At 32.6% G+C, this 72,089-nt stretch overlaps 2 protein-coding genes, 2 long non-coding RNA genes, 1 other non-coding gene and 1 pseudogene across 9 annotated transcripts in view; 1 reads left to right on the top strand and 5 right to left on the bottom strand.

Moving 5' to 3' along the window:
- Window positions 1-644, bottom strand: part of LOC107915124 (uncharacterized) — a 3,743-nt gene extending 3,099 nt beyond the window's left edge. The window contains exon 1 of one of the 2 annotated variants that reach the window (XM_016844262.2): window positions 258-644. In XM_016844262.2, coding sequence (XP_016699751.1) covers window positions 258-451 — 194 coding nt within the window. In that variant the 5' untranslated portion in view covers window positions 452-644. The remainder of the gene's footprint in view (window positions 1-257) is intronic. The other variant, XM_016844263.2, reaches the window with a different exon arrangement.
- Window positions 645-19,099: 18,455 nt separating this feature from the next.
- On the bottom strand, window positions 19,100-22,730 carry LOC121222471 (E3 ubiquitin-protein ligase DIS1). Its single transcript, XM_041103319.1, has 5 exons — window positions 22,418-22,730; window positions 22,033-22,105; window positions 21,245-21,475; window positions 20,140-20,526; window positions 19,100-19,749 (listed from the first exon to the last, which is right to left on the bottom strand). Exons 3-5 carry the CDS (start codon window positions 21,449-21,451, stop codon window positions 19,429-19,431), a joined length of 915 nt encoding a protein of 304 aa, XP_040959253.1. The 5' UTR covers window positions 21,452-21,475; window positions 22,033-22,105; window positions 22,418-22,730; the 3' UTR covers window positions 19,100-19,428.
- A 15,870-nt stretch (window positions 22,731-38,600) lies between these two features.
- LOC107915655 (septin and tuftelin-interacting protein 1 homolog 1-like) lies at window positions 38,601-51,714 on the bottom strand (annotated as a pseudogene).
- Window positions 51,715-52,395: 681 nt separating this feature from the next.
- LOC121222470 (uncharacterized) lies at window positions 52,396-56,610 on the bottom strand. 4 transcript variants are annotated; one of them, XR_005919777.1, is made up of 5 exons: window positions 56,461-56,598; window positions 56,327-56,362; window positions 56,141-56,243; window positions 55,046-55,090; window positions 52,396-52,578 (listed from the first exon to the last, which is right to left on the bottom strand). It is a non-coding gene; the product is annotated as an uncharacterized lncRNA (long non-coding RNA). The 4 variants fall into 4 exon arrangements; XR_005919776.1 differs by lacking the exon at window positions 56,327-56,362 and having other exon boundaries at window positions 56,461-56,610; XR_005919778.1 differs by having other exon boundaries at window positions 52,396-52,590; window positions 56,327-56,475.
- A 9,074-nt stretch (window positions 56,611-65,684) lies between these two features.
- Window positions 65,685-66,571, top strand: LOC107916314 (uncharacterized). Its single transcript, XR_001689461.2, has 2 exons — window positions 65,685-65,901; window positions 66,336-66,571. It is a non-coding gene; the product is annotated as an uncharacterized lncRNA (long non-coding RNA).
- Window positions 66,572-67,721: 1,150 nt separating this feature from the next.
- On the bottom strand, window positions 67,722-67,794 carry TRNAR-ACG (transfer RNA arginine (anticodon ACG)). Its single transcript has one exon. It is a non-coding gene; the product is annotated as a tRNA-Arg (tRNA).
- Window positions 67,795-72,089: the final 4,295 nt, after the last annotated feature.

Below are 72,089 nucleotides of genomic sequence, written 5' to 3'. Positions count from 1 at the left end.
TATATTTTCCGGGAACTTTTGACCAAACAAAAACCAGATAACAACAATTGACATCCAAATTATAATAAATTTGGAGTCTAAATTCGAACTAAATGTATCCTGCTATTTCATTGGATAATTATAACATTTGTTCTTTTGGGGGGAAATTTGCCACAAAAAGAAATGAAACAAAAAAGAACGAAATCCCATAACTACACATGAAGATAAATTTTAAACAAAGAAATAAAAGGAGAACGAAAGATATTTTCTCCTTTTACCTGGAACGGGCAACATTGCCACATTGAATACATTTAGGCTTAGTAAGCCCACGTTGTGTCTTAGGCAGCGTATCCATACGCTGAAACGGCGGAGGAGGATGAGGCAGCGGCGTTGTCGCTGCAGCCGTCGTAGTTGTCGTGGTGGTGGTTGCGTCGGAGGTGCTTTTCGACGCCGATGGCGATGAGGCTGCCATTTTAAAGCATGTGTCTTTCGTTTTCACTCGTCTTCTTCTTTGATGAATTGGAAGTGTGTCACTTAACTGCACTGCACTTCAATTTTTATTTTATTTTTAATTTTCAGAGAAGAGGAAATTGGGGGGATTTTGGAGAGCGTTTGAAATTGGGATTTTTCAGTTTTCTGGGGAGAAACTTTATTTACAAGAGAGCGAAATTAAAATCAAATTAGGGCTTATAATATGGGCTGGGCCTTTGGGGATTTGGGTTAAGCTTTTTAAAATTGATTGATTCTTCTACCATTGAATTAACCAATAGTAGAAAATTTTACATAAACTTTATTATTTTATTTAGATAATTTTTAAATTTGCCGTAAACCTTTAATATTTTAATTTTTACTTTAATAAATTCTTAACTTCAACTTATATCCAAGTTAACCTCTTTTTTTTTTTTAAATTCATACCTAAATGGGCTTTTATTTTTTTACAAAGCTTTTTTATTTACATGTTAAGTTATATGGTTTGTTTTAGTAATTTAACCTTTTATAATTTTTTTAGGGTAAAGTATATCGATAGGTACTCAACTTTGATTAAAATAATAAAACTAACATTAAACTTTGAAAAGTTACAATTCAATCACCAAACTTTAGAAAAATAACAAACCTGTAACTAATTACCATTTTGGTTACGTCTGTAACGAAAAACTAACCTATCATCTCACGGTGTAAACGGCCCAATTTAAGAACCCTAGCTGAGCTGGGCTGAGCAGTAAAAGAAGAAGAGAAGAAATGAAGATGTCGACAGTGATTATGTCATTGTAGCTTCAGCGGTCCGTTGCGACAACCACTATTTACAATTGTCAATAAGCCTAGAAAATTCTCAGATTTGACAACAATATTCAAATCTCAAAAGAAAAACCTTAACTCACTGCTAGAAAATAGTGTTCTCTTTTCCCTTTTCTTTGTGCATTCATATGTGTGGGTATATTCTGTTAATTTTCCGTGTTTAATTTTCTAGAAGGAAGGGGAAGGAAATTTTGAAAAAAATAATGTCTAGTTTATTCTTGTGATTTGCTGGGAAATTGTGACCTTTTCTGGTTTCCATTGTTGATGTTGGTAGTAAGAATTTGTTTCTATTCTGCTTTGTTTAAATAACGGGTTTGTCATAAATTGATGAAGATCGAATCTGCCAAGCAAGTCCGTTTCTTGGTTTTATTTCCTTTTTCTCATTTTAATTTCTTGATCCTAAGTTTCCAACGTTCCTTTAAAAGATTTCTCTCTATGTTAGTGGGTGGTTGATTTATTATTCTTCGATAATATTAATGATTGTTTTGTTATTTTAATCAAAGTTGAGTGACCACGGGTGTAATTTATTTATTTTACCATTAATCAAACCAGAAAATTTTTTATTAATTGGTTAAAAGCGAATTAAATTTTATTTCAGAGGTTAATTCAGCTAAAACTGAATTGTCGAAACCATTTTCTGAAAATAAAAAAATTTAGGTTGTCAACTTTAAAAAAAATAAAAATTGGGAGTCGCCACCAATCTTTTATTAAGGTGTGATTGGATCACCTGAAATGATTTTGGTCTGCGAATTTTAAAAAAAGGGGTTCGGGAGTCAGTTACGTACGGGAAGGATTAGCACCCTTGTAACGCCCAAAATTGGTACCTAATTAACTAATTAATGTCTTAAGGTCGAAAATTTTAAAAATATAATCTTTAAAAACTTAAAACATTGCGTATTAAGACCTTTCTCAATTTAGAGAAGCAAAAATGTCACACCCAATGCGTTAGGGCACAACATTCTAATTTCCTCCAAAATGAATTGGGCTAAAATACTAGCGCGATAAAACTTCAAAAGAACATCCACTTATCCAAGATTCAAGAAATCACACCCAATACGTTAGGGCACGATTTCTTTAAAATCACAAATTCGGAATGTTTTCTTTATTATTTTTTAGAAAAATTTTCATTTCGAGAAATCAATGCGTCACATCCAATACATTAGGACACAACATTTTGAATTCCCAATAATGAGTTCTTATTTTTTGATTAAAGAGAAATGCACGATTGTTAGATTTAACGAAGAAAATCGGAACCCAATACGTTAGGGCTCAATTTCCTTGAAAATCCTAAATACGAGCATTATCTCAATTTTGAAAATCCTATTTTTAAATTAGAATGAAAAGTAATGTCACATTTTATTATACATGCAAATGCTATAACCATAAATACCACAATAATAAATACATTAATGGCATAAAAAATAATATAAACAAAATAAATAAACGAAATAAAAACAATAATCCATGGCATGCAAAATATTAAATGGAAACACAATTATATTATGAATGAGGAAAGCAAACAAAATAAAAATCAGGCATATAATATATACATGGAAATTATGAAGATTAATAATATACATACAATTCATAAATAAACTTTGGGCTATGAAATTTATACACATATGATGCATTTGTGAAAATAAAGGAAAAATATAAATTATAAAGTGTATGTTAAAATGAGTAGGTATTTAAGCATTTTCGAAGGAAAAAAAAAACATAGATATATATACATGTTTATATAAATATAAAAGAGTATTTGTAAAAAAAATATTGTCAAAAATCAACATGTGTATACAAATATAAAAAAATCAGTTTAAAATAATAATTATAAAAATATATATACATATATAAAAATAAAAATTACATATAAAAGTTACAAAATAAAATATAAATAAATAAAAAAATAGTAATTACATTATTGGGATTAATTAATTTTTAAAAAAAAAACTAAACTGAATTGCAATTAAAAATTTTAGGGTAAATCCGTAAATAAATAAAACCAAAAGGACTAAATTGAACACGCGAATCATATAGAGGGGCTGGAAGGGAAATTTTCCCTTCTCCTCTAAAACGACGTCGTTCAAGTAGGGATAAATTGAAATTTAAGATAAATTAATGGCCTAATTTTTTTAAAAATAATATAAACCTAATTGCAAAAATATTAAAAGACGGAGGGGCTAAAAGCGCAATTAGCCCCTCCATATAAAACACGCGGACCCTAAAACTGGGTCGGGTCGAATTTCGGTCGGACGCCTCAAAACGACGTCGTTTTACGCATCTGGAGGCTTTTCAAAACGGCACTGGTTAGGTGCTGTATATAAGCCTCTTTCCTTCAAAAAAACTTCATTTCAAAACCAGTTCAAAAAAAAACAAAAAACCTTTAAAACTCTCTCTCAACCCCTCTATCCTCTGGCCATTGGCCGGTCATCGGACGATCACCAACCATCGCACCGGCCGCTGATCTCTGGCGCCGGTACCGCCGTCTGCGGTAGCCGAAAAAGGGAAAATTCCCTATTCGACTCCTTCGGCACCGCTTTACCCGAATCTGGGCTTAAAAATTCCAAAGAAACAGCAAAAGACGCGAAGAGATCACGAAAACCTTTCGGTTTCCGGCCACCGATCCTCGGGGGTGGCTCCCTCAACCGCTCACGGCGGTTCTAACTAGAACAAAGGTAATTTATTTCTTTTTTTCTCTTATACTATTCGTTTAAATATAACAAATAAATAAAACTATAGTAAATATCAACCTTTTCGATTGATCTGCTCTCGGTATTGAACTTTGTTGAAAGTAATTGTTTTTTCTTTTTATTGATTTCGATTTCGGGGGATCCTTGTTACAATGTATTCAGGGCTATTTTATAGCCATAATAAAAATGAAAATGAGGAAATAAATCTGTCCATATTGATTTGATTTGATTTGATCTTGATTCATTGATTTTTCTTTCCTTCCTTGTGTTTGCAGGCGATTGTATGGAGATTTGGCCCTTGGCGATGGTTGCGGCGCTATTGAAACCCTAGGGTTTCTGTCTGTAATTTGGGCCACCATAGATTGGGCCTTTATTTGTTTTATTAATTGGGCCATACGGGCCTACTTATAAATGGACTGTTTCTTTTGGGACTATTTTTTGTATCCGGGGTAAAAATTGAGTGTTACAGCTGCCCCTCTTTGCTCGTTATCGTGTAACAGGAACAGAGCAAAGACTTTAAAAATACCAAATTTTGCCTCGTCATGCTGGACCTTGGTACTCTTCTTCTCCAAGTAACCTCAGTCTTTCATACTGTATCTTTAGAAGTACAGAAAACTAGTGCTTTAATTTACTCCACTGCAATTTCAAGGAGATAAGATTTGGTGAATTAAATCTACTTCCCACTATCTTGGATCTGCTCCACTACTACTCAGGGAGATAAGATCTATAAACTTCAACCTTCTCCGCTACTGCTTAGGGAGATAAGGCTTGGTGGCTTAAATCTGCTTCCTACTATCTTAGAAAGATAAGATTCGTCATTTTCGATCTGCTCCACTACTGCTTTAGGGAGATAAGATCTACACTCTTCAACCTTTTCCACTGATGCTCAGGGAGACAAGGCTTGGTGGCTCAAATCTGCTTCCCACTATCTTGGAAAGATAAGATTCACCGTCTTCGATCTGCTCTACTACTGCTTAGGGAGATAAGATCTACAATCTTCAACCTTCTCCACTACTGCTCAGGGAGACAAGGCTTGGTGGCTTAAATCTGCTTCCCACTATCTTGGAAAGATAAGATTCGCCGTCTTCGATCTGCTCCACTACTGCTTAGGGAGATAAGATCTTCACTCTTCAACCTTCTCCACTGCTGCTCAGGGAGACAAGGCTTGGTGGCTTAAATCTGCTTCCCACTATCTTGGAAAGATAAGATTCGCCGTCTTCGATCTGCTCTACTACTGCTTTAGGGAGATAAGATCTACACTCTTCAACCTTTTCCACTGCTGCTCAGGGAGACAAGGCTTGGTGGCTCAAATCTGCTTCCCACTATCTTGGAAAGATAAGATTCGCCGTCTTCGATCTGCTCCACTGCTGCTTAGGGAGATAAGATCTTCAACCTTCTCCACTACTGCTCAGGGAGACAATGCTTGGTGTTTCACCGGTTTGTCCTCTGGAGAACATGACCTGTATAATTCATTTTATGAACCTAAATATGCCTAGTGATTAGGATGTCATGATCAGAATGAGTCAAATGCTCCTAACTAGGTATGTATGAATGATGTTTGCATGAATGCAAAATTTTATTTTTTTGAGAATGATCCCACTTAAGTTGTTATTACTCAAAGTTTATTAAGGCTTTGTGACTGACGTGCAACAACACCTTCTTACTAGACTAGCTTTTCTGAAGAACATTTAGCCAGGTTGCCCCTACTGTAAACCTTAAATTTTAATCCATTAGGGCGCAGAAAATCATACCATTGTTCTTCCACTGTAACCCAAGGGTAAATGGCTTTTCTTCAATCCTCTCCTATCACAATTCAAGGATACAGATTATGAAATTTGTTTACACCACTCTTAGGGTGTCCTACCAAATGCTCATGCCCAAATGAGGAACTTTCTGTCCATAGGGAACTTCTTCCTACCCCATCAAAACCTCGTGCTATCTCATTCGCTATTTAGACAACCGAAGCAGTCTTAATTTAGACTTTTTCCTCCTTAGTCTCCTTATCTTTTGACCTCGGAGTGTTCTAAACAATAGTCCTGTTTTAAGTTACTAAATTATTTAAAAATTCCCAGAGTAATATACCAAACTTCTTTTGTAAAAGTTAATTAGTCCATCAATTATTATTCTAATGCAACATGCTTGCGCAAAGATTAAAAATACTGAGTAAGAGATGAATTAATTCAGGAATTTATTGATAGTAAGTGTCTTGAAAAGAAAAAATATTCAAGAACAGCAAAGAATGAAGTATTTACAAGAACCAACAAACTTGGTACAAATAATATGAAGACTAGGTGCTCTGGATATCGCCGCTTGAACTTTTCCGTGCAAGCCAAGAACCATTATGAATTTAACATGTGTTTAGGGGATCTACAGTATTCTGTCGACGCCTCAAGATGTTATATATCCTTGTTGACTTAAGTGAAGCAATATCACTATATGTCCCAAATCTGACAATGTTTGAGCCACCCTTTTCAGGTTTTCAACTCAAACCCCCTTTGGTCTCAAGGTGCCCTTTTTGGGTTTTCACCTTGGCCTCTCCTCTTTTTTTAGGCAATCAAAGCGCCCTTTATGAGTTTTCACTTTGATCCCTACCTTTCTTCAAGTGAAATATTTCTTAACCGAGTCTGAATTTACAAGATTCGGTAGATTTTTGCCATCCATTTCACTCAAAATCAAAGAGCCTCCGGAAAAAGCCTTTTTTTACAATATAAGGTCCTTCCCAATTTGGCATCCATGTCCCTCTAAAATCCTTTTGTAAAGGGAGGATCTTTTTCAGAACCAAATCCCCTTCATGAAATTCTCTGGGACGAACCTTTTTTATTATAAGCTCGCATCATTCGTTTCTGATACATTTGGCCATGACGAATGGCCTTTAATCTTTTCTCTTCAATCAGGTTTAGTTGATCATACCGAGATTGGATCCATTCGGCCTCATCTAATTTTAATTCGGCCAAAACTCGGAGAGAAGGAATTTCAACCTCAATGGGTAACACTGCCTCCATTCCATAAACCAACGAAAAAGGTGTTGCCCTAGTAGAAGTCCTGATAGATGTTTGGTAAGCAAGAAGAGCGAAAGGTAACTTCTCATACCAATCTTTGTAAGTTTCAGCCATTTTCGCCACTATTTTCTTGATATTTTTATTCGCCGCTTCTATTGCACCATTCATTTTCGGGCGATACGGTGATGAATTATGGTGTCTGATATTGAACTATTCACAGACTTCTGCTATTGTGCTGTTATTCAAATTCAACACATTGTCTGATATGATCCTTTCAGGCATTCCATATTGACATATGATTTCCTTCTTCAAAAACTTACTAACTGCTGACTTCGTGACACTAGCATATGAGGCTGCCTCTACCCACTTAGTGAAGTAGTCAATAACCACAAAAATGGAACGATGTCCATTAGAAGCCTTCGGTGATATTGGTCCAATGACGTCCATCCCCCACATGGAGAAAGGCCATGGAGAAGTCATAACATGAAGATGAGAAGAAGGCGCGTGCATCTTATCCCTATAAATTTGGCATTTATGGCATTTCTTGGCATGATTAATGCAATCTCCTTCCATAGTGGACCAGTAATACCCAAATCTCATAATCTGTTTGGCCATGGTGAACCCATTAGCGTGCGTTCCACAAACACCCTCATGGACTTCTTTTAAAATTTCCTTAGCCTCAATAGCGTCCACACACCTTAATAGTACTCGATTCTTTCCCCTTTTGTATAGGATCTCCCCATCTAAGACATAGTCAATAGCTAGTCTCCTCAATGTCCTCTTATCATTCTCTGTTGCCTGATCAGGATATTTGCGATTCTTTACATATAGCAAAATATCTTGGTACCAGGGACTATTATTATGCTCTACTTCTTCAATGCTGTAACAGTGGGCTGGGATCTCATAAATACTAATTTGAATGGGTTTCATGTCCTTCAACTGATTCACTTTAATCATGGAAGCTAAAGTAGCAAGAGCATCAGCCATCTAATTTTCTTCTCGTGGGAGATAACAAAAGGTAATGTTGTCAAACTCTTCAATCAATCCTAAAACCAATCTTCGGTAACGGATCAATTTAGGATCTCTTGTCTCCTATTCCCCTCTTAGCTGGTATATCACCAATGCTGAGTCTTCGTACACCTCTAATGTCTTGATTTTTCGCTCCATGGCTGCCCGTATACCCATGATGCAAGCTTCATACTCAGCCATGTTATTAGTGCAATCAAAGTCTAGTTTACTGGTGAAAGGATGATAATCTCCATTCGGAGACACCAAGACTGCCCCAATCCCATTGCCTAGTGCATTCGATGCTCCGTCAAAGTTCAATCTCCAAGAATAATTTTCTTGGGAATCCTCTTTAGCATTCGCCACATACATCAAATCTTCATTCGGGAAATTAAAATCCAGAGGCTCATAATCTTCCAAAGCCTTGCTAGCCAAGAAATCTGCTATCGCACTCCCCTTGACGACCTTCTGACTTACATATACGATGTCAAACTCAGAAAGTAAGATTTGCCATCTAGCCATTCTTCCATTCAATGCTGTTGACTCCATATACTTCAAAGGGTCTAATTTTGAAATTAGCCAAGTCGTATGATAGAGTAAGTATTGCCTCAACCTCTCGGTCGTCCAAATCAGGGCACAACACAATTTTTCGATAGGCGAATATCTCATCTCACAATCAGTGAATTTCTTGCTGAGATAATAAATCGCCTTTTCCCTCTTTCCTGTAGCATCATGTTGACCCAGTACGCATCCCATAGAGTTGTCAAACACCGTTAAATATAAAATCAAGGGTCTGTTAGGGCTAGGTGGTGACAGTACTGGAGTGTTAGATAAGTATTGCTTTATCTTTTCAAAGGCTTTCTGACATTCTTCATTCCAAACATCAGGATTATGTTTCTTCAAAAGGCGAAATATGGGATCACATTTCTTGGTCAACTGTGAAATGAACCGAGCAATGTAATTCAGTCTTCCTAAGAAACTGCGAACTTCTTTCTGGGTACGTGGTGGCGATAAATCTCGTATTGCCTTAACTTTGTCTGGATCAATCTCAATTCCCTTTTCACTGACTACGAAGCCTAACAACTTTCCTGACCTGGCTCCAAAAGTACATTTTGTCGGATTAAGCTTGAGCTGAAATTTTCTTAATCTTAAGAACAATCTTCTCAAGACCTGCACATGTTCCTCCTCTGTTCTGGATTTGGCAATCATATCATCAACATATACTTCAATTTCTTTATCCATCATATCATGGAAGAAGGCTACCATGGCTCTCTGATATGTTGCTCCCGCATTCTTTAACCCAAATGGCATTACCTTATAGCAAAATGTTCCCCATAAAGTAATGAACGTAGTATTTCCTATATCTTCTGGATGCATCTTTATCTGATTATATCCTGAGAACCCATCCATAAAAGAAAACAGTAAAAATCCCACCGTATTATCCACCAGAGTATCAATATGTGGCAATGGGAAGTTGTCCTTTGGGCTTGCTTTGTTCAAATCCCTGTAATCTACGCACATTCGTACTTTTCTATCTTTTTTAGGGACTGGAACGATGTTGGCTACCCATTCAGAATATTTGACCTCCTGCAAAAAGCCAGCATCAAACTGTTTCCTAACCTCCTCTTTTATTTTGAGCACAATATCAGGCTTCATTCTTCTGAGCTTCTGTTGAACGGGTTTGCAATCCTCTTTTATAGGTAAGCGATGCACTACAATGTCAGCACTCAATCCAGGCATATCCTGGTATGACCATGCGAAGATATCTTTGAATTCTTGGAGTAATTCAATGAGGTCTCGTCTTGTCTTTACGAGAATTTCAGCTCTAATTTTCACCTCATTCCCTTCTTCCAAGCTCACCACTTCTACTGACTCTTTGTGAGGTAGGATTTGCTTTTCCTCTTGTTCTACCATCCTCAACAAGTCCAAAGATAAACCACTATCTTCGTCGCCTTCAAAGTCCTGCGATCCCTTTAAACACACATTTTGTTCAAAAAGGCACTCTGAGCTCGTAGCGGCGTCATTCACGTCATTGATACACAGAGACCTATTATGGTTACAAAAGAATGTATGAATTTATGTACAATTACTTATGTAATGAAAGAATATATTTAGGCGTATGAAAAAAATGAAAGAATATTTACTCGAAACAATTGCAAAGATGTATTTTATTAAAATAATAATTTTTAAACATAAGCCTATTTCACAAAAGAATTCTTGTTATTTCTAGGCTAAAGCAACAAGTTTGTTCTGAATATTACTCTGAGACAGTTCTCAAGACTTTAGGTATTTCTTTCGCAGTCCAATTGTCTAGAACACTCCCACGCTCATAAGGACGAATGTCTAGCCAACTTCTCTCTTCATTTTCATGCTCATAAATGGCATTAATGTGCATATTTCCCAACGTCTCCTCGATGCTTTCCTCAACCGATTTCCTACTCTCCTGATGAATAACTCCTCCAGATATGAAAGTTTTGGATATGTAGGGAATTATCATTGGCTTCCACTTAGCGTCCTCCCCATTTAAACGCGCCCTTCTTCTTTCCCGCCTTTTCTCTATCTCTTTTCTTCTCTGTCATCTATCTGGCTTGTATCCTAAGCCAAAATTATCCTGCTTTTCTTTCAGCACCGAAACCTCAGCTTTCCCTTGAAGATATCTCCCCAGCCCTCTTCCGGGTAAAGTTCTTTTTCCTACCAACAATTGTAAACCCATCTCTGTGGTTTTGGTTAATTTTGGAGCCAAAATTTTGCTCCCTTCAGGAACAAATACCGTATTTACAAACTTCAAAGATCGAAATAAGCATTCAAATGACTCGTCATTGGTCTCTACGTACGGCATCTCATTGGATACAGCTGCTATTATATCCTCTTCGGCTTTTATTGTCACTAGCCGACCATCTAACACTAACTTCAGCATCTGATGTAACGATGACGGTACTGCCCTTGCTGAATGTATCCATGGTCTCCCTAATAAGCAGTTATAGGAAGGTTTGATGTCCATCACAATAAAATCTACCTCATAAACTGTTGGACCAATCAGTAAGGGTACTTCAATTCTTCCCATGACCTTCCTTTCTGTACCGTCAAATGCCCTCACTACATTTTGACACGTTTTCATGTGCGAACTGTCTATGGGTAGCCTGTTAAGTGTGAATAACGACAATACGTTCAAAGCTGACCCATTGTCAATTAGTACTCCTAGCAAAATACGCCCCTTGCATCATGCAGTGATATGCAAAGCTTTGGTAGATCCTATGCCCCAGAAGGTATTTCATCATCATTGAAAAATATGAAATTATCAGCACTGATATTATTGACCAACCGATCTAGCTTACTGACAGAAATATCCTTGGACACGTATGTCTCATTTAGCATCTTCATCAACGTATTTCGATGTATTTCTGAATTTAAGAGTAAGGACAGTACAGATATACGTGCCGGTTGTTTATGCAACTGCTCAACGACATTATACTCACTATGCTTTAAAAATTTGAGGAATTCCACAGCTTCTTCCTCCTTCACTGGCTCAACTATTTTCCCTTTTTGTTCCCCTTTCGTAGATTCTAGATTGGCTCTCACACACTGGCTCTTTGCAATTTCTTTTCCTGGGATAGTTGTATTGCATTCGTAGCTCCATGGGACATTCTTGCTGTCTTGGTAAGGAAAGGTTGCAGGTTTCTTTATTATGATCTTCGGCATTACCGGTGTTCTCATCTCTTCCTTCTTAGGTCGCGAGATAATGATCACAGGTTGCACCACTCTGGGAACCTTCGAAGACTCTGATGTGCAAATGCTCCCCTCCTCCTTAACTTCTTCATAAAATTCCATCTCTTTATTATCCATCAGGTCTTGAACCAAGGCTTTGAATTCTGCGCATTCTTGGATTTCATGTCCCTCCTCGTGATGGAACTTACAGTAATTTTCCATCATTTTGAAGCTTTTCTCTGAACTTGAGACGATCAATCCCTTTCTTACCATATTTTTCCAGACCCACCTCAAATGAATTTTCACCTCTGATATGTCCTCCTTGATCTTTCTACCCATGCTCCTACCTACCATGTTCACTCCATTATTATCATGATTAGGTAACGGATTCTCTGTACGAGGTGAATCATCCAATTTAACCATGCTCATGCTTATAAGCCTTTCTACCAGCTTCTTGAATGTCGTACAATGTTCTATAGAATGCCCCACAATTCCCGCGTGATAATCGCACTGTGCGTTCGCATCGTACCACTTGGGATATGGAGGTTGCAAAGGTTTTAAGTGGTGAGGGGCAACCACGTGTGCATTGAATAGATTCTGATATAGCTCCCTATACGACATTAGGATTGGCGTAAATTGAAGCTTCTCTATGTTTTGCCTTGTGTCAGATCTCTGCTTTGATGATCCCTGCTGGTTAACAGCCGTCTTCCCTGATTGATTGACTGTAATCGTTTTTGAATATGAACTTGTGTTGTTAACCTCGTTCTCCTTCTTCTTCGAAGTTGACCTTCTGCTACCTTCCCCAGCTTCTATTTTCCCACTTCTGATAGCATTTTCTATCATTTCCCCGTTCATAATTATGTCAGAAAAGCTTTTGGAAGCACTCCCTAACAGATGCGTAATAAATGGGGCCTTCAATGTATTAACGAAAAGCATCGTCATTTCTCTCTCTAGAAGAGATGACTGAACTTGGACAGCAACCTCCCTCCATCTCTGTGCGTATTGCCTAAAACTTTCACCAGGCTTCTTCTCCATGTTCTGCAAAGTAATTCTATCAGGTACCATGTCAGTCACATGGTTGTACTGTTTTAAAAATGCCTGTGCTAAATCTCTCTATGAATTAATCTAGGTACGGCTTAGTTGATTGTACCATTTGGATGCAGCCCCTGCGAGGCTATCCTGGAAGCAATGTATCAGCAACTGGTCATTATTAACATATCCAGTCATCCTCCTGCAGAACATAGTAATATGGGCTTCGGGGCTACTAGTCCCATTGTATTTCTCGAACTCTGGCATTTTGAACTTGTGAGGAAGTACCAGACTTGGAACCAAGCTCAATTCTCTAGCATCAATTCCATGGTAACTCTCAGTACCTTCTATCACTCTAAGTTTTTCCTCCAGCCATTTATACTTTTCCTCGAGCTGTTTTGGCAATTCAGAATTCATTTTCTCGATTGTCTCATCGAAGTCTGGGATAACAGGATTAGCAAGATTGTCTCTAGCTTGAAAGTTTATCGGTGTTTCAGTACCGTCATGAGGCTTGATAGTAACGGAGGATTTGCGCGAATATATCCCCGCTTGTTGAGAAGTAAGTCCTGAGGAATAAAAAGGTCCCTCGTTGTCTCCTTCTTCATTGTTGAGCACTAACCCCTTTCCTTTGTCAACTCCTCCAGCCAATAACTGAGTCAACTTAGCCATCATACTCCCTTGAGATTCCATTATTTTTTCCATCATCTTTTGTTGAATCTTCTCTAATTGCTCATTCATTTGCTCTTGCATTTCTTTCTGGAACTGTTCTAGCCTTTGGTCCATGTCTCTAGTTTTGGATCGAGTACCGTAGCAGTGTTTGGTAGCTTGATTGGTTTCCAGATTAGCTGAGGAATGACTTAAATTAATTAGAATCTTTTAATGTTTTTAAATGCATATGAAGTAATGCAATGCATGAATGAAAAAAAAGACGTCAATTTTGATTCAATTCCATATAAGAAAACCTTACTAGAAAGCAAATTTCTTTACATAAAGCGAATTACAAGTAAGACTTTGCCCTAGTACCCAGAACTCTAATCTTTTTAAGTAACAAAGCTAATTCTTACCCCCAATTCGATTCTAATTCATACTTCACACTCAGCGTGTTAGCCTGTACTGCTAAAGTCTGCATATGATCAGCTACTTCTCGAACCTGGACCACAGCTTATTCGATAAGATAATCTCTGCTTCTAATTTGACTCTGAAAGTGGTGAAGCTGTTCATTATTATGACTTTCGTTTTCTTTCAAGTGATTGATCTGAATCTCACAATTTTGCAGAACCGTTTCTAGCTCTTCGATTCTTTCCTTCATTTCGTCGATCTTGCTCAAGCTTGCTTTCAACTCTATCGTAGAATTTCGGTTTCGATACTGACAAAGAGACCTTTCCAACACAATCATATTTTCCTTTAACTCGCCCTTTTCCTTCTGGCTTTCTGACAAACTCTTTTCTAAGGCCTCATTTCGCCTTTGCATCTCTTGAAATCTCTGCTCCCATCTATCAGCCTTATCCTTTTCTTCTTGGATTTTTGCTCGCCAATGTTCTGATGTCTTTCCCAGCCGAGCAGTTCTTATTGACAAACGCAACTTTTTATAATCTGTCTTTACACTGCCCAGTTCCTTATCAGCCTTGTTTTTCTCTTTCTTCAATCTCTCATTCTCAAGCTTCTGAACATTTATGTCCAATCTCAAGTTCGTCTTTTTCGTCTCCATTTACTCTATCATTTTCTCCAAATCCGCATTCTTCTTTTCAAAATCTTGTTTTACCATTTCCAATTCCGAAGGGATGACTCGCAAATGCTCTTCTATTGACTGGCCGTCCCCATGATTTATCTTGGGTGTGTTATCATTAATCCTCCTAGCCTACCATCCATAATACTCAGGAGTCGTCATTGGCCCTACAGCTAACCTCTTCATTCGGCGAGTCTATTTCCATGCCTTGGAAATTTCTTGAATCTTCTTTCTATAACCATCATCTTTATATGAAAATTCACAATCAACTATCCCTTGAGTCGCAGGTATAAACTGTCTCGACCTATATTGCCTTAGCACCAATAATGGGGCATATCCGACAGCATCCCAAATGCCCAATAAAGGTACCCAATCGAAATCTCCACACCTATATAGGATCTCATCTGGTAGTAACCAAGGAGCTCTCCACTCAACATCTTCCTCTTGAAGATTTTGAAGAATAGCCATCCATTTTTCCTCTGAAATGTCATCTCTCCTCGGTGTAGTGACTATCTCCTTTAGTGGTGAATAATTTTCAGAGAAAACCCGATACGAAACTTTATCCACCTTCCAAAAGTGACTATGAAACCATGCGAGTAGAAGCTGCGCACATCCGATAAATCTACCCTCACCCGTCTTTCGGCATGCACTCAATGACCTGAAGGTTTCTGCCAAAATTGCCGGAATCGGTGTAACCCTTTTATCAAGTCGATCAAATAAATCGGTGATTGCTTCGTCCACATGCCCCAAGGCCTTAGGGAAGACAACCAAACCTTATATACTTAAGGCAAAAATATCTAACCTCTTTCTTATGTCTGGGTGTGTGAGAATTGCATCTTTCAAGCTCCTCCAAGGAATACACTTGCTGTCCCCCTTTTGCTTAACTCGTGCAGCGACCCACTGCTCACTCATCCTTGTTATACCTATCAGTTTCTTTGAAAAGGTTGGCACATTTACCGCTCTCGAGTAGACTCTATCCACTTGAAACTTTGAACATCGGAGTAAAGCCACATACTCCTCTATCGTAGGCACCAAATCACCATTCCCAAACGTGAAGCAACTGTAAGCAGGATTCCAAAACTGGGCGAGGGCTCGAAACAAATATTTGTCTACCTTCACATCAAGCAAATAAGGCAAGTCCCCATAATTGTCGTAAAATAACTGCCTAACTTCATTATTCCACTAATCCCAAATTTCTTTCAGCTCCTGCAAATTATTTTGAGTCACACTGATGCGAGTAAAATCCCATAATTTCGATACATACCCATTGTCTAGACTATCACCCTTTTCCTGTTGCATTGTTTCAGACCAAGTTCGAACAGCCGCATTGTCCTCCACTTTATCAAGAAACCCTTTTTCCATGTTAAGCTTTCTATCTAGCAACCAAATCTGAACTAACGTCTTTTATGATGAAATGAAATGCCATGTCATGCAATCAAAATAAAACACAAAAGGTCAGTAACATATATAAACATAGAAAATAATCAAGAAATAGTAGAACATCTATTCGGATATCTACCAGGGTTTAGTGCGGTTCTACCTAAGGTAAGCTCCTAAGGCTCATTATATGCAGTTTGGTTCTAAAGTAAAGGTACCCGAACCAGCAGATTCCTTGATCCTCACCCATTATAGGCTCATATAGATCAAGTTCGGTTCAGGGGGACACATTTTCCTTATGACTATACGGAGATGAAAATCTCACGAAGGCATAGGTACCGATGTATCCCGAAAGCGATCCACTATCCTATACGGAGGTGAAAACCTCACGAAGGCATAGCTTCTCACTCCCACTTAAGAGGGTAAAAATTGTTCAACTCATGAAATGTATAATGTAAACAATATTTAAACAAGAAAATAATGAATGCAAGAGGATGTCAAAAAATATTTTTCGACCATAAGACAAAAATTAATCAACTTTGTGGCTAGACTCTGTTATTTTAAAAAAATCCCCAGTGGAGTCGCCAAGCTATCGAAACTATTTTTTGAAAACAAAAAAATTTAGGTTGTCGACTTTAAAAAAATGAAAATTGGGAGTCGCCACCAATCTTTTATTAAGGTGTGATTGGATCACCAGAAATGATTTTGGTCTGCGAATTTTAAAAAAAAGGGTCCGGGAGTCAGTTACGTACGAGGAAGGATTAGCACCCTCGTAACGCCCAAAATTGGTACCTAATTAACTAATTAATGTCTTAAGGTTGAAAATTTTAAAAATATAATCTTTAAAAACTTAAAACATTGCGTATTAAGACCTTTCTCAATTTAGAGAAGCAAAAATGCCACACCCAATGCGTTAGGGCACAACATTCTAATTTCTTCCAAAATGAATTGGGCTAAAATACTAGAGCGATAAAACTTCAAAAGAACATCCACTTATCCAAGATTCAAAAAATCACACCCAATACGTTAGGGCACGATTTCTTTAAAATCACAAATTCGGAATGTTTCCTTTATTGTTTTTTAGAAAAATCTTCATTTCGAGAAATCAATGCGTCACATCCAATACGTTAGGACACAACATGTTGAATTCCCAATAATGAGTTCTTATTTTTTTGATTAAAGAGAAATGCACGATTGTTAGATTTAACGAAGAAAATCGGAACCCAATACGTTAGGGCTCAATTTCCTTGAAAATCCTAAATACGAGCATTATCTCAATTTTGAAAATCCTATTTTTAAATTAGAATGAAAAGTAATGTCACATTTTATTATACATGCAAATGCTATAACCATAAATACCACAATAATAAATACATTAATGGCATAAAAAATAATATAAACAAAATAAATAAACGAAATAAAAACAATAATCCATGGCATGCAAAATATTAAATGGAAACACAATTATATTATGAATGAGGAAAGCAAACAAAATAAAAATCAGGCATATAATATATACATGGAAATTATGAAGATTAATAATATACATACAATTCATAAATAAACTTTGGGCTATGAAATTTATACACATATGATGCATTTGTGAAAATAAAAGGAAAAATATAAATTATAAAGTGTATGTTAAAATGAGTAGGTATTTAAGCATTTTCGAAGGAAAAAAAAAACATAGATATATATACATGTTTATATAAATATAAAAGAGTATTTGTAAAAAAAATATTGTCAAAAATCAACATGTGTATACAAATATAAAAAAATCAGTTTAAAATAATAATTATAAAAATATATATACATATATAAAAATAAAAATTACATATAAAAGTTACAAAATAAAATATAAATAAATAAAAAAATAGTAATTACATTATTGGGATTAATTAATTTTAAAAAAAATACTAAATTGAACTGCAATTAAAAATTTTAGGGTAAATCCGCAAATAAATAAAACCAAAAGGACTAAATTGAACACGCGAATCATATAGAGGGGCTGGAAGGGAAATTTTCCCTTCTCCTCTAAAACGACGTCGTTCAAGTAGGGATAAATTGAAATTTAAGATAAATTAATGGCCTAATTCTTTTAAAAATAATATAAACCTAATTGCAAAAATGTTAAAAGACGGAGGGGCTAAAAGCGCAATTAGCCCCTCCATATAAAACACGCGGACCCTAAAACTGGGTCGGGTCGAATTCAGGTCGGACGCCTCAAAACAACGTCGTTTTGCACGTCTGGAGGCTTTTCAAAACGACACCGTTTAGGTGCCGTATATAAGCCTCTTTCCTTCAAAAAAACTTCATTTCAAAACCAGTTCAAAAAAAAAAAACAAAAAAACCTTTAAAACTCTCTCTCAACCCCTGTATCCTCCGGCCATTGGCCGGTCATCGGACGATCACCAACCACCGCGCCAGCCGCCGATCTCCGGCGCCGGCACCGCCGTCTGCGGTAGCCGAATAAGGGAAAATTCCCTATTCAACTCCTTCGGCACCCCTTTACCCGAATCTGCGCTTAAAAATTCCAAAGAAACAGCAAAAGACGCGAAGAGATCACGAAAACCTTTCGATTTCCAGCCACCGATCCTCGGGGGTGGCTCCCTCAACCGCTCACGGCGGTTCTAACTAGAACAAAGGTAATTTATTTCTTTTTTTCTCTTATACTATTCGCTTAAATATAACAAATAAATAAAACTATAGTAAATATCAACCTTTTCGATTGATCTGCTCTCGGTATTGAACTTTGTTGAAAGTAATTGTTTTTTCTTTTTATTGATTTCGATTTTGGGGGATCCTTGTTACAGTGTATTCGGGGCTATTTTATAGCTATAATAAAAATAAAATTGAGGAAATAAATATGTCCATATTGATTTGATTTGATTTGATCTTGATTCCTTGATTTTTCTTTCCTTCTTTGTGTTTGCAAGCGATTGCAAGGAGATTTGGCCCTTGGCGATGGTTGCTGCGCTATTGAAACCCTAGGGTTTCTGTCTGTAATTTGGGCCACCATAGATTGGGCCTTTATTTGTTTTATTAATTGGGCCATACAGGCCTACTTGTAAATGGACTGTTTCTTTTAGGACTATTTTTTGTATCCGGGGTAAAAATTGAGTATTACAGATAATTAGTTATTTTTAGCTAATTTAAGGGTTTTGTGAAGACTTTCAGCCAACAGGATTTTTTTTATAGAAAAAAAGCATAACTGAATAATTTGTGGCTTAGCTCAAAAAACTACCCAAATCTTTCCAGAATCATAAGAAAGCTGCGATTATATACAAAACGATAGATATTTGTGAGCGTTGATCACCGATAGTTGAATTAAATAGTCAGAAATTCCATAATAACAAGGGGTATAAAGAAAGAAGGCACTTTGTAAGATGTAAATCTGCAATTTCTAATCTCTAAATTGATTGTAGAAACTAGATTTTCAGGCATTAAACTTAACATCTTTCAATTCATGTATTTGATGCATGGATAAGCAAAGAGAGCTTGCGCCCCCCCCCCCAACCCCCACAATCAAACCAAGAAATACATGACCAGAAGACCCGTAAAACGTACCCAAAGTAACCGATCTACTGGCTATCACCACAAAATAGAATCAAGGAAACAACCCCAATCACTGCTCTTTCCATATCCTTCCTGTTACTCTAAGCTTCAACTCCTTTCTGTCTCCTCCCGAGAAGAACAATGCCATGTTGCGTTGGATGATGAGACCATCAAAACTGTCACGAACCTTTCGATGACTGTCTCGTATGCTCCTTGGAACCCCTTGCCAAATCAACTTCCTCCCATTCCCACCCACCTCAAGGCTGTAGCTGTAGTTCTTTGCCTCGTCATCATCACCCATAAACCGCAAGAATGCTATATAAACAGGAGCCATCCCAAGTTGGAAGGCTTCGAAATGCAGGCAAAAGTACTGACCAAAGCAACTGAAAACCTGAAAATCGAGAAGATATCCAAAAATCAGTCCCCTACCTCTCACAAAATCGTTAAATCAAATCTTCTAAATAACAACATTCAGTCTATTGAAAAAATCAAGGCCATTCAAAGTGGAAACCAATGTCATAACAATCTTCAATTTTGTATATCGAAGCCGCTTTGGTAGCTTTGGATCCCCTCTATAACTGTTTTCAATGGTTGAACAATATATAACACATTGGTAATGAACATTAGAAAATCCTTCATCCTTTATGAACTGCATGGACATGCAGAGAACAAATTTCCAGTTCTTGTCTTTGCAGAAATGGTAGAATAATTCCTCTTCTAGAAGGTTCTGAGAGAAATGAAATATGACAAGAAGTACGAAGCAAGAAGAAGGTAATAATACCGTCAACATCCATGTAGCATTTCCAACCTCATGCGGATTTGATTTGACATAACGATGGTTAAAGGTGCTGCCACTGTGCATGTCAACTTTGTGATCATCTTTCAGGTGAGCCACAAGAAAAGGAATATCACCAACGACTGTGCATTCTGACCCAGCGTAAGGGCAACTATATGGTCTATACGAACACTGGGACTCATGTTTTAGTTTGCTGTAATAGGGATATATGCCTACGCACCCATAACTTTGATATTTACAGGGAAGCTCAAGAGATGCAGCGACCTTCTCCAATGCAAGACATCTAATATTCCCAAGCTCATGCCTGCATGTGGGGCACCGATTGTGCACTCTTGGCTTGCAACCAGAACACAATGTGTGCCCATTTAGGCACTGCACCAAGCAAGGAAACCAACAGTAAGTTTACAGTGTTCATGTTCACTACTTAAAAACAACAGAATATGATATATATATATATATTTACAACCAAAAAGAGCATGCTAATACAGTAATTTCATGCATGCAATATAGCATCATGCTTTGATTTTCAGTGAGTATTAACATCAACATTGATTGAAATTTCCCTTTCCCTTTCCCTTTTTCATATCAAATCAACAGAAACTACGTTTTAGACATTTATCTAAACAGATTAATTACATGATTCAAAACTACAAATAGCTTAAAGGTAAAGTAATAATCAATAACTAGAAGTAAAACAACAAAAAGATCAAGCACACAAGATAATCAAAACACAATACATTCAGCCCTTGTGACCAGTTAAGGTGTGAATATGCTCAATGGCAAGTACGTGCTAAATAGATTAATCTAGTACATATACAGGGTTGGCTAAAGATTACTATAATGATAAGTACAACTGTGCTATGATGCTTGGACTCTTCATTTTTCTTGACAAATGGATAAGGGTATATGACCTCAACGAATCGTCCAAATACATAGAGAAACATAGGAAAATCTAACCATACCCATGTCAGATGCATACCCATATCTGAAACTCAGTAGCAGGAGACTCCCCCGGACACAAATAATAGTATGTACAAGTCAAACAATTTCTTGAAGGTTTCATCAACCATAAGGAGTCATATGAACAAACCTGATGAATTGGTGGGTACATTGCATTTAAGCAAACAGGGCATTCCAACAGTTCACGAACATTGCTAGACACAATCAAATTCGGTTTTGTTGCAGTTTGAGTAGGTTCATTCACGGACTCACTATCCAAACGGTCTTCGTTCTGTGGAAGATCAATAACCTCAGGCTTGCTCCGCAAGTCATCAAAAAAAGGATTCCCAGATGCCATGCTAGTATCCACGCACGATTTAAACTGAAAAGACAAACAAAAACAGAACAAAATCCGTTCAAATTATGCTTGCTATAAAAATGTTTTATCTGAATCGAATTTCAAGAGATTCTATTATCTTAAATGGTTACTCAGAATTGATAATTGGAAAGTAATACTTTCATTTAAATGCCAACAAGTAAACATACTTCTAATACTTCAGCTTAATTTTTCCATCCATTATGACTAAACCCTAATGAAACAATATTCCACTATTTACAACTAATAGTAAAACTAAAAACAAGTGTTCTTCCTTCAAAAAGCATATGATTGAACAAATATTTGATCATCCATAGCAACTGTCTGATGCAATCCCCAAAAACACAAAGATCAACGGCTACGTTTACTTTTTAACAAGTCATGAATGAATCAACAACATAAATGTAATTAGATAAAATTTGATTATTTGAATTAAACCAACTTATCCCTCAATGCATATCATCAAGATTAATATACAATTAAAAGAAGAAGAAAAAATACTGATAAAGAAAATTACCATAACTCAGAAAAAAATAATAATCATACGGGATAAACGTTCTTACCACCCAAATCTTTTAAACTCCCAATCCTTTCTCCCTTTCTCTCTTAAATTCACCGACTGGCTCCGAATTCCTCCTAATCATCCAGAAAGGGAACAGATATTCAGTTAAAAACGTTTGTTTTCGAAAATATCCAACTAAATAAATCATAACTGTTACAAATTACGACAATGTAGGTGGAAATAATGGACAATTTGTTTACTAAAAAAAACATCAAAAGAAACCCTAAAAAAGAGAAAAGAAAATTTTAAAATTCCCAAAAATAAAACTCCTAAAAGGAATCAAGAAGGATCTAGAATGTTCTAAAAAAGGAAACTTTATAACCAACCGAAGAAAATCCTAAAAAAAACCCGAGAAAAAAAAAGAAAAGAAAACTCAGAAAACCTACCTTGAATTCAAACTCAAAAACCCATTTGAATAAAGAAGAGAACAAATACAAGAGGAGACGGTCCGAAATCAAGAAGAGGAAGAAAATGGTAAAATTTTAAAAAGAAATGGACGAACGTTCCTTTTTTTTCTTTTCCATTTTTAGATTTTTAAGGGAAAATATGACAGAAATGGGCCGGAGAATTTAAAATTAGAGAGAGTGAGAGTGCGTGTGTTTGGGTTTGGGAATTGGATTGGAAGGGAGAGAGCAATTTCTCGAGAAAATACAAAGGAAAAAGAGAGTCCTTTTTTAATGTTTTTTAATTTGTTTTTAAAGGTTGAAAATAAACGTGGAGAGGAGGGAAATTTATCTGTGGGTTCTACGCACACGTAGGCATTATTAAAAAAATAGATATTTATGATTTTGAAATGAAATGGAAAGTGGGCGAGAAAAATTACTCATGGTTTAATGTTATATCAGTATTTTTATTTTTAAAAAAATTAAATTTAAATGAAAGATTTAAAATTAAGATAAAATTATTAATGTAGCATTAAATTATTGAAAATAAATAATATTTGTGTTTCATACTATCTTTTCTCTACACATCTTTAATTTAATTTATTTTTCATAAAATAAATAAAATCCGAATTGGAGTATTAGATCCCATGCTTTGGCGAGCTTTGGGTTTAGGTTTGGTAGAAAAGAATCGATGAATACTTGGTGAGGACATCCTTTTCCATGTTTTATAACCGATGGTGGAATTAATCGGTTTTTGATTAATTGTTTAATCGGTGGGGAGGTTTCAAGTAAATAAATTATTAAAAAAATTAAAAGTTTAATAGATTTTTTAATTCAATTCAATTATTTATAAATTAATCGATTGATATTTTGATCAATTCTTAACTCAACCAGTCTACACCAATTTAGACAACAATATTTTTTTTTAATATTGTGATTGGGAGCAAGACAAAATAGGTTTTTTTATTATTAAGATTTAAGGGATCAAATTGGAGTTGTATCTTGATCAAATTTAGGTGAAATTCGTCGACTTATACATTTCATTAAGAAAACTATCAACATTTCATAATTTTGTTCTAAGTTAGAACCTTTTGAATTTCGAAAATAACAAATGATTTCTCATTCAAATTTAATCACCCAGTTAATATTTAACCTCTGTACTATTATGAGTTTGCTGTTAAATTATGTTATGTTAATTCCTAAACTCTAAACTCTAAATAAGTCACTAAAAATCACTTATATGTTTCATTAAGAAAGTTGTCAACAATTTTATTCTAAATTTGAACATTTTAGTTTTTGAAAATAGTAAGTGATTTCTTATTCGAACAATTATTCATAGATTCATCAATCACCAGGTTCACATTTAACCTATGACATATTATTAGTCTGATGTTGAATATTGTTATTTTAATTCTTGAACCCTAAAAAAGGTCACCAAAAACCATTTAAGTTGTTTCCTTTAGAAAACGGTCAATTTTATTCTAAATTTGAACATTTTAGAGTTTGAAAAATACCAGCGATTTCTTATCTGAACAACTATTTTTCAGAGTTTCATTAATCACTAAGTTAATATTTAACCTATGACCTATTATGTTAAGTCGTAAACCATAAACTATAAACCATATTATCAGTCCAAGATTAAGTAGTATCATATTAACTCTTAAATCTTAAAAAATGTCACTAGAAATCACTTATACGTTTCCTTAAGAAATCTGTCAACATTTGACAGTTTATTCTAAATCACTTATCCGTTTATGGGTCGAGTATAGATTGGGCTTAAGCATGATATTAACACGCTTTATACTTGACCAACTCCAACCCGATCCAAAATATGAGCCTTAAATTTTGCTCAAGCCCACCTATATGATTGATGACAATATGACTGGAAAAACCACTGTTGCTTTGCATGAGGTTTCTACTTCTCTTCCTCCTGATAGTCCCCTTTGTAACAACCCATTTTCAGTGAAATTGGAACAGTAGTTTCAAGACTACAAATCCAACGAGTAAATTTTCTACTTTATTATTATTTTAATGTCTATGGTATGTTAGTAAGGTCGTATTAAAATTTCGTTAGAAATTTTGATGTTTGCATGATTAATTAAGTAAAAAGAACTAAATTGTATAAAGTGTAAAAGTGGAGTTTTAATTGCTAAGAGGGTCATATGGCTATGAAACTTTAAAGTGGGTGGACTTAAATCGTAATTTTACCATTCATAAGGTTAGTGGACAACTATGGACGTAATTTAAGTGGTTTTTAAGGTTAATAAGTAAGGTTTAAAAGGTAATTTAATAATTAAGTAAAGTAAAATAAGGTAAAAATTTAGTATCATCTTCTTGGATGCATTTCTCCCCCCAAAATTAGAGAAGGAAAACTCCATTTATGCACTTTGAAGTTTCGGCTAGCTCATCCATTTGCATGGTATGTGATTTGAATCTCGTTTTTAATGATTTTTATGTTTTTGAGGTCGTTTTAGCTTAATCTAGCTATCTCAAGGGTCAATTTGCAAACCTTTTAAAGGTTGAGGGTTATTCCATGAATGTTTTTAAATGGTTCTTGATGTTTAATGGTAGATTATGGATCTTTGTTGTTAAATAAACAAGTTCTATAAAGTGATTTTTGATGAAATTTACATATAGGGATTAATTAGTAAAAATAGTAAAATTTCATGTTAAATTTTTGAAATGATGGTTTTGTATGAGTTGATATAAGCCCCTTATAGTTTCGATTAGCTTGAATGGAGGATTAAAATGTTTAAATTTCAATTAATGAGTTTAAGGACTAAATTGTGAAAAGTTAAAACGTTAAGAGAAAAATGGTAATTATGCATAAATGTGAATTATGGATTGAATTGAATGTTTATGATTAATTGAAATAATTAATTGAATATAATTATTTATTTAGATCAAGATAAACTTCAACTGGATTTAAATCGAGGAAAAGCAAAAGCTACGGATTAACTCGATCATATTTCTACGCCCTAATCGTCAAGGTAAGTTCATAGTATTTCAATATGTAAATGAATTTTTACTTGTGTACTTATATTATGATGCTTTAAGTATTATGTTTTTAGAAGAATATTGTAAATTGCACATACGTGCCCCTGTTTGTATTCGGTGCCCTTGAATTGCACATACGTGCCCCTGTTTGTACTTTGGTACCCCCTGAATTGCACATACGTGCCCCTGTTTGTACTTCGGTACTCCTGAATGCACTTTCATGCCCTTGTTTACACTTCAGTAACTTGGAATCAAATAGTATATGAATCGTATTTAATTATTTATCGATTAAATGCTATATTGTGTTTTTACTAACCTCTAAAAGCTTATCAATTCATGTGGATTGTTTTGTAGATCTTTGTTGCTGACATTTTGGATGGATCAATCAAACGACTCACACTATCCATCAATGCTGGTAATTTTTGTGTCTCCTAGGGTAGTGGCATGTATAGACTTATGTAGATGAATTTATGGTTGAAATGTATAGAATGTTTTAAAATGGTGTTTTGATGAATATGTAAATAGTAGCTAAATGTGTTTGTGTTTTGGTGTTATGTATACATAATAGGTTATAATGCTTACTTTAGAAAGTACTTTTGGTCACTTTTGATAATAGATGAGAATGATTTATTAGTATCATTTGATGGTTTGTTTCATTGAGCTACCTCATGTTGTATATTTTGAATGGCTCAAATGGCATGTTTTGTGATGGTTTAGTAATGGTCAAATTGAGGTATATTTAGTAAGTTTTTGGAACTAGTAATTGATGATTGATAAGTGGTAAAATATTCATGTTTAGGTAGGTCTTGATGATTGCATTTGAGGTGCCTTGAATGGCATATTGTTTAGTTGATTTAGGACTTTTGAATTGGTCATTATATGTATGTTGTAATAGGGTTTTGATGCCTTGATTAGATGTACAAAAGGCTTTAAGGATTATGCATGAATTGGTGTTGGGAATGACTTAATTTTAGGCAAATTTTAGACCCACACGGCCTGAGACACGGGCGTGTAACTCAGCTGTGTGTGACACATGGCTTGGCAACACGGTCATGTGTCTCTTGAAGGGTCCTTTGCATGCAAGTCAGTAAGTTACACGGACTGGCACACAGGCGTATGAGGTAATTCCGAGAGTTACATGACCTAGCACACGGGCATGTGACACAGTCGTGTGACCTTATTCAGCAAGTTACACGAGTAAGAACACGGGTTGGGACAAGGCCATGTGACCCTTATATCTAAATTTTTGTATCTTTTTCCTAGACTTTCCAAATGATTTCAATTTAATCCCAATTTTTTTCTAAAGTATAATTAAGGCCTCAAGGGCTTGATATAGGGACAATATGTATGTGAATGAATGTTTATTAATATGTTTATGATAATGTATGAATTGTATGTTTAAATGTTCTGTTTGTATGGTAATGCTCTGTACCCCTATTCCAGAGATGGATTCGGGTTAGGGGTGTGACACCCTTGCTTCAAAATGATATATTGGAGGATAAAAATGATTTCAATTTAAGAAAAGGTGAATTGATGTTGGCTATGTGGTATAACACACAAGCTGATCGTGTGTCCTGATGCTTGGCACTCGGATTCGGCAATTGTAAACGGCGAAAGCCTTTTGAATACTCATTCAAAGGCATATATTTTACCGAGACTTTGGTACCTTCGAGTTAACGCAATTCAAGTATGAGATTTAGTCCCTAAAGTACGGATCGAAATCTTAAAGTTTATGTTAAGGCTATCGTTGAGGATGTGATATTGAGGGCTAGAGTTTTTCCAGATAAGAATGTGAATCCTAAATGGAATGAAGATTTGATGTTCGTTGTTGTTGAGCCATTTTCCAATCCTTTGGTTGTAATAGTCGAGGATAGACTCGAAAGTAGTACCGATGTTTAAGGAAGTGCGTAATTCATTTATTCCATATCGAACAAAGGATGCTACCATTACCAGCTGACCCGTTGTGGTGCAATCTTAGTAAAATTGTATTTGAAGAAGGAATGGAGAAAAAGGTGAATTTCTTTAGTAAGCTTAACATGAGTGTGAGTCTTGAAGGCGGATATCATGTGTTCGATGAATCTATTCCCATTGGAAGCGATTATCGGCTTACAACAAAAGTGTTGTGGACAACTATGATCGAAGTTTTGGAGTTGGGGATCATAAACGCTTCCGGTTTGCAACCAATGAATAGGGCCAACCCTGGGGGATAATTTGAGGTGCAGCTGCCCAGGTCCCAAAGATAAAAGGGGCCCAAAAGATAAAAATATCTTTAAAATTAATATTTATTTCAGATAAAAAGATTCTTAAATATTATTTGTTGTTTGGTACAAATAATAAATTTTAGTAGGGTAATTATTCTGTCCAATATTAATGGAGTAAAAAAACTCAACAAGCATGTCTAAACTAATGCCAAGTGTTTTTTAATTATTATTTTATTATACTCTAAAAACAAATGATATCAATCTAGATAGATTTTTTTTACTCCAGTAACAATATAGAAAATAAGTATCTTTTTTAATAAATTCACAATTAACTTGAGGTTGGATTAATTCATCGTATAGTTAAATAAAATTCTTAAATAATAATAGTACGAATAGATATTTTTTTCTTACTTGAATACAAAATTTATGTTTTTTTGATGCAATAAAATAGAAGATTGTGATTTATTGCGATAACCATCACGACATATCTACTCATAATTGGTTTTTTATATAAAAATCTAATCTACGGGATTTGTACAACGATGACCTAGGTGTAACTAAAATAGATACTATATATATAATAGCTTAAAATATGCTTTTAAATCCTTATACTTTTTGCATATTTGAAATTTAATCCTTTTATATTTCATGTTTTAAAATTCGGGTTTAATTGTTAACTTTGTCCAATTTTTCTAATAAGTTCACTAATATGATATTTTAAAATAAAAAAAGATACTCACTTAATAGTCATATAACATTATACATTAGACCAAAATTCGTACGTAATTTTAAGTTTTGTCCCTTTTATTAGTAGTAACTAATTTTAAAATAAAAAATCGAGAATGATTTTTTGGAAAACATTGATGTTGATGTTATCATTAATGATTTTGTATCTCAAAATGCTCGTAAAACTCATTTTTTTATGATTTTTTGTGTTTTGTAATTGTTGACATAGGAGTAGATTGAATGAAAAATGTTTTTTTTTTTAATTTTGTTAGAAAAATATATTATTCACTTAATGTAATAAAACGTATTATTTTAATGAAATTATTAGTATATGGTTTTAATTTATTTTATTACATTTTATAATTTTTAAAAGGGTTCGATTTATTGTTTTGTCTAGGGCCCAAAAATGTCAAGAATAGGCCTACCAATTAAATTAAGAGATGGTCGTGAAACGTGATGCTTATTGCGTGGCCAAATATGGGCCTAAGTGGGTCAGGACTCGAACGGTTGTTGACAGTTTCGATCCGAAATGGAACAAACAGTATAGTTGTGATGTTTATGATCCGTATACCGTGCTTACCATAGGAGTTTTTGATTACTGTCTCTTGCATGGTGGTGATGCGGTTGGAGATGGAAAAGATATGAGTCTCAGAAAGGTACAAATTTGACTTTACACATATTCTTATCCCATTTTTTGTGTTGCAACCTAAAGGAGCGAAAAAAATGAGGGAACTTCGGCTAGCAATAAGATTTACTTGCTCATCTTACTTGAATTTATTTCTGGTTTACACCATTAATCTTTTGTTGCCTCACATGCATCATATTTACCCTATTTCGATATATCAACTCGCTATTTTAAGGAAACAAGTCATTCGTATTCTTTGTTCGAGTCTATGCTGGACTGAACCACCATTAAGGCAAGAAGTTGTGGAGTACATGTTGGATGGAGGTTCCCAAATGTGGAGCCTAAGGAAAGCCAAAGCTATTTTTTGGCTATTTTACCTATCTAACCTAAAAAATTTAATATTTACAAAATTAACCCTGGTTCAAAAACATTTACCAAAGTGACCTGAAATGAGCAGCAAATTTGGGTTTTGGGAACCCAATGGTCGGCACCACCTTGTGTTTTGGCCCCATCATTACTTGATGATTGTGTCAAGCTTTAAAAAAAATGAAAATTTTGAGTTTGGGACATGAATGGCTAGCATCAGGGATTTTTTTTTTAAATCGTATCATACTAGTATACAAAAATACTAGTATTTGAAAAAAAATTTTGGTTCTGCCCATGTAATGACCTGCACCAAGTACATTTTTTGGGTCCCAATGCATTTTTTTTTACTTTGGGACACTGATGGCCGGCACCACCATTTTTGGGTCCCGAAAATATATATATTTTGGTTTTGGGACACCGATGGGCAGCACGAACTTTATTAGATTAAAAAAATTATCTTTTTTTATTTTAGAATACTATTGACCAGCACCAAGTATTAAAAAATTAGTTTTCTTAATTTTGGAATTAGATGGCCGGAACCTCCCCTCACTCTATATATAGGGGGTGATTTGGGTTCTGATAGTATAAATGGATGATAAATTTTTTTTGAGAGAGCCATCAAAATGAGTGTGTTTTGTAGTGTATCATCAAATGAGTTTTTTTTGTATTGGATTGCAGATGGGAGTTTTTTGTAGTGTACAACCGAATTTTGGGGTTGAATTATATACTGTCATGTTTTAATGGAGTTGAATTATATAATGTCATGTCAACCGTAAAGGTTATGCCATTAATGGTAGGATGACTTTTTGCGCCATAGATGGCTAACCGAGATGTCCAACGCAGATGGACATTATTTATGGTGCAAGTGCGTTTATTCCGCGACTTATAAGTGGGGTACTGATGCAACATAGACCTGATTCAAGCAAAAGACGACTAATTGTGAAGAAGTTACTATTTAAAATAATTGTATTATTTCTTTAGAATGTTTGTATTTTTTTATATCTGTAAATTTAATATAGTTGTTTAAGGTTTAAGGTTTCATTTTTATATTTTCGTGTATTAATTTCTTAGAATGTTTGTATTTTTTTGTATCTATAAATTTAATTTAGTCCGTATTATATGTAGTTTGAATTTAAAATTTTTGTGTATTAATTTTACCTATCTGTTTGTAGTTTGTTGGGTGTTTAAATTTAATTTATTTTGTATTATATATAGTTTGAATTTAAAATTTTCTTACATTAATTTTACCCATCTATTTGTAGTTTGATGAGTGTTTAAATTTAAAATTTTTGCATATTAATTTTACCCATCTGTTTGTAGTTTGTTGGGTGTTTAAATTTAATTTAGTCCGTATTATTTTTTTTGAATTTTATATTTTTGTGTACTAATATTCTAGAATGCTTGTATTTTATTGTATCTGTAAATTTAATTTGTTGTGTACTACTTATACGAATTATATTTTTTATTAAATATTTCAAAGTCAATTATTCAAACAAATAATTATTTTAGAAAAATTAAATTAATATTAAAAACAGAATAATTACAAAATAAAGTAAATATTTACAGATAAAAATTAAAATTGTCGTGATCTCGGTGACGTCCTCAGTGTTGGCGTGTAACGGTCCGGTTGCCTCTGTCGGCGATGTCGTGCACCTTGTTGAGGCATTTGATAGTTGCTTGGTCCGGCCTCCGGTGTCCCGTCCGGTGTACTTAGAAAAGTAGTATAATTATATATACCATAATCGGGAGTTAAGGGGTATTGCGTGACCGGAGGTGTCGATGGAAAAATATCCTCAGTAGTAGGTGTATGTGCTTCTCGATCGAGCTCTGGGTGGTACGAGGATGATCTGGACCGTGTTGAATGTTGAGGCTCGGAGTCGTCACTAAAAATATCCTTGAACGATGGAGAAAATTGAGGTTCGGGCTCGGGCTCCAAGTGGTATGGTGACAAACCGGATGCTTCATATTGGGGCTCAGGATCGGGGTTTGAGGCAGGTGTTCCCAAATGGCGGAACTCGGTTACAGTGCGGTTATGCGTTCCTCTGTTGCCATCAGAAAGATTTCGGTTGTGCGTCTTCCAAGATCAGCATATAACGACCTTGGAATATAAATGGCTTCCCGTGTACCATATACCATTCTACGTACTTGCGCATAGGAGAGAACCCTCCCTCTAAGACATACAATGGAGAGCGCCTCGAAAGTCAATCATTTCATAGAAAGATATACGGTTCATGTTTTTCCGCCCAATTTAAAGCGTCCCGACCCGAACCCTTTTTGTTCATTCTGTGGATTTCTTTGATGTTGACGGGAGGGTTTGAGATAGGTTGTACGCAACTGAATTGCCTGAATACCCAACCTCCATTGTGTCACTCCACCATATGGAAATGAATCAACAGGACATTTGACACAATTAGCTGTTGCTGCTCGGTAACCCATGATGGTAAGAGCGTCGTGATCCCTTCCTCGACATATGGCATCCATAGAAACTGCATAATATAGACAACACGTTATTAGTTTTTTTGTGCAATTATTGTATTTAAAAAAAGAAAGATTCGGAAGTGTATTTTACGCCATCCCAGAATGAGTTTCGATCATCATATGGTACACGGGTACGGTGAACGATCGCCTGCTTCCTGATATAGTTGCCCATCTAAAAGAAAAGAATAAATCATCAAATTATTTTTTCTATACAAAAATGAGTATATTATACTATACAATTAAAAAAAAGATGGCAAAATGGACCTATACAATAGGCTTGACCTATTGGCCAAGCCGTCTACTGGTGCTGGCCACTGAAAGCTTATTTGCCAGGCCTGTCGCAAGCCTGACACAGGCCTGGACTATCATGTCTTGTCAAATTTTTCTTTTTTCATTTCAATTTCAATTTCAATTTTCAACTTTCATTTCTAAATTCATTTCACTTTCATTTCTCATTTCATTTCATCTAAATTTGTTTTTTTTCATTTAAATTTATTTCATTTTCCATTTTAATTTGCATTTTTTTCATATTAATTTTTGACTGATTGTAATTTATTTCATTTCAATTTATACTTTATTTTCATTTCATATTTCATTTCATTTCATATTTTATTTTCATTTCATATTCATTTCACTTTATTCACATTTTAATTAAAAACTTAAATTTAATTTATATATTTTATCTTTTTCTCATGTTAGGCCTTGGTAAACGGGCTTCAGCTTGGTGCCGACCAATGTAAGGCCATCTGTGGCAGGCTTGGTGCCGGCCATTCAAAAATTTTTTTGGTAGGCTTGTCACCTCAAATCAATATTTTTTTTCCTTCTTTAATTTATATTAAATTTGAATTTTATTTCATTTCATTCCCTAATTTAATTTAATTTGTATTTCACTTTTTACTTTATTTGATTTTCAGTTGAATTAATATATTTAATGTGTTTTAAAATAAACATGTATGTATATTGTATTATAATTTAATGTGTTTTAAATTAAATATGTATGTATATTGTATTATAATTTAATGTGTTTTAAATTAAATATGCATGTATATTATATTATAATTTAACGTGTTTTAAATTAGGAATAAGAAAAAACATGTATTAATTATTATATTTAATCAATTGTATAATTTTAATAAAGTATATCATTTGTATAATTTTTCATATTTTTACAATGTTTTTACAAGAACATGCGGTCAATAATATATCATTATGAGATGATTGACCGGAAACATAGACACGATATGGGCAAGTTGATCGGTTGTGTCCGGATGTTCGACACGTAGTACACAGTTTGGGTTCACCCGTCTTCTTGATGTCCATGTCATTTCGAATTCTCGTCGATTGTGGTCGACCTTTAGGATGTCTATGGAGACTACGGTTAGGCACCATCTCGAAAGCAGATGGTGGGACTTCCCAGTTTGAGACATCAGGGATTACAGGAAATTCGTTCCCCTATATACGCAATATGCGTTGGAACGTGTAGATCTCGTCTATGAATTGTTCAACATTTAAGTTTGCTCTTGCACACGATGTATGAACATGTGCACACGGATATCAGAGAGTCTAAAATATCCCGCACTCGCAACTCCTGTTTCGCAGATCAACTGCGTACGACCTAGGTGGAAGACTCGAGCGAATGGCCGATGTATTCTTGAACTCGAAAAGTCTTCAAGTTGCGCGAATACAATTCTGCGTTCATTGTTTGTGCCCTTCAACTATTTACCGCCAAGGCATTTCGGACAGCCTCAACGTACACGTTCCCGACCTCATTTTCCTTAGCTTGTCTCAACCTCTCCTAGGCATCAATATGACCAACCTATAGAATGTTACTGAGAAAACAGTAGAAATTTGCAGATGACGTGTGCGCCTCAATACAGAGTTAATCGCTTCTACCAGGTTGATCGTCATCTGCCCATATCGAAACCCCTCATCGTAACTTTGAGTCCATTAACATCTGAGATCTGTTGGTAAAGATGACATCTGAGATTCAAGCCTCGTGAACCTCTGGCTGAATCTTCACGGTTCTAACTCATGAGCTACATATGCAATTTGAAATCAGTATTTTAAAAACTTACAGGCTGATAAAATTTGAAAAGGAATTTTTGAAATAAATACAAACAATATTTTTTTACCCATGTTCACGAGATCTTTTTTCCATTCTTTATTCTTATAATCTCTGTGAAAGTTTGCCACGATGTACCGAATATAATAAACAGACCTCCACAGAACCCCCGATCGTGTTATTGTAGCAAGTAGTCATTTTGATCTGTCTGATATAAGGTAAATGTTATCTTCTTTGACAATGTGCCTCCGCAGATTTCTGAGGAAAAATTCTCAAGACTCGAAGCACTCATGCTCCACAATGGCAAAAGCGATCAGGAGTACATTTTAGTTGCTGTATTGTGCAACAGTAATCAGATGTATTTACGTGTATTTACCATACAACCAGGTCCCGTCCACCTGCACCATTGGCTTGCAGTGAAGGAAGGCTCTAACATACGGTTTGAACGTCCAAAACAATCAGTGAAAAACTTGTTTCCCTCATTATATCTCTCAATCCGAGCTTTTATATGGCAGTGTTTGCAAATCAGCCATTGTCCCAGGCACATACTTCTGCATCTTGGCTATCCACCCTAAAAGCTCGTTGTATGATGCATCTCAGTCACCATACAACTCTTGCATCGCCATTTGCTTTGCCCACCATGCCTTTCGGTACGACACTTTATACTTGAATCGAGCTTGCATGTCCGCAATAAAGACCAACACCTGAATGGTGGGTGACTTTTTCATCGAAGGGATGATGCAGTTACATATACTTTTTGCACCTAACTTTCGATGGTCTTGCGACATACGAGCAGAAGTACATGTGTGTGGACCTTCTAGTTTCCTTATCATCCACATTTATGTATGCTGCATTAACACGGCCAAACATGCCAATTACACCCACTTGAGGCTTTCCAACATTCTTCTACGTTCAAAGACTGCGTCGACTTTGTTACTTTGTAATCCACACCTAATTTCAAGCTAAGTTGTTTTATAGCATATAAATAGTCTTTCTTGTTATCGAATTGTTGTCCTAAGAACAACTCTCATCGTGAAATTCATCATCAAGTAGGTAAGCTGGCACAATGTTTGTATATTCTGGGAACTCGCGTGCAAGAGCAGCATCAAGATCCACGTCGGTCATGAAGGGCCCTAGATTATTTCTTATAACTATACCAGGGCCCATGTTCTTGGCCTAATGGGGGTTTGCATTTTCACCCTCCACCAGGCCTTCCTCGTCTATGTCTTTAGGGATGTCATCCAAATCGGGGCTACTGAAATTATCATTGGGATCATGGTGAGACTGATCATCATTATCGGACCCTTCATCACCATCTTCTATGGTGGCAAACACCTCTAGATGGATCTCTAGACGAGTACACGAGTTTGAGATGTTATACGAACATCCCCTGGTGTTTGGATTTTTAAGAGTTGGCATTGACCGTCCACAATCCGACTGATCTTCCTAGGAGACGTTAATATCAAAATTAATTTCAGAACGCTAGCTTGTTGGAATTACAACTTGAATGGGATCTAGTTTAGCCATTTCTGCGAACAACTCAACCAGGCTGGGATTATCCATCTCAGGGGGGCAATAAATTGCTATCATTGTCCCTAGATCGTCATCATCTTCAAGCTCCATTTTTGAGAACTTGAGCGAATCTGTTGAAACTGAAAATTTGTAAAACAGTCTCAACATTTGCTTCCTGCAATGGGTTGCTATCTTTATACTGATTTTTTGTTTTAAATCCGCTAGTGAAACATGCTTGTTGAATCTCATTCCTATTTTTTTCCGACTTTGAAATACACAACCTTCTTCAGTTGTATTTATCATTTCTCCATTGAAATAAACATAAACAAAAAAATCTGGAAACCCATCTTAAAAAAATTTTGCTTCCTTCTCAACAAAGAAAAAACTGATATTTTTAATCTCGATTTTCAACTAATAAAGCAAATAAAAAAGCAAATAAAAACTCAAATAAAAACTCAAATGGAAGACAAAACACCTATATATATGATAAATTTGGTGTCGACCATCTGATTCCCAAAATTAAGAAAACTAATTTTTTTAATCTGATAAAGTTGGTGCCGGCCATCGGTGTCCGAAAACCAAAAAAAAAATTTAGGACTCGAAAAAGGTGGTGTCGGCCATCAATGTCCCAAAGTAAAAAAAAAGTACCTTGGGACCTGAAAAATGTACTTGGTGTCGACCATCTACTGACCAGCACCCAATTTTTTTAAATGACACTTGTGCCGGCCATCAGTGTCCCAAAGTAAAAAAAAAGTGCATTGGGACCCGAAAAATATACTTGGTGCCGACCATCTACTAGCCAACACCTAAAATTTTTTTTAAAAGACTGGTGTCGGCCATTACATGGGCAGAACCAAAAAATCTTTGCTTTTCAAATATTAGTATTTTTGTATACCAGTATGATACGATTTAAAAAAAAATACCCTGGTGCCGGCCATTCATGTCCCAAACTCAAAAAATTTATTTTTTTAAAACCTGACACAATCATTAGGTAATGATTGGGTCAAAACACAATGTGGTGCCGACCATTGGGTTCCCAAAACCCAAATTTACTGTTCATTTCAGGTCATTTTGGTAAATATTTTTGAACCAGGGTCATTTTTGTAAATATTAAATTTTTTGGGTTAGATGGGTAAAATAGCCCTATTTTTCAAAGAGTTTTGGCCACTTTAAAGTGCTTTTTCGATGCTCAACATTGGTTCAATGAAATCCGCAAATGGAATAATTTGACAGCAACCGTTTTAGTCTTTGCGATCTATTGCATTATAGTTCTTAAACCAGATTTGATTATTGCCAACAATGACTCTATATAGTATCAAGTTATGATCCTCCAATGGAGTAAGTGACCGAGGCATCCAACTCATATCGATGGGAACCTATCGGTTGTCGGATCTGTAACAGCCGATGAATTGGATGAAAAGTTTGATACTTTCCCGTCTTCGAAACAACCTGATATTTTTCGGATGAGAGATAGGATCGACTGAAAAGTATTGCGGGGAGAGTTGTGACGGTGGTTGGTGACATTGCAACACAGATTAAGAGGTTTCAGTCACTGCTAAACTGGTGAGACCTAAGAATAACACTAATGTTCCTTGCCTGTTGTCGTGTTGGATATTTCATGTTATAACATTTATTTAGTCTTAAGGTTTTTCTTCTTTTTGGAGGATTTTATGTAATGAAGCCTCCGTTTTTAGGAAAACATGTGCTAAATGCACCTTAGAATTTTTAGGAAAACAAATGCAATGATTAACAAAGGGAGAATCTTTTTCTCTCACCTCCCAACCATGACCGCCCTGGCTCACCTATCCCCATGGAGCTTGAACGAGCGACAGAATAAAAAGGGTGATGATTTGACCTACCAATGACCTTGAGATGGTAGAGGAGGAGGAACCTAAAGCTTATTTCAAAGACATGTTTATATACAATTCTAAAAGCAATAATACTGATTTTGGATTCGAAGAGGATGACTTTGAGTTGGCAGTTGATGATGTGATTAGAGGTATCCATTGGCTAGGCCAGGTCTAACTAAAATTTTTGATCCGTTTGCTAGGTTTGGGTCTAGCCCTAAAATAGGCCTAAAATTTTGTTCAAATCCGATCAAGATAAAAATGTTAAAACTTCAGCTTGGTCCAACCCCCTGCATTAAAAAATATATATTATTTTTATATAATTTTTTTAAAAAAACAAATGCATAAAAAATACTAAAAACATTAAAATAAATGTTTCTCAACAAATTGAAAACAAATTAAAAAGAATATGTATACTTAAATAACACTAAAATAGGTGCAACTTAACAAACAAATGTCTCTAAAATAATAACAAAATTTACAATAAAACAATAGTTATACAATATCCAAACAATAACAATATAATAGTGAAATGGTGACAAAATAGTAAGAAAACAACAAGAAAATAGCAGCAAAACAGTAAAAAAAGCCAAAAAATAATTTTTTTGCAAATTTGGGCCGGGCTTGAGCCAAAAAAGCTTTACCCGAGGCAAGAACCATTTTTAAACGGCTTTATTTTTTTACCCAAACTCATTTTTTTACCCAAAAATACATTAAATTTCACTTTTTAAAACATTAGTTTTTAATGTGACACTCGTTACTTTGAGATTTTAATTATATTAGTGAAAATAATTAAAAAATAATTGTTGAAATTTGACTTCCTTTTCAAAATAAATTCACAAAATATGTTTTACTTACATGAAACAAATAACAAGTAGATAAAAAATGATTTTAAGAGTGCATGCTTCACGTAGTATAAATAACATACAATTTTCTTTTTTCTTTTTTTTTTTAAATCATAATATTGAATAAACTTATTAGCATTAAAATAATTTTATATTTCTATTGTCGTTGTTGTTCGAAAATGATTTGACATTTCTTTCGAAGAATCATTATTTTTAATGATTCGTTCTTTTTATATATAATTTTGACTTAGTAATGAAAATTTAATTACTTTAAAAGTTATATTGAAGTATTATAAATTAAAGTGCATTATAGTTCAATACATTCTTTACAAAGGAAATAAATAAAAAGATTTCAAATTAAAGAATTTTATGAATCGATTTATATTTGTACGATGATTTTCTATTGAATTATAGTTTAATACATTAGACCTCCATAACCAAAAAACCACCGACCTCCTTTCAAAGGACAGTTTAAAACTCAAAAACACTTCTCACTGCAGCATCTTTCCTAGTAAACTACCTAAAACTCAACGTCTCCTTCCAAGATAATTATAGTGCATTTCCAACAAATCATCAAGTGAGACCGGGGACCAGCCATTATCATTTCACGCAAAAACTTTCTGGTGAAATGAATCAACTATTACACTTATGTTACCCAAGCCATAAACCTGTTGACCATTAGGTATCTTTCCAGGCTTGGGATTGAATACTAACTCATAATGATGTGCATAGGCCTCAACTACCTCATTCAAACTCATCTCAAGAACACCATCCACCGGGGCTGCAGCTGGCTGTTGTGCATGTGCAGCTGCTCTCTGTTGAGCCTCAAACTGCCTCTGCTCACGCACATTAAGATATGTAACATTCTCTCTCAAACCAGGCTACACTACTGGTACATGGTCAGCAGCCTGAACCATCATCTCAAGACCACAGTGAAGTTGATTAGGATGCTTTCATTAGCCAAAAGCTCCTATGGCAGAAGTCCCTTCCAACCCATGTACCAAGTTTTTATCTCCTCAAAGTTGGGTTTTGAACACAACCAATAATGCAAAACCTGCAGCCACTTTACAAAGAAAATTTTCTCCAACAAATCAACCATGAGATGACTGGGAATTACAGAGGCCCAATACATAACTGTTGAGTTATATCAGCACTCAAAGATCAAAACAAAGAAAAATTTATGTTTGAAAGATGAAAAATAGAAGCAAAAACACAAGTTGGTTGAGAGAAAAATTGACAACTCTTAATTACTACAATAAGCAACATTACCATATACATAAGTAGCTTCATTACATTGAAGAAAACAAAACATTGCTTGTGCTAGTATCCAAGCTGTAAAATCATCTTAATGATAAGCTAAGAGGCTACTAAATCAGCTAAGTACATGACTAACCTTAGCTAAACAAAAATTACAATCAAACTAAAAATAAGTCACATGTTACAAAAAGTTTTAACAACCAAATTGCACATTGGACATTTGCATGCTGCTGCATTGTTGCCAACTTTCAACACTCCTCATTGGCTACTAAGTAGCAGACACCAATATTTTTTCTCAAATATTCAAACTTTGCATTAGCGAGTGGCTTGGTTAGAATGTCTGCAAACTGAACCTCAGAACTACAATGAATCAAATTGACTTCCCTTGATAGTTCTACCTCCCTTACAAAATGACACTTGATCTTGAAGTGCTTGGTCTTGCCATGAAACACAGGATTTTTGGCAATAGCAAAAGCTGACTGGTTGTCCACCTTGATCTCTGTTGCTTCCTTTTGATCAACATTCAAGTCACTCAAAATTTTTCTAAACCAAATGGCGTGATTAACAGTAGTAGCAGCTGTAATATACTCTGTTTCTCAGTGGATTGTGCTACTATTTGTTGTTTCTTAGAATTCCAACAAAAGATCCCTGAACCTAGAGTGAAAAAATACCCCGATGTGCTTTTCATATCATCAACTTATCTTGCCCAATCACTGTTTGAGTAACCAAGCAGCTTCAATTCTTCAGCCTTCTCAAATTTCACTCTAAAGTTTAGAGTTCTTTTGACATATCTTAGAACTCTCTTAGCTGCTTTGAAGTGAGCAGTACTGCTGCAATGCATAAACCTTGATAGAAAGTTCACTCCATACATGATGTCTGGTCTTGTTGCTGTCAAATAAAGCAGACAACCTACAAGACTTCTATATCCCTTGTCATCTACTCGTTCATGGTCACTTTTGCTGGAAAATTTTTCTCCTTGTGCCACAGGAGTGCTAGCAGGTTTGCAAATTGTCATGCAAAATTTGCTTAGAATCTTCAATGCAAATGCTTGTTGACTTATAAAAATGCCATGCTCATTCTGATTCACTTTCATGCCAAGAAAGTAAGTCATTAAGCCTAGATCAGTTATCTCAAAAACATCTTGCATCTATTTTTTAAACTCTTCAATCAGTTCACTTTTGCTACCAGTAACTAGAAAATCATCCACATATAAGAATACAATCAATAAGGTCTCATTCTCAACCTTTTTGACATAAAGAGTAGATTTATTGACACTTTTCTCAAAGTCAAGCTTTGACAGATATGTGTCAATTCTGTCATACCAGGCCCTTGGAGCTTGCTTTAAGCCATACAAGGCCTTTTTAAGCTTGTAAACCTTGTGTTCTTCACCCCATACCTTGAAACCATCTGGCTTCTCAACAAAGATCTCTTCTTTGAGAAATCCATTCAAGAAAGTAGATTTGACATCCAGCTGGTGCACTTTTTGCAGCTTTTGAGCATCTAAGGCAAATAGCAGCCTTATGGTGCCCAACCTTGCAACTGGTGCAAAGGTTTCTAAAAAATTAATGCCATACTGTTGGCTATACCCCTTCACAACTAGCCTTGCTTTATGCCTTTTTAGGGACTTATCTGCATTGTGCTTGGTCCTGAACACCCATTTCACACCAATAATTTTCTGTGTGCTAGCCTATCAACCAGCTCAAATGTACCATTCTTATGAATCATTTCCATTTCTGCCTCCATTACTTCTTTCCAGCAGTCCTCTTTTGCGGCCCCATCAAAGTTAGAAGGTTCAAAAATGGTCATATCATAACTTTGGTAAATGTCTGTGATAGTTCTTGTGCCTCTGATAGGTACATCATCATATTCTCCCTCAATTTTAGCTTCATTCTCAACATGCTACAAATCAAGATCTCGTTGGTCTTGCTCAGACAAGCTTGCATATGTTCTATCCCATTTCTAACAGCTACCCTCATTAAATTTCACATCTCTACTCACAACAATCCTTTTAGTGGATGGATCAAAGACCCTATACCCTTTCTTTGTGTTGCTATAGCCAACAAAAACTCCAGGCATGAACCTTCTTTCTAACTTGGTTCTTTTTTCAGCTGGCACAAGTGTGTAGCATATACAGCCAAACACCTTCAAGTGTGAGACAGTAGGCTTGTGTCCAAACCAAGCTTCAAATGGTGTTTTGCCTTTGATTGCATTTGTTGGCATTCTGTTGAGTAAATACACTGAAGTATTTACTGCCTCAGCCTAAAAAATATTAGGCATTTTCCTTTCAAACAGTAAACACCTGGCCATATTAAGGACAGTTTTGTTCTTTCTCTCACAAACACCATTTTGCTATGGTGTGTAGATGGTGGTTAACTGATGCTAAAGTCCAGCTTTATCACAAATCTTCTAAAAATTTTGAAACACATATTTAGTCCCATTGTTTGACCTCAATACCTTCAGCTTACAACTTTCTTGATTCTTAGCTAAGGCCTTAAACTTACAAAAAAAAATTTAGCCACTTTTGACTTTTGTTTCAAAAAATCACCCAACAAAATCTGGTGCAATCATCAATGAACAACACAAAATACTTGCTGCCATTCAATGAAGAGGTCTTCATAGCTCCACAAATATCAGTATGGACCAGTTGAGGCCTCTCTTAAGCTATCCAAGCTTTGTTAACTGGAAAAGGTAGTCCGGTTTTCTTGCCAAGCTAACAGACTTCACATACTTAATTTTTAGGTTCAATCTTAGACGTGTTTTCAACTAGACTCATCTTATGCAGCAAACTAAGTGACTTGTAGTTCACATGCCCCAACCTCTTGTGCCATAAACATGATTCATCAGTCAGAGCAGTATATGCCTTTACTTCTTACTAATTCACATTTAAAGTAAAGGACCTGTCATGCATAGCTACTGTCACTAGCTCTTGACCATAAAGATCCTTAATCACACAAGTTTTATATTCAAAGATAAAGGAGTAACCCTTTTCTAACAACTGACCAATACTAAGTAAATTATGGTCAATATCAGGTACAAAAAGAACTTCTGAAATTGTTTTGTTACTTGATTGAGTGCATATCACAACTTTACCTTTGCCTTTGGCCTCAATGAACTCACCATTTCCAATTTTGACATTGGACACAAAGCTAGTATCTAGTTCCCTAAACATGCCTTCATTTGATGCCATGTGATAAGTGCAGCCACTATAAATCAACCAATTCTTTTTTACCTTGAGCGAACTTGCAAAACAAGAAGCAGTAAAAACATGCTCCTCTTGAGCTTGAACATCCTCAACGGCTTGAGCTTGATTATGCTATTGTGGTTGTGCTTTTTCTTTGTTTTTACAAACTTTTTCTATGTGACCAAGTTGGTTGCAACTTCTACACTAAATATCAAGCCTATACCAACAATATTTTTCCAAATGAGTGGATTTTTTGTAGTGAGTGCATGGTAGAAACTTTTTTTTTCTAGCATCCTTCTTTGGCTTCTCTTTCTTTTCAAACCAAGGCTTTTTTCCCTTGAAGCTTGAGCTTGAGCTTAAGCTCGAGCTTGAGATTTCTTTACTTCTAGCCTAAAAGGTTCCTTAAGAATGCTCCTCTATCATGTTTGCCCTTCTCTGCTCTTGTGCATAAAAAACATTTATCGGTTCTGTTAAAGATATGGTTGACAGGTCTCTAGAGTCCTCCAAGGAAGAAATTTTTTACTCATATTTCTCCAGAAGGGTTGTAATGAACTTTTCAACTATACTTTTATCACTAAAGAAATCCCCAAAAAGCCTAATGTTATTAACTATAGCCATTATCCTATCAGAGGTACTGCTTAACGGATTCAGTCTCTTTCATCTTCAGATTCTTAAAGTCCCTCCTCAAGTTAATGAACTGCTGCTGTCCGGTTTTTTTACCCTTAAAACTCTTCTTTGAGTTTGTCTCAGGCCTACTTTGTAGAGTCACAAGCCATTATCCTTGTGAAAATTACATCTAGAACTCCATTTTGAAGGCATAACATGGCCTTATACTTTTTGGAATAGTCCTTATTGTGCTGCCTAATCGGAGCTATGGTAGGATTAACTTTCAAAGGTGGTGGCTCTGTGTCAGTTTGAACAACACTCTACAGATCATGAGCCTGCAGGTATGTTTTCATTTTCACATCCCAAATGTTGTAGTTTTCACTAGCAAAAATAGGTGGTGGAGAGAAACTTTATTCTTTTGCAGCAACCAAAAAACCAACAAAACAACTTCTGTTTCTTTTCTTTCAAGCACAGAACACACAAATGAACAACACACAGCAAAAGACCCTCAAAGATGACAGGCTCTTGATACCATTTGTTGAGTTATATCAACACTCAAATATCAAAACAAAGAAAATTTATGTTTGAAAGATGAAAAACAGAAGCAAAAACACAAGTTGGTTGAGAGAAAAATTGACAACTCTTAATTACTACAATAAGCAACATTACAATATACATAAGTAGCTTCATTACATTGGAAGAAAACAAAACATTGCTTGTGCTAGTATCTAAGCTGTAAAATCAACTTAATGGTAAGTTAAGAGTTACTAAATCAGCTAAGTACATAACTAACCTTAGCAAAACAAAAGTTACAATCATACTAAAAATAAGTCACATATTACAAAAAGTTTTAACAACCAAATTGCACATTGGACATTTGTATGATGCTGCATTGTTGCCAACTTTCAACAATAACCCATTAAAACTAATCAACCTTCTGATCTGCAAGGTTTATTTGGAACTCCTGCAGAGCAATCTGTAACTTGAGGATTATATATTGGTGCATAAGTTGTCCCTAACTCACTGAATCAAATACAGTCTCCCAAGGTGATGGTATAGCATAAGTAGATGGATCACTTGGGTGCCAAGCATAAAAAACATTACTCAACTTCATATGTATGGTTTGATACAAATCCTCCAACTTTGGCCCCAACATTGGTGGATGAACCTAAGCATGGATTGGAACAGTTTCCTTACGGGGATTCCATGAGTCAACTACTCTTGACAATTTCGGCATTACCACAGCATCCAATATGGTCTGAAGAATAGGTGACGGAAGCAACTTTTACCATGATTCCAAAAATCCAAGCAGCTCCCCATGATCTAAGGGGGTAGGTAATTCTTTATACTTAAAATAAATGTTATATAGTAAATTAAAATAGATCTAAAAATATTAAAATAAATATTTCCCAACAAAAGAAAATAAGTAAATAAAATTTATACTTAAATAACACTAACATAAGTGCAACTTAACAAGCAAATGCCTTTAAAATAGTAGTAAAATTAACAATAAAACAAGTGTTTTATAATATCCAAATATTAATAATTAAAGAGTAGCAACATAATAGTTAAATAGTAGTAAAACAATGGCTAAAAGTGGGAAAACAACATGAAAACATGTAAAAACAACAACAAAAATAGCAAGGGTTTTTTTTATCATTATTAAAAACTCGGGCTAGGCTGGGTCGAGCTCAGGCAAAAAAACCTTACCTGAGACTCAATTCATTTTCTAAATGGGTCTTTTTTTTGCCTAAGCCCATTTTTCGAGTTTATATTTTTTCCCAAACCCTCCCAAATTTTGGGTGGGTCTTTGGGCCGGGCTGGACTACCTTTCACATTTGGGAGGGTTTAGGCAAAACTATTAGGCCCGAAAAATGGGCATGGACAAAAAACAAGGCCCATTTAAAATATGGGTTGGGCTCGGGCTCGAACATTCAAGGCCCAAGTTCGACCCAACCCAAATTTAAGTTTATAATACTTTATATTATGCTATTTTTATATATTATGTAATTTAGATCACATTAAAAAAATAAATATATACTAAATATATAATACTACTCTAATGTAAACGTTAAAATAATGTTAAGATGTCTATAAAAATTTTCAATAAATAAAAAATGTATAAAATTATTAAATATAAAATAAAATAAATATTATTTAAAAAATTTAAAAATAATATGGCGGGCCTAAAATGGACTTGGGTTTGTCTCTTGCAAATATGGGCAGATTTGGACAAAATTTTAGGCCCATATTTTCGGGTTGGACCAAGCTTGGGCAAATATAAATTATGTTAATATCATGCTTAGGCTTGACCTGGGCCGACCGATGAGCACCTCTATAAAGAATATATAAAAATATTAAATGTGTATATATAATACACAAACATAGAGGTGTTCATGAGTCGAGTTTAGATTAGGCTTAAGCATGATATTAACATGCTTTATGATTGCCCAAGCCCAACCCGATCCAAAAAATGAGCCTTAAATTTTGCTCAAGTCTGCCTATTTTTGTAAGTGGCTAGCTCAAGCTCATTTTTAGGCCACACATATTATTATTTTTAATTTTTTTAAAAAATATATTTATATTTATTTTAATATAATATTTAATAATTTAATATATTTTTATTTTGTTATAGTTTTATATATAGTCATATTAAATTTTTTAATATTTACATTATAGTAGCATTATATATCACTATAGATTTAATTTTTATATGTTATAAATTACATAATATAAAATATTGCAAACTTAAAAAATAGATTGGGTCAAGCTTGAGCCTTGGAAATTAAGTTTAGGAAAATTTGTCAAATAATGAAAAGTAGATTACGTATAAGCATTCAAACACCATAAAATATAAAATTTTTCAGAAAAATCAATTCATATTTCAAAAATCATTTTCTAAAAGTTATTTTCAATGAAATAAATATACCATTAAACACAAATATTTTGCCACAACTCCATTTAAATTATTTTTTATTTTAATTCCGTACATATCTTATATGTTATTATTATTAGTTTCTAATTTTATGTTTAATTATTTATTGTATGTTGTTTTTAAACATATGTCTATAATTTAAATATGTGGTTTCCACACAGATACACATTGAATAGAGTTTCTAGTTAATTATAATGTTTTTAATTTATTTTAACAATTTATAAAAATAAGTTATGAATATGAGATATTCTAATTAAATTATGTGAAATTAGAAACAAGTTAATTTAAGAAAAAACCAAGTTTTTAAAAGTTTAAAGATAATTTTAATCATTAATAAAATTTCTTATTTTAAGAAAAACCTTAACTGCATTGTAAATAAAACTGGTTTCAAATTTGAGAAAGTTATTTTAAATATAAAGAAAATATTTATATTTATTTTAAATTAAATGAAATATTATTTATTGATTAAGATGTGGCTCAACAATTATACTAAAGTCATAAAAGATAAGGTGTTCATAAGGTGTTAAGTCATAAGATGTGGCTCAACATTATTTCTTAATTTGTTTGTGTATCTTATTTTATTATATATACTCTCATTTTCAGGATATTTTATGCCTCCTCACATCTTAATTATTCCCAATTCCTCTATTCAATTGAGAGTTTCATTATATACACTAATTACATTGTAATGGATATAATTTTGCAGTAAAAGTATGATTCATTTTATTTAAGAGAATCTCTTAAAGTTCAAGGAACTCTCAACTTAATTTATCTTCTCAACAAAAATTTTATTTCTAAAAATGATTATTCCTTTACTCTCCAATAAAAAAATATATTTTTTGTGATTTAAATTTAATGACCAATTAAATTATACAATTATATTATGAATTAAATTGAAAAAATTATATTATAAAATTACGAAACATATATTTTTTCAATTGAACTAATACTTCCAAATGTATGAGAGTGAGAAAAAGGTTGATCCAAAAACATAAAAAGGAAAAAAAAATTCAAGCATTGGCTCAAAATTATCCCACATAATGGAGGTTTAGAGATAGCTATATCCGGAATGGAGATATCCGGAATGGAGATGGCTGTCAAGAAGTAGCGGTTGGTGAGCGGCACGATGGTGTAGATTTTTGTTGAAAATAGGAATTAATTTGGTGATTTGAGAATAAGGGTAAATACATTTATTAAAAATATCTTAATATTAGAATTTGTCTCTCTAACAATAATTCGACTCGATCTCTAATTAAGTGTTGTTGTTGGATTTGGAAAGAAAGAAATTTAAAATGAGTTATTAAAATTGTTATGTATTTCATTTGATTAAAATTTTTATTTATTTTAAAATTATATATTTGCATCCGATAAATTGTAAATAAATAGTAAATTTAAATTTTAAAATTAATAAAATAATTAAGTTATTAAATTGTATGAAAATTAAATTTTATTATTATATATAATTTATAAAAATAAAAAAAATGGAAAACCCTGACATAGTGGGGTTAATTAAGATTATAATATCAAGATGATATTATAAGTGATAGCAAGCTAATTTTGTGTGTTTAATCTAGTTATTTGTGGTCTAACCTTGAATAGAATGTTACTAAGCTTGTGTTTCTTGTTTTAGTTTTGTCAGGGATGAAATTGAAGTATCGAAATTCAAAATCAAGCAAAAGGGACTGAACTGGAACAAAAAGCAAGGAAAGGGGTCAAATTGAAAAATTACAGAATCAGTGGTTGATTAAAAAAGTCAAATTGTGAATTTGTCAAACTCTATAAATAGAAAAAAAAATCTAATTTTAGTTGGTTGATTAAGCATAATCATAGGTGGAATCATGCTCTCTACTGAGCCTCAAATTGCCTCTGCTCACGCACTTTAAGATATATAACAATCTGGACAAGCACACTAACAATTTGCTCCATATTAGCCTAAAGTTTCTTCTAATGTGAAACCTCAATCTCAAACTTTTCCTTCTCCTTTTTTCAGTTCAATGTTGTCTCTTTTTCATTCATTAAATCCTTACCGATCTTTTGAGTATCAAGCTCTGCCAAGTCAACAATTAACTTCAAGTTATGTTGCATCTCGAGCATCGAAACTATTGGGAAATGTGCCCATATTGTAGTAAAAATGTAACTATTTTCTATTTATTTGAACGATGAATAAATAAATAAAGTTAATTTCACATTTCACTATTATGTCTTTTGTATTTCTGTCTTTTATATTCTGCATGCATAAAAAAATTCTGACAAGTAAATATTAGCTCATTGATTGTCTAAGTTCAAACTGAAGATAAGTGGCATTGTAAGAACATTTACATTGTGAGAAAGACTACTTAATTCAGTAGATAATCTAAATAAGTCTGTAATCCCGTAAAAGAATCAAAGTGACCATTTGATTCAAATACTAAGAAGGATTATTATGTCATCTACAGTTCCAATTGGAGAGATGACTAGTCTTTACTATCGGAGCAGTTGACTCCAAGGGTAGAGATATAGATGTATTCATTGGACTTGACCCAAGATGAATTAATTCACTTGTGACGTTCATGGTGTGATTTACCTAAATCCTGAGTTAGTCACTGATCATGCATATGCAACTCATGTGCTTTGATATAAGTGGATGCTTATACTCAAAGATGATCGAGTCCATAGTCGGTATGTTGGGTACATGACTTGTGTATGGCATGGCTTTACTAGCAACAGTGGAATTCATAACTCAATTAAAGAGTTAATGAAATCCTCTCATTAGCATTATGTGGATTGATAAATATGAAACGTGGCCACGAATTGTTTGTTCTCGAACTAGCAATTTATCACAGTCATTTGTTGACAGTGATCATATTAATCATTAAGAAGACATAATGGTGACAATGAGATAAAATATGATTGTATTGAGTGAACGGATTTAACTCAAAGGAATTAAGGATATCATATGAGGGTAACACACACATAACGAGTTCATTGGACAAAGCAGTTGGATGAATTGCTTTCGTAAAAAGTATACAATAAGGAGTTTTCAATCAAGGTACTTCTTGTGGACTGACTCCATGATTAAGTAATTGCGAATTATCGGAACAATAAATTTGGACATAATTGTAATTACTAGAGCCTAATTGTATATGTTCGATTGGTCCTCTGCTAGCTCAACAAAAGCTCGATTGGACTGCATTTGAATAAGAAGAAAATTTTATGAATTTGAAAATAATTTAATTAAGTCGATTTATTCGATGTGGAATTAAATTAGGTGGTCGTGAGAATTGTTCAACTAGAGAATTTTATTAAAGAATTTTCTTAAAAAATTAATTTGGAAAATCTAAGTGATTTTTGTGAAAATTAATTTTGGTCAAATGAAATTAAATTAATCAAATTAATATGATATTTTTGGAAATTAATTTTCAAGTCAGATAATTGACCCAATGAGTAATTAAATATGAAAATTGAACTTAAGATCATAAATTGGGCCCGAGACCCCAAAATCGAGACCCAGACCCAAAAACTGGTCAAATCAGGCCAATGGTCCAATCGGTGGCTGGACTAGACCGATCGAGTCATCACTGACCTGGACTGAACTGACAGTAATCGAATCGGCTTGGGTGTCGTAAAGGTGTCGCACCTGCATCACCGAACATGACGGTGCTGACAACTATGATGGTGGCGTCTTGGTGGCCGGTAGCAGTTGGTCTTTGGTGGTTGAGTAGTGGAAGAGTTACACTCCTACTGAGATTCTACCAGAAAATTTGATTTCAGATTAAATATTCTAAAAATGATATTATTTTAATAGTTTAATATTAAATTTAATTTAATACTTATCTAAATAGTATTTTATTAATTTAATATTAAAGTAATTAAGTTTAATCATATTTGAACTCTCTAAACTCTCCCTATATAAAGAGAGCTTTGGGTCATTATTTTTCATACACTTGAATTCAAGAGAAAGTTGTAGAAAAAAAATTCTCTGAAGAAATTATTTGAGAAAATTTCTAGAGATATTTTTTTGATTTACAACTTGACCCAAAAGTTTAGAGAAATTGTGAAAGTACCCCACTAGTAATTTTTGTGAAAATTTTTCTGATTCGAAATGAGCTCACACTCGACAAATGTGAGCTTGAAGATAACGGAGAAGACTACTCGGTCGAAGCGCTTATCCTAGACGAATCGAAAACGTGCAATTATAATTATGTGTTTATTACTTTAGATATCACAATTAAGATTTTGTTTGGGAAAAATTTTAAAACTCTATTTTCCTTAAATTTATTTTTTTGCTGTGTTTTCCAAACTCATTTTTTCCAACAGGAACATCGTTCTCTCTTGCCTTCTCTTCGGCATCTAAATTCTCCAAGTTGGTCAAAACTCTAACTTGTGGCCCCCTCATATCAATTACCTTCTGAACAATCTCAACACCCTCTTCTTGCTTCTTTGCTAACAACTCTTCCATTGTAATATACTCCTCCTCTTTCCTCCCCTTCGCAATCTTGGACTGAAGCCTCTCATTTGCTTTCCCAACAGGCTGTTGACTCACACTTTTCCAATCTGTTCCAACTGCTGCAACCCTAGCAACTTAGCATCCTTAAAATCATTAAATCCCATTCCCATATTCTTAGGCATCATCTTTGCCTCAGTAGGTGCAACACTTCCTTGCTCATTCTTTCCAAGAGCACCTCCTTTATACCCCATTTTCTCAAGCAACTTCATCCCAATACCTTTAGTATGCTTCTCGAAAGACCCAACGTCCTCATTACCACCTCCAACCTCCCTTCTGCCTCTTAAGCTTTTCTTCTCCATTATCAACATCTCCATCTCTTTCTCTCTCCTCTGTGCCCCTTCCTTTATCTTTCTCCCAAAACCATCAACCTTATCAACAACACCTTTACCATCACTTTTGGGCAAGCTATCATTGCCACCAAACCCAAAACCCATGCCAGACAGTCCAAGCCTGCTATCATTCCCATTCTCATCAGGAACACTATTATCATTCTCTACCTTAGAACTCTTATAAATTTCTTGGGTAGGCATTACAATAGCTATAGAAAAAAAAGTTGACAAGCTTCGTCAAGTTGACTTTTTTCCCAGATACTTTCCTTCTCTTCCTTGATGAAGAAGAACCATTGTCTTCAGAGTCGGTATTAGATGCAAAAACACCGTAAATAACATCATCTCTTGTCTGAGTCTGTTTTGCTTTGCGCTTTTTGTAGAAGGATTTCCATCTCTTGATATTTACATAGAGGGTGGGAATTAGATTTATACGAATGAGGGGAATTAGAAATCAGAAGGAAATGAGAGTTAATTAAGATTTAGGGTTTAATATTTAGGGATTTAGGGTTTAAGCATGACTTAATAAAAAAGAATTCCTATCTTTTACTTTTTGTTTCTATTTTTTAAAACAAATTTTAATCTAAATACATGTTAAAAAATTTAACTTTAAATTTAATTCACTTTTCTAAATAAAATTTAATTCATTGAAATATATATTTTTCATTTGCCTTTATATTCTAATCAAATTATTCTATGTTAAAACTTTTTAAGTAATGATAATTAATTAAATTTAAATAAAAATAATTTAATAAAATTTTCTTAGGATTAATATACAATTCAATTAAATATAAGTTTAAAATAATTATTTTTTTTGAATTAAATACACCTTAATTTTAGATTACTTCATTATAATATTTAAAGTAATTAAATTTCCATTACTTTGTAATTAATAATGGAGGAAGAGGAATAAAATAGGTAGGAAATAAGTGTAAATAACAAGGTTAGAACTGTTTTTTTAAATATAATTTTGTTAATAGATCTAAGGGGTTGGTTATTCTTTTCAAATATTAGGGTGTAGGTAGATTTTTTCAAACTGTCACTACATCAAAACAGGCTTTTAGCGGCGTTTTTTTAGGCCTTTAGCAGCGCTTCTTAGCGCCGCTAAAAGTATTTGCGGCGCTTTCACTAGCGCCGCAAAAAATGCCACTATTGACAACGTCGCTAACTTTTGCGGCGTTTATGAGGCAAAACGCCGCTAAAGATCATGTTCTTTAGCGGCGCTTTACCTACAAACGCCGCTAAAGAACATGATCTTTAGCGGCGCCTTACCCGCAAACGCTGCTAAAGAACATGATCTTTAGCGGCGCTTTAAACACAAATGCCGCTAAAGAACATGATCTTTAGCGACGCTTTAACCACAAACGCCGCTAAAAAACATGATCTTTAGCGACGCTTTTGATAAAAGCACCACTAAAGGTCATAAAAATAAAAAATATATTATAAAAACACCACAAATCCAATTTAGAAATGTATAATTTAATTTGAAGACGTATTAAAATGGAAATTCATGAACAAGACGTATAAGGAATTGTGATCGAGGTACATTGATACGAATAGCATGATCAAAGAACTTAATCACGTAAGGAAAATACATGGTTAGACAGATCTTTTTACATTTTAATACATCATAACCATAATTGGTACAATTTTATACCCTAATTGCTGCACCAGCTGCAGTTTCCAGTTGAAGAACCCTGATTCCATTGACCTCCTGCATTATCCACTAAAGAGAAACAAATGTAAAACAAGTGGTCTCCAATCAGTGTATATATATATTTTTAAAAACACACAAAATTAAGTAGTAATTATAAAGACAATAAATAAAAATCAATACCCACAATTAAAATAAAATGCCAAACATCAAAGAGACTAAGGACAGTATACATATACCTATAAAGTATATAATAACTCTCCAAACACATGAAAAACTTAAAAAGAAAAAGAAAAAAAAAGAAATATATATACCTACATCGGACAGTATGCGTATCCACACAGATACATGAGTACAAGTTTGCTGCAATATTTTCATTTAATTCATATATCCCTAATAGCTAATTCAACATCCAAGGCAAAGTAAACATTTACCTTTCCCTATTTCCGAAACTACAAAGTAAAAAGCCAACCTTTTGATGAGTTTACTTATGCAAACTACCATTTTGTGCCTTATATTTTCTAGTATTCTCTTATTACAAAGGTGCTTCACCTGCAGCAACAGCTAGAAAATATAATAGGGTACCACTTTACTTCTCATCAAAGATGAAACTTATAGCATTTTTTTTCCAATGATTCTCAAAATAAGTTCATAGCAAAATATTTCTGTATGATGTTTTAGAACATTTATGCATTTCTGCATTTTCATAGAAAACAAAAAAAGAAGTCTAGTGATAGACGGACAATACATAATGATATCAAAAGGTAGCTAATTCAACAAGTTGTCTATAGAAAAGGAAATGGCAACTTAAGTTGTGCTCAAGATTATCTGAAACCAATCTTCTCTATGTTGTTTATGTAGCTCAAATATGCCTATAAGAATGTTATGTGTTCCCTTAACAGTTAGGTCTTGCTCCCTAATCATAAAATAGACACATTATACTGATGTTATCATTTAGGAGGAGGATTATTCATGAAGCTCTCGATTGAAAAAATTATGCATAATTATTTTAACAGAAACTTTGAACTATAAAGTGTCAGGATATAATGTCATAATATTTAAGGAATTCAAAGTGTCATACATTGATAAGCCTTACTGCAGTGTCAGCACCAATTACAAAAGCACTACCGGGAAAAAGTTCAGCTTTCTTATAGAAATAAGGCTGATTAGAAATTATTACTGTCTTTCCTGCCATTATAGAAACACAACCACTTATTCATTATTATAAAAGCTGTAAAATCAAAATAATAGCAATTAGGGAACCCTGCAAAAATTGTATGTGATTGAGAATGCAAGCAAAAACTGATACAACATACTGTCATCATTTTAAGAAATACAAATTTCTATATGAAGTTCAAAATCAATAGTGAATATACATTTATAACAGGGGCTTGTTAAAGCCTCAAATATTACTGATAAAATTTAAACCAAAAACCCGAATGAGAAAAGAAGCACATAAACACTTAAAACAGACTTTAGATAATGACACTATTAATATAAAATATGCTCCATTGTAATATTGAATATTACACTATCTGGGCCTTCTAATGTTTTGAATGTTTTTTTATATTAGTAGTATACAAGCTATACATCAACCTGTTTATATACATCAATCTTTTTTACAGTAATATTAATATTACAGTATGTTTTGTATATAGTATGTGCTAAATTTTCTTTGCATGTACATCTTTATGGATTTATCTATTCAATTTTCCATTGCAACTCAAATGGAAAAATTCTAAAAGGTAAAACAAGGAAATCCTAAACAACATTCAATCTGTCTTATCTAAACTAATTACACAAAATTTATTCATAGGGACTAAAAGGCACCAAAACCCGTACCAGTAGTTACAAAGTGAGCAAGCAAAAAGAACAAAAAAGCAAAAATATAAGTAAGCAAGTAGTAACAAAAACCCATACCAGTAACAGAGTAAGCAAGCAAAATGAGAAAAACAAACAAACAAACAAAAATAAGAGCAAGCAAAATGGGGAAAAAGAACAAAATAAGCAAAACATTGCCGGAACTTGAACCCGGGTCTCTCGGGTGAGAGCCGAGTATCCTAACCAACTAGACTACAACGGATTGATGATGTAAGACTATTTTTATTTTTGTTTTTAACAATTTATTAATTATTTGTCATTTTTAGAGGGTGGTAAGCAGGGTTTGCAAAAGATAGCATTATGCTTTAACATTGGCTTTAAGGCCTCTTGTGAATCAAATATGTTTGAGTAAATGCTATCTCAGTAAGACAAAAGTAACTATACTAGATATTCAATAACTTGAATTCATTCGAGGTATGCTAAACACTATCAGCTTGCTAGTAATTCTCCTTATTGGGAGTCACATCCCAGAAAATAAGTTATTCCAAGAAGTTAGTTATGTGTAGGGAAAACTACATCATCAAAATATAATGATACCGGCATAACAAATCAAGAAAAAGAAAGATAGTTAAATAATTAATATGACAATAAGAATGGATAATAGTTAAATAAATAGAATAACACAACTTAAACTCTCATGTCAGACCTGTCCCACGATGACTTTCTCAACCCAAGGGTATGCAAATTCACCCTGTAGACAAAAGTGAATATCTGTTATTAATATTTTCAGATTCAAATGAAAAAGAAGGCATTAAATTAGCCATATTCAGTTGTATATATACACCTCTTTGCAGTTAAAGATTTCAATGACTGATTCTTTTAGTGCCTGTACATAGGAAGCTATATAAATAATTTCTGATAGTCAAAAGGTAAAGTCAGTTCTTGTAGAATATTACCACTTGTTTACTCGGAAGCTTGGAACCATTTAATAGAACTAATTTAACATGAAATGAGAAAAATATAGCATGATGGATATGAGTTCAGGAAGTCAGCAACAATCATAAGAATCTAAGACTAAATAATATTTATATATATGCATAAAATAATAAGTTTTGAGTGCAAGCAACTACATTATAATCATCATAAAATGAGTTACAAACATAAAGATTAAATTTGAAATCTAAATTAAGCTAATAAATTTAAATCCACACCTTATCACTAAACTAGTGTAATGAGCGACATACCAATGTCGTGTGGTTGAATTGCTTATTGGTAGTGTATAAAGGGCAATGATTTGCTTCAATTTAACATATCAATATTTTATATAAATATAAATTAATTTAAACACACAAGATATATGAATATGAAATAAATACTCAAATCTACTCTCTCTTTTTGTGTGTGTTTTTGCTAAATTTAAAAAACATTAATTCACAAGACAACTTTTTTTTTTAGGTACAATAGCACAGAATAATTTTAGATGATTCTTTAAAGCGCATTCATTTATATAAAAGACCATAAATATATTAATAAAAAGGCTGTAGAACAACGCATGAGCCAAAAACCGATAGCCAGGTTAGACAAACCCATTAAGAAAAGTAACATTAAATCAAAGCAAAGTATACAGAGCCTAAGGAAAAAGATAAGATGAAGCATTCACTACTTACTTCACCTCTGTTTACCAAAATTTTATTTTATAAAAAGATAAAAATCATGGATTCATTCGGTTTAAAATATACATTCCATCATTAGTAAACATCAAATGAATCCCTTTCGAGCGAGTTTGGTCAGATCTATTTACCAAATCCACAGTTTCCTTCAATACAGCCTCCAAGACTTCATTTTTATCCCCCATTTTCTCTTGCTCTTAACTCAAGACTCCCAAAAAGATGAACTTTACCTTGCTGCAAAAAATAAGGAAAAGAAAAGAAGACATTACACAACTACCAAGAAAAGAAAAAGAAAAGTTGAAAGAAAAAAATGATACCCAGTTTTCAAAAGGCTTGATCTTGAATTTAGATTACTGTTGAGGAACCAAAATGAGAACAGCCCAACAACTCCAAAACAACAACAAACCAGGAAAAAGAAAAAGACCAAACAGAGAAGAAGAAGAAGACGAACCGCTTAAAGAAGTAGAGACGAGCGACGGCAGAAGGGACGGTCTACGACAATGCAGCAGATTTGGGAAAGGTTTGGGTCGTGGAGCGCAGCAGACTAGGGTTCTTGATTTGGGGGAATTTTTGGGAAATTTGGGAGGGGAATAAAATGAGGTTTTTCGGGTATGGGAAAAATTGAAGGGGAATAAATTTGGAGGGGAATAAATATTTCAACCAGAATGAAAACTTGCGGCGTTTTTGACCCTAGCGCCACTAATGTCGTTATTGTGCAAGACAAAACGACAACATTTTGTTTAAACTACAACGAAACTTTGCGGCGTTTTTATTATAGCGCCGCTAATGCTCATTTTTAGTGGCGTTTTTTTCTTAGCGCCGCTAAAGAAATTAAATTCGCAGCCAAAAACTACACCGTTTTGTCTATATTATTAGGAATTTTTTGCGGCGTTTTTCGTGGAAACGCCACTAATAAATTAAATTCTTCTATTGAAACAACGCCATTTTGGGAAATTTTAATGCATAGTTTTGTTTAAGTAATATTTATAAAAATTAGATAAATTTATAAATTTTAGTTTTTTAAGTAATATTTATAAAAATTAGATAAAATTAAAAATTTTAGTGTTTTTATTTCATTTTTATTTTTGTATTTTAATTTTATTTCTTATAATTTGGTCCTCTCCAAAATTAATAATTATACCTAAATTATCCATAGCAATCTATTACTTTTTTTTAAACTTATTTATTAATTATACCTAAATATATCAAATGGTTTAGATTCAATTTTTTAAAAATATAAAAGCATTAATTAATTGTATAAAATTACAAATCTCAAGTAAACCTTAACCTTATTAAACCCTAAATTAACCATTGAAATGATATAAATTTTAAGTTTATCTCTCTCAAGGCATAATTTAAACCCTAAATTATACATCTTTTACAATTACATAATTTAAACCCTAACCCGACCCTTGAATCCTTAAGTCCTAACCCCTAACTCCCTAACTCTTAACCCCTAACCCCTAACCACTAACCCCTAAACCTTAAATCCTAACCTTTAAACCCATAATCCATAAACCAAATCTTCACACGATTTTGAAGAACCAAATTAATATTATCTCTTTTACAATTATATAAGAAATTAATTAATATATAAATTAGAAAACACTAGTTAATCTAAACCCTAAACCATAACCCGATCCTAAATCCCTAACCCTTAACCCTAACCCCTAAACCTTATTTAATATATAATTAAAATACACTAATTATTCTAAACCCTAAACTCTAACTTAACACCAAGTTTCTAAGCCCTAAATCCCTAACTATTAACATCTAACCCCTAACCTAACCCTTAACCCTAACCCTTAACCCATAAACCTTAAATCACATTAACCCTTAAATCAGAATCCTAATCCATAATCCCTAATTCCATAATCTATAAAACTTAAAATTGTAACTCCTAAACCAATCTTAAATCCTAAATTAACCATATCTATACCCTAAACCATATTTATTAAACCCTAAACTATAATGATAATTAAATTAAATATTTTAAAATTAATACTATCTTATCTCTTACAATTATATTTGAAATTATTTAGTATATAAATTAAAAATCAATCAGTCATGTACCCAAAAAATTTTAAAATTATGGCTTAATAATAGTATTTTAATTTTTCTATTTTTAACAAATATTTTTCCATGTTTTTTATTTCAATTTATTTCTACGTGTCATTATTTCAAATTAATCCATTTATAACAAATATTTATTTAAAATTAACTTGAATTTTAATTAATATAAATAAACAAATTAAATAGTAATTAATTCAATATTTTAAAATTAATACTATCTCTTTTACGATTAAATGGTAATTAATTCATGATGAAGACGGTGGTGGAAGAGAGAAACACTCAGGTGTTTTGAGGATACCAATTTTAGGGGAGAAAATTTAGGGGTTTCAGGGGGAATTTTGGGATAAAAACGCATAAAAAATTTGGGAAATTTTTTATAAATTGATTTATTTTTTGCGGCGTTTTCTAACGCCGCTATTGCTTACCTTTAGCGGCGCTTCTTATAAAGCGCCGCAAAATTTTTTCATTTTGAACAAAACGACGCCGTTTTGCTATTCTAAATTTTTTTTATAAATTGATTTATTTTTGCGGCGTTTATATAGGAAACGCCGCTATTGCTTACCTTTAGCGGCGCTTCTTATAAAGCGCCGCAAAATTTTTCATTTTGAAAAAAACGACGCCGTTTTGCTATTCTAACAATTTTTTATTTTTTTTATAAGTTGATTTATTTTTTGCGGCGTTTTTATAGAAAACGCCGCTATTGCTTACCTTTAGCGGCGCTTCTTATAAAGCGCCGCAAAATTTTTTCATTTTGAACAAAACGACGCCGTTTTGCTATTCTAAAATTTTTTTATTTTTTTTATAAATTGATTTATTTTTTGCGGCGTTTTTATAGGAAACGCCGCTATTGCTTACCTTAAGAAGCGCCGCAAAATTTTTTCATTTTGAACAAAACGACGCCGTTTTGCTATTCTAAATTTTTTTTATTTTTTTATAAATTGATTTATTTTTTGCGGCGTTTTTATAGAAAACGCCGCTATTGCTTACCTTTAGCGGCGCTTCATATAAAGCGCCGCAAAATTTTTTCATTTTGAACAAAACGACGCCGCTTTGCTATTCTAAATTTTTTTATTTTTTATAAATTGATTTATTTTTTGCGGCGTTTTTATAGGAAACGCCGCTATTGCTTACCTTTAGCGACGCTTTACGAAAAACGCCACTAAATCTCTGAAAGTTCAGAAAACGGCATCGTTGGGCTTGGGTTTTTTTGCGGCGCTTTTCCAAAAGCGCCGCTAAATCCCCAAAAGCTCAGAAAACGGCGTTGTTGGTCTTAGGTTATTTGCGGCGCTTTGCTCAAAAATGCCGCTAATACTTTTTTTAGTGGCGTTTCTCGTAATGCGCCGCTAATGATCGATCATTAGCGGCGTTTTTTTATCCAAACGCCGCTAAAAACGCCGCTAAAAGCCTGTTTTGGTGTAGTGTGTGGGGAAATAAATTTATTTTACACTAGATTAAGGAGTAATTGAAAAAAAAATGAGTTTACTTACGCAAATTGTTTAGAAATGAAATCCTTTGGGATTAGAGTTGTCCATGAGTCGGATCGGGTAGGTTCGGGTCGGGCACTAATAAAATTTTAGGCCCAGTTGATAGGCTTGGGCCCAGTTTAGCCTGAAAAATGGGCTTAGATTTTTGCCCAAGTTTGGAATGGATAAAAATGCTAAAACTCAGGCTTGACCTGTATTGATTTTTTTAATTTTATTTTTATATAAAACATTTAAAAATATAATACAACAAATACACTAAATGACACTAAGATAAGTGCAACTTAACGAGAAAATGTCTCTAAAATAGTAGTAAAATTAACAATAAAACAAGTGTTATACAATATCCAAATATTAACAACAAAATAGTAACAACCTAATAGTGAAATAGTAGTAAAACTGTGGCAAAAAGTGGGAAAACAACAATAACACATGAAAAAACAACAGTTAAAACAAGAGGTTTTTTTTATTAAAAATTCGGCCGAGTTGGGCTCTGGCAAAAAAAAATTACCTAAGACCCGACCCGACAAATTTTTTACCCAAGCACATTTTTCGAGCCTATATTTTTGCCCAAACCTTTCTATTTTTTAGACGGCCTTCAGATTGAGCCAGGCCAGCCACCCAGATTTGGATAAAAATATTAGGCCCGAAAAATGAATCCGGACAAAAAAAATTAGGTTCATTTAAAATATGGATCGGGCTTAAACATGCAAAGTCAAGCCCATCCCGATTTATTTTTAAGTTTATAATACTTTATATTATGTTATTTTTATATATTATGTAATTTAGAACACATTAAAAAAAGAAACCTATATTAAATATATAATACTACTCTAATGTAAACATTAAAATAATGTTAAGATGAATATAAAAATTTTCAATAAATAAAAAATATATAAAATTATTAAATATTAAAATAATATAATATAAATATTTAAAAAAATAAAAAAATAATATGGTCGTGTCTAAAATGAACTTGGGTTAGTCTTTTGCAAATATGAGCGGATTTAGGAAAAGTTTTAGGCCCATATTTCGGGCTAGGTCGGGCTTGAGCAAATATAAATTATGATAATATCATGATTAGGCCCGACCCATGAGCACCTCTATAAAGAATGTATAAAAATATTAAATGTGAATATATAATACAAAACATAGAGGTGTTCATGGGTCGAGTCTAGATTGGGCTTAAGCATGATATTAACATGCTTTATGCTTGCCTAAGCCCAACCCGATCCAAAATATGAGCCTTAAATTCTGCTCAAGCCAGCCTATATTTATAAATGGCTAGCTCAAACCCATTTTTGTGCCGCCCATATTATTATTTTTAATTTTTTAAAAATATATTTATATTTATTTTAATATAATATTTAATAATTTAATATATTTTTATTTTGTTATAGTTTTATATATAGTCATATTAAATTTTTTAATGTTTACATTATAGTAGTATTATATATTACTATAGATTTAATTTTTATATGTTATAAATTACATAATATAAAACATTACAAACTTAAAAAATAAGTTGGGCCAAACTTGAGCCTTAGAAATTAAATTTAGGAAAACTTGTCAAATACTGAAAAGTAGTTTACGTAGACGCATCGAAATACCATAAAATGTATGTTTTTTTAGAAAAATCAATTCATATTTCAAAAATCATTTTAAAATATTAATATTTACGTAGAATCATCCTGTAATACCCCATTTTTCAGTGGTTTGGGGACCACAACTTCGACATGTTAGTCCGTAAATATTAATTATTTAATATTTATGAAGTTATCTGAGTGTTATATTAAATTTTAGTCTAGTAAATTTAACGTTTAGATAGTTAATTTAAGAAAATGGATTAAATTGTAAAAAGTGTGAAAGTCAATTGTTATTAGTGTTATAGTACTAATTGGGTGATTAAGTAAAACAGAATGGTTTAATATGACAATTAAGTCATCTCTTTATTTAGTGGTCAATATGTGCGAGAAATTGGATTAAAATAGGGCAGTTGGCGGCATTTTTGAAATTTAACATAATAATTAAACAAAAGAAAATGGTAAGATGCCATCTTCTTCTTCATTTTGTTTTGGTTGAACCGAAACACCATTGCTAAGTGAAGAAAAAGTTTCGGCCTTGCTCATTCCATTGCATGGACTTGTAACTCCATGTTTCAACCCCCCTTTTTTTTTACGAATTTTATGTTTTTGAGATCATTTTAACTCTATTTAATTAATTCGGGATCAATTTATAAAATTGTTAAATGTTTTGGAAGATGCCATTGATGAGTTTAGTTTGTTCTTGAAGTTTAATAGTGAATTACTATACTTAGGTGTTGAATATAAATATTTTTTAAGTAATTTTGTATGATTTTAAGTTTAGAGATTTAATTGAAAATAAATTAAATTAAACAAGATTTTCTTGTGAAATTTTCGCTGTGTGAATTGATTTAGTATAGTTAAAAATTTGGTTCTATGGGTGTTTTTAGGGGTGTGCATAATTCGGGTAAAATCGAAAAAATCAGTTAACTGACCGAATTCGATTAATCGGTCGGTTAACCGAATTTTTTCGGTCGGGGGTCGGTTAAATTTTTTATAATTTTTCGGTTAACGGTTAATTCGGTTCGAAACCGATCGGTTAACCGAATTTTTTCGGTTAACCAAAAAAATTAATAAATAAAATTATCCAACCCAACCCAATTACCCAACCCAATAAAACTAAAACTAAAGTCTACCCAATTACCAACTCAATAAAAATAAAACTAAAGTCTAACTCTTAAGTATCTACCCAATTACACATGTTTTTATTTTTTTAGGTTTAATGTAAATGGAGATTTTTTGGAGAGACGAAATGGATATAAATGGAGAATATTAAAGACTTACATTTCAATTATGTGTTAATTTCAAGAATTATATAATGTTTTTAATTATGTAGTGATTCAAAGACTTATGTAATATTTTTAATTATGTAGTGATTCAATTCGGGTAATTCGGTTAATTCGGTTAATTTTTAACCAAAAATAAAAACCATACAATTTTCGGTTAATTCGGTTAACCGACCTAATTAACCGAAAAAATTCGGTTCGGTTAATTTTTTTTAAAAAAATTCGGTTCGGTTAACAGTTAAAAATTTTGGAAGGTCGGTTAATTCGGTTATAGCTATTTCTGGTCGGTTAACCGAATGCACACCCCTAGGTGTTTTATTATTAAAAATTCGGGTTAGAAGGGTTGGGTTTGGCCCAAAAAACTTACCTGAGACCCGACCTGTTTTCTAAACAAGCTTATATTTTTGCCCAAACGCTTCCACTTTTTGGCTGGGCTGAGCTACCTGCCCAAATTTGGGAGGATTTGGGGGAAAATATTAGGCCTGAAAAATGGGCTTAGACAAAAATAGTTAGGCCCGTTTAAAATATGGGCATTGGCTCGGGCTTGAACATTCAATACCAAGCTTGTCCCGACCCATTTTTAAGTTTATAATACTTTATATTATGTTATTTTTATTTATTATGTAATTTAGAACACATTATTAAAAAAAACCTATACTAAATATATAATATTACTCTAATGTAAATATTGAAATAATATTAAGATGACTATAAAAAATTTTAGTAAATAAAAAATGTATAAAATTATTAAATATTAAAATAATATAATATAAATATTTTTTAAAAAATAAAAAAAATAATATGGGCAAGTTTAAAATGGATTTGGGTTAGTCTCTTGCAAATATGAGCGGGTTTGGGAAAAAATTTAAGTCCATATTTCAGGTCAAACCAAGCTTAGGTAAACATAAAGTATGTTACTATCATGCTTAGGCCCGACCCAACCCGGTCCATGAACACCTCTATAAAGAATATATAAAAATATTAAATGTGTATATATAACACACAAACAAAGAGATGTTCATGGGTCGAATCTAGATTGGGTTTAAACATGATATTAACACGCTTTATGCTTATCCAAGCTCAACCCGATCCAAAATATGAGCCTCAAGTTTTGCTCAAGCCCGCCTATATTTATAAATGGCTAGCCCAAGCCCATTTTTAGGCCGCCCATATTATTATTTTTAATTTTTAAAAAATATATATTTATATTTATTTTAATATAATATTTAATAATTTAATACATTTTTATTTTGTTATAGTTTTATATATAGTCATATTAAATTTTTTAATGTTTACACTATGATAGCATTATATATCACTATAGATTTAATTTTTATATGTTATAAATTGCATAATATAAAACATTACAAACTTAAAAAATAGGTTGGGCCAAACTTGAGCCTTAGGAATTAAATTCAAGAAAACTTATTGTCGAAACCATTTTTATTTTTGAAAAAAATGGGGATCAACTTTTTAAAATAGAAATGGGAGTCGCCACCGATCTTTTATTAACGTGTGATCGGTTCACCATAAAAATAAATTTTAGGTCTGCGAGATTTGAGAAAATAGGTCCGAGAGTCGGTTACGCACGAGGAAGGGTTAGCACCCTCGTAACGCCCAAAATTGGTACCGAATCGATTGTTTAAGGTCTTAGTGTCGAAACTTTGAAAAGTTTTAAAATATGATCCTTTGAAAAGAAAATTAGAGTAAATGAGTTGGACGATGTGATTCACTTATTTCAAAGAAATAAATCGTCACACTCAGTAAGTTAGAGTGCAACATTTTAAATCCTCAAAATTAAATTTATCTCCTGACTTTTAAAACCTATGCATTTTGAGAAGGATGTCTGATTATTTGGGTCAAACGGCAAATTAAAACCCAATAAGTTAGGGTTTAATTTCCTAAAATTTTATTTTGAAATTGTATGGTTTTAACAAAATAAGTACTTGGTCATCTAAATTCATGCAAAAGGAATTGAAACCTAGTAAGTTAGGGCACAATTCAATCGAAAACGATGAACACCAAGCTTTTCTTTTGAAGATTATGAAATAGCATGATTGTAGTGCTTTAATAAAATACAATTTTTTTACAAATGAAACCCGATTGAATAGCAATACTTAATGTAAAAGATACAATTCATAATCTAGATACATATTGAGGAAAAATAAACAAAGAATAAATTCAAACAAAAAGTGGCTACAACACAATTATTATGCAAATATCAATCCTAAATGTCAAATATCAAATGAATTAAATACAACGACATTTATTAATAACAACATTATTAAGTTGAAACATTTACACATGAATTCAAAATAGACTTGAAACAAAAGAATAACATTATGGAATAATAATACGGAAAATAAATTTGAAACAAGCAACACATTTATTAATCTACCTCAAATAACACATATAAAATAACCATGTAAAAGTTTTAATACGTATATGATTAAAAAAAATTTACCTAGATAGGTTTCGAAAGAAGTAAATTATATATAACTAAAATTGACTTAAAGTACATATGTAGATATAAAAATACTTGAAATTTATAATCATAATAATATCAAACATCAAAACAATGATATATTTTTTTAAAAATAATTTAATAGCACATATAGTAGCATTCAAAACATTATATCAAAAGAAAATTAAGTTATATCAAAATGAGTTGCTAAAATATGTTCAAAGTATGTCAAATTATTATAAAAAACATTTTTACATATAGATAATGAAACATATAATGATATAAAGTTTAAAAATAAAAAGGATAAATTTTAAAACAATGTTAATCCTAATACTTAAAATTTATTAAAAATAAACATATTAAAAAATACTAAGTTAATTTTACATTATGTTATATAAAAACTAAATTCGAATGAGAATTTCTTTAATATACTCACTATAAGAGCTAATAACATTTATGAAATTAAACAAAACGTTATGATTGATAAGAAATAAAGTAAAATTAAAAAAAAACAATAATTAAATCGAAATTACAGCACTTAGAAGACTAAATTTGCAATTAATAAAAAACATGAGGACTAATACCACAATTAAACGCAATATTTCAAACATTTAAAATCAGATAATAAAACGTCGCCGTTTAACTATGAACCAAATTGAAACCAGAATAAATTATGTGGTGTAAATCGAAAACTGCGGAAAGTTGAATTAGAACAATATAAAACAAAAGAGGACTAGTTGCGAAAATAAACCAATGAACAAAGAGGCACGGATCCTCTTCCCTGAATCGGGTCAGATCATCGGATCTCACCTCTTAAACGGCACCGTTTTTTATTACAAACATAAAAATAAAAAAAACCTAATCTAAATCTGATCTGCCATTTGAAAGAAAAACTTAAGCTCTCCCCTCTCAACTCCGCGCCATTTCATATCCCGATCAGTGGCTATTCCGAATCCTCTTGCGCGACTCCGATTACGACGGAGCGAGCAGAAGGCCGGTCACCAGGTAAGTTTTCTTTCTCAAAACTTATTTTCTCTTTTATTTCTACGCTAGTAATGAACGAAAGAACCCCCTTTCGTTATATCTATATGTATGCAACAAAAAAACAACAGGATCACTTGCTGAGAAGCAAATACCAAGAGAAAAACGAAAAAAGGAACCACCTTTTGAGAAAAAAAGGATCAATCGATCTTTAATCTTTGTTTTTTTTTTGTGTTTCAATATGTCTTTTCTGTGTATTTTTACAATCTGGAAGTCCTCTTTGCTCTATTACAATCATTTTATATATCGAAAAACAAAAAAAAATAGAAAAAGGAAAAAACAAAATCTGTCATTTTCGCTATTTTCTTTTTTTCTTTTTTTGTTATTTGCTGCTGTTTTTTTTGTTCTTTCTATTAGCTGGCATCTTTGTTTTCTGCTTTGTTGTTCCTTTGTTGCAGGTACACGCTCGGATGGGGCGTACGTGCGAAGAAAAAAACCTGATGGCTGCGGGTGCTGGAGGCTTGCTATTGCTGCTAGGGTTTCTGTCAAAACTTGTTCAGGGTTACTGGGTTTGTAATCGGGTCTGGTATTTGGGCTAGACATCGGGTTTTAGTCTGAATTTGGCTCATTGTAATTGCCCATTGTAATTGGACTTTATTGACATTGGACTTTTAATAATTTTATTTGGTTTTTATTGTCTATGTTGGGTCCGGGTCAAAATTGGGCATTACACTTATCAAACAACGAAAAGTAGTTTATGTAGAAGCATCTAAACACCATAAAATATAAATTTTTTAGAAAAATCAATTCATATTTTGAAAATCATTTTTTGAAAGTTGTTTTCAAGAAAATAAATATACCCTTAAACACAAATCTTTTGCCACAGCTCCATTTGTAGTTCAATCCACCTGTTCTTGTTTATTAAACCAATTATTCTTGTTATAATCTATCTATAATATACATAAAACCTCCAATTAAATTTGTGTCACGAGTTAAATGAGCACTAATTCAATTGAGAAATTATTAAAATATAATTCTTTTTACAAAATAAGTTATATTATTATGAAAATATTTGTTTATATTTTATATAAAATCAATAAAAATCCACATAATGAAATTTGAGCTTAAAACCATAAATTTAAAACTTACAGCTTTATATTTTAGGAATAAATCTCAAAATCATACACGAACTTTAATTTGGTGTAATTATACACGTGAAATTCTAATTGTGGTTCAAATGTATATTTGAAACTTTAATTTTGATTTAAACATATGCATTTAAAGAAATAAATACATCAATTTATTTTTATGTTGAATAAATACAATTATTTATGTATGCAAGATATAAACATAAAATGATGTCCTATCAATAATGGTATTAATAATTAACAAAAATTTGATTAAATCAAAATTTCATCTATAAAATTGCATAAAATCAAAGTTTATGTGTACAATTGTACATTAAAATCATAGTTCATGTATAGTTTTAATAATATTTATCCCTATATTTTAGCCAAAGCTTCATTTAGTTCTTATACAAACTATTAATAAATTATTATTATATATTTTTTATCCACATTATCAATGTGATATATATATATAATAAATTTAAGATATTTACAGTTGATTAATTTGGTAAGTAAAATAGCAAAAAGTGGGATGAAATTGTACTTCTTATTTCAAATGGAATCTGATTTCATGTATGAAACAAATATATTTATTAAAATTATTTTATCTTTTTTTTTACAATATTATTAATTCATAAAAACAGTATATAATTCAAATATACAAAAAAAGAAAAGGAACACTAGAATTTGGTTTACGGATTCTAAAAAGAAATGGAGCGACTCCACTGGGGATCGAACCCAGAGTCTCTGGTTCCGTAGACCAGCGCCTTATCCATTGGGCCATGGAGTCATTATGCTTTTGTTATAGAAAAGATTATAAAAAGAAGAAAATAATTTTGTGGTAATTAGCAACTATGGGTCCGTTTGTTTACATGTAAAAGGTTTTACGGAAAATGTTTTCTGTATTTTCCTGTGTTCGTTTCACAGAAAACAACTTGGTCAATGAAAAATGACTTACAAGTCAACGGAAAATAAGCCTTTTTCCTTGTAAAATGACTTACCCTTTTGAAAAGCGTAAGCCATTTTCCGGAAAAGAGTTTCTCAAAAGATAATTTTACTCAAAGGATAATTTTACTTTTATATAAAAATTAACTTATATTGATAATAAATTTTATTTTTATTTTTAAAAATATTTAAAATATTAATATAAAATATTATATTTTTTAATATTATTAAACATACGTATTTAATTATTTATATTTAGTCATGTAATAAATTTTTAATATAATTTATTATTTTTAATAAATTATTTAATATTTAAATTCTATTTTAATAGTAAATTTTAAAAATAATAATTTAAAATAATATTATTTATTGAAAATACCAATATTAATATTTTAATACTAAATATTTATTACAATTATAAATATATTAATAATAAATGTTTTGTAGTATAAATGTTAAAATATGTCATAAGTGCATATACTCTTCACAAATTTGTAATTTAGTTTCTTTACTTTTATTTTCAAGAATTTAGTCCCTCTACTTTCCATATTTGAAAATCAAGTCCAACTGCTGACATTATTGATTTTTTTTGTCAATTTTGTTAATGTCACATTTTTAAATAAAAAAAATACTCAGTCGGTAGTCATGTAACTAAAAAATAATCGTTGCAATGAACCTAAATTTAACAAAATATTTTTAATATATGTAAAAACAATGTAAAATATAAAAGATATAAAATAAACTCAATTAAACAATGAAAATTTAAAAAAAATCTCAAATGTATGTTTGTTTAATTGAAAACGAATTTTATGAAATATTTTTAAAGAACCTGCCAAACAAAAGAAAATATTTTACACAGATTCATCCAAACACCAGAAAATATTAGCTTTTTAAAAAAAGTAAGTCATTTTCCAGAAATCATTTTTCGGAAGCCATTTTCAATGAAACAAACGGAGCCTAAAAATAAACTCAAAATGTAATATATTAATAGATATCTTATCATGTGTTTGGAAATCACAGATTTAAAACACATATGTATTTAAAAATAACATATAATAAATAATGAAATGTATGGTTTGAAACTAACTAATCATAATAACACATGAAATATGTACGATATTAAAAAAATAGAATAAATTATGAGTAAAAAGAAATTTAAATACATAAATACATGAGATAAACAATACTAAATGGAATATAATTATTTATCATAGTTTTGTCATGAACTGTGAGTTAATGTCAAGTTGACTTGTGACACTAACACAATTAACATTATTAATATATATATATATAACTGGTGGAAATGATAAATTGTGCATATTAAAAGATGTATAAAAAATATTAAAGCAAAATTTTGGTTGAGTAGTAAATTTAATATTTTTTAATTCGATTGGCGTGGGTTTAAATCTCATCGTATATTTTTATTGGTTTTTGTTAAAAAGAAAAGACTAAAATACTCTTGAATAATATGACTTATTTTAATTATGAAAGGGCATTTTCATAATTTATTAACCGAGTTGGGACCCGGTTAACTCATGACACAACTCAGTTAGGGGTTTTATTAATAGTATAGATGTTTTATGGATAAATAAATATTATATTTTTTGGGGGGTAAACTACCTAATTAATCACCCAAACTTCAGTGTTTTTTTTTGGTTATCCAGCTATTAAAAAATTCAATTTAATCATTGAACTTTTTAAATTTGTTTTTTTAGTCACTCCGATGTTAAATCTTTAACACATTGATTTCCTAGCATGTTTCTAACATATTACCTTATCACCACATAAGCATCATAACATACACACCTAAACCATAGACAACGATTACCAAATACTAAGATCACAACCAAACTTATAGTTTTATACATATTCACATAACATTCAAAATGCTATATTCATCCAAAACATAACATATACAACCACATAACTCTCCTAGGTACATGCCATTAAGCTAAACAAAATTTCACCAACAAAATGATGTTGAAGTCGATGTACAGTATCATGTACTTAGTCTAACTTGTGCATGAAAACAACTAAAGGTTGGGTAATCCATACAAAGACATCACTATAAACAATATCAATATGAGAATATTTTAAGAGAGTTTTCAAGGTTTTATTTAAACATAACATTATACCATGTATTATTTTTATCGTAATAGCATACCATATCCTAATTTCATACCAGTCTTTCAAAATGAAGAATTTACTCCTGACGCTCATTGATACGTTTGGCACCTAGTGCCTCATCAGACAAATTAAAGTAATCCAATTGTGCCCAACGCTCATCGATTTAATTGGCTCCCAATACCTCATCGGGCAAACCAAAGTATTACTTTACATTCACTAAGTAACGAATTTTCCATAAAATTTTCAATTATATCCCGACAACCAAAATTTATAACAAAATTCAACAAGTCATCTCATAACAACATTTTTCAATCTAATACAAGGTCAATTCCATACTTGCACCAAATACACTATTTCCCATCAATTATTTTCAACTTACTTTAAATGAATAATACATATACATTTAAATGAATTAATTTATGAAGTTATAAACTGTAAGCTTCAAACTATGCATATACATTTAACTATGTAATATCATTATATACATATCAATTTCATAATCAAGGTCAGCATCAACTAATTTACATCCAATTCTATAGTATTTACTTTATACCATTAATCAATTACTACTTAGTTAATATCAATTTCACATATAGATATTTAATATTTTTCGATTTAATCCTTTTGATGCCAAAAACATTGTATAATAACAATTCAACCATAAAACAAAACAACATAGCACAAATATATCATCAATTAATAAAGTAAGTCTTGCATGAACTTACCAGGAACAAACAACAAGGATAGAAGTATCAGGGACTAATTTGAAATTTTCTTTTTTCCACTATTATCTATCGGTTCTTGATTTATACATGAATTTATTTCAATTATCAGTCCCAATTGCCTTATAAAATTTAATTTGATGCATATGATCTCATATTAACATTTTCACTTTATACCATTAATCAATTACTACTTAGTTAATATCAATTTCACATATAGATATTTAATATTTTTCGATTTAATCCTTTTGATGCCAAAAGCATTATATAATAACAATTCAACTATAAAACAAAATAACATAGCACAAATATATCATCAATTAATAAAGTAAGTCTTGTACGAACTTACCAAGAACAAACAACAAGGATAGAAGTATCAGAGACTAATTTGAAAATTTCCTTTTTCCACTATTATCTATCAGTTTTTGATTTATACATGAATTTATTTCAATTATCAGTCCTAATTGCCTTATAACATTTAACTTGATGCATATGATCTCATATTAACATTTTCACAATTTATCTAAAGTTTTGCATTTTATTCAATTTAGTCCCTAAAACTAAAATAAGTTTATTTTTCATAATTAAGCCCAAAACCATATTTTCGAATTCATTATCATCCTTATACAACCCTCAAGTACTAAAATTTTAGAAGAAATCCATGTCAAATTTAACGTACTTTCGATTTAATCCTAAACTTAAAACTATCAAAATCCACCTTACAAAATAGTCCTATTTCAACACCGAACTTCAAACTTAACCATTAACATCTAAAAAGCTTCAAAAACATCAATGGTTACTTTTCAAAGCTTTAACAATATTTCAAAATAGTCCTTGGGCTAGCTAGATTAAGTTACAACGATCTAAAAAACATAAAAATTACAAGAAAATGACAATTTACCTTAGAAATTAAGGACCAAAGCTTAGTCGTTTCAATCCCCACATTTTCTTCTTAAAATAGTGAGGTAGAAGAAGATGATATAAATGTCTTATTCTTTTTTATTTTATTTTACCTTTTTATACTTTCATTAGTTTATAATTAACTTAATTAATTATTATAATCTTAATTAATCAATTTTAATCACAATTAACATCTTTTAGTGGATCCTAGCTATCCGCCACTACCGTATTTCACATATCGAGGGGTCCAATTGTTCAATTGGTCCCTTAATTAATTAAAATCCCTTCGTGATTAACTTTTTTTTACATTTATAATTTAGTCATTTTCCTTAATTAACAATTAAATCATCAAAGTTTCTAAACCAAACTTCAATTTACCTATATAACAAAT

The sequence above is a fragment of the Gossypium hirsutum genome, chromosome D10, assembly GCF_007990345.1.
Source record: "Gossypium hirsutum isolate 1008001.06 chromosome D10, Gossypium_hirsutum_v2.1, whole genome shotgun sequence".
Taxonomy (NCBI): domain Eukaryota; kingdom Viridiplantae; phylum Streptophyta; class Magnoliopsida; order Malvales; family Malvaceae; genus Gossypium; species Gossypium hirsutum.
This window is presented reverse-complemented; position numbering and strand designations above follow the sequence as displayed.

Bases quoted from the DNA above. Each gene is read 5' to 3' on its own strand.
- LOC121222471 (XM_041103319.1), bottom strand. From the start codon at position 21,451: ATGGCATCTGGGAATCCTTTTTTTGATGACTTGCGGAGCAAGCCTGAG. The intron at 20,527-21,244 runs GTTTGTTCATAT...TGCTTGGTGCAG, and splicing joins TGTACCCACCAATTCATCAG to TGCCTAAATGGGCACACATT. The intron at 19,750-20,139 runs GTATTATTACCT...CTCGATTTTCAG, and splicing joins ATGCTACATGGATGTTGACG to GTTTTCAGTTGCTTTGGTCA.